This window comes from Pseudonaja textilis, chromosome Z (genome assembly GCF_049901715.1).
Source record: "Pseudonaja textilis isolate UNSWEBS1 chromosome Z, rPseTex1.2, whole genome shotgun sequence".
In the NCBI taxonomy this organism is placed as follows: domain Eukaryota; kingdom Metazoa; phylum Chordata; class Lepidosauria; order Squamata; family Elapidae; genus Pseudonaja; species Pseudonaja textilis.
In genome coordinates, this window is record NC_142008.1 from 65715993 (window position 1) to 65788081 (window position 72089).

The 72089-nt window shown below is 38.6% G+C and overlaps 1 protein-coding gene and 1 long non-coding RNA gene across 3 annotated transcripts; one reads left to right on the top strand and one right to left on the bottom strand.

Annotated features, from left to right (window-relative positions):
* Positions 1 to 10636: 10636 nt before the first annotated feature.
* HERPUD2 (HERPUD family member 2) lies at positions 10637 to 51679 on the bottom strand. 2 transcript variants are annotated; one of them, XM_087917585.1, is made up of 9 exons: positions 51365 to 51679; positions 36141 to 36218; positions 34175 to 34288; positions 33319 to 33470; positions 20099 to 20218; positions 17855 to 18178; positions 15920 to 16034; positions 12552 to 12666; positions 10637 to 11677 (listed from the first exon to the last, which is right to left on the bottom strand). In XM_087917585.1, the coding sequence occupies exons 1-9, from the start codon at positions 51509 to 51511 to the stop codon at positions 11598 to 11600; spliced, it is 1245 nt and encodes a 414-aa protein (XP_087773711.1). In that variant the 5' UTR covers positions 51512 to 51679; the 3' UTR covers positions 10637 to 11597. The 2 variants fall into 2 exon arrangements, with proteins under 2 accessions (XP_087773711.1, XP_026558005.1); XM_026702220.2 differs by lacking the exons at positions 10637 to 11677; positions 12552 to 12666 and adding an exon at positions 14381 to 15560.
* Positions 36141 to 52157, top strand: LOC148124052 (uncharacterized). The gene is made up of 2 exons (XR_015740317.1): positions 36141 to 36227; positions 51995 to 52157. It is a non-coding gene; the product is annotated as an uncharacterized LOC148124052 (long non-coding RNA).
* Positions 52158 to 72089: the final 19932 nt, after the last annotated feature.

Below are 72089 nucleotides of genomic sequence, written 5' to 3' on the forward strand. Positions count from 1 at the left end.
CCTTTCCATGTTATTTTAAGTGGGTTGTGGTCCACCCAGGTATTTGGCATTATTTCTATTTTTTCAATGTCTTTGAGTAATTCTACATTTACCCAGGCCATATCTATTCTCAACCAAAATTTATGTGGGTTGGAGTAGAAAGTGAATTTTTCTCCTGGATTCAGTTTTCTCCATACATCCAGTAAGTTCAATTTTTCTGACATGTCAAAAAAGTTTTTGGTAGTTTGTTTCTTTCTTTTTGCACTTTAGTTCATGGTGTAGTTTTTTCTGGTGTTTGCAACTGCATTTTAATCTCCAATTATACATATGTTCTGATTTCCTATTTCAATCAGTTTACTATGTATGGATTTATAGAACTCACTTTGATTTTTATTTGGCACATATATCTATACCAATAGAATGCTTTTGTTTTCTATAGATATTTCCACCATCAATATCCACCCTCTCATGTCATTATATATTAACTTTGAAAATATTTCTTCCTTAATGTATATTGCTACCTCTCTTTTTTTCCCCCTCTGCTAATGTTGCATATAATCTTCCTAAGTTTTTATTTTGTAAGTATTATTCATCTTGTTTCTTAATGTGCACTTCTTGGAGGCACACTATATCAGTCTTCTGTTTCTCTATTTTAGATAATATTCTTTTTCTTTTTGTTGGTATGTTCAATCCATTCATGTTATTCGACAAAAGTTCCAGTTCCCCTTCCATTTTTATGTCTGTTCCAGTTTTGGTCTTCTATTTACTCGTTTCTTCTTTGACTTCTGGTTCTAACTCCTTCTTCTTCTTGATCAACTATCCCCTCACTGTTTCCTTTCCCTTGGTCCTCTTTATTTTCATCGAAGTTCCTCTTGGCTTGGTGGATCCAGTTCTTCTCTGCTGCCACTTTCTTCTTCGGGTCCAACTAGCTATTTGTAGAAGTCTTGAGCCTTCCCCAGGTTGTCAATTTTTATTTTCTTATCATGATAAGATGGCTTTATTCATGGGCCAGGTGTTAGATTATATGGACCAATATGGCCATTTATTTGCTTCCAAATGGGTGATGTTAATGGCTATCGCTGCGGTGTTAGAAGGGGAAACTGCTGAACAGGTTGCAGACCTACATGAGGAACAAAGTAGTGACTTGGGGGATCTTGGGCTTTTCCTCATGGCCTTGAAAGAGTGATTTGAAGATATGACACATGTCCAAAGAGTCAACAGCGAGATCTTAGTGGTGCGCCAACATGGAAGGCTGGTACCCGACTATATTAGGGGGTTCCAGCAATTGGCAGGCAAAGTGAGTAGATGGCTTGGATGATTCCTCATGCACCAGTTTAAAGCTGGCTTGGATAGGTCTATCATACAGGCCTGTGTGTGCTGAGGCTTGGGCGATTAGTAGCCTGGTTCCAGGTGGAAACAGAACTAGAGCTGGAATTATGGGATGCCAGAATGAGAGTAGAGAGTTGCGCCAAGGAAAAGTCCAGAGCAGTGAAGTAGTTCCAGTCCCAGGGCTCACACAACAACAGTGCCATCCAGCTGGGCCCAGTAACTGTGTTTCTGTTGTGAAAAACTGGGCCATCACATTGCGTGCTGCCCAGAGACACATCCTGTTACTGTGCTGGCAGCAGGGTTGCAGCAGAGATCACAGAAGACACCTTCCAAAGGCCAGAAGAAATCTAGGGCAGCCCAGGAACCATGTTCTCCCATGTTGGCTGGGGAGGTGGAAACAGCAGCCAGGGCCACAGGGGTTCCTGATACCAGTGGAAGTGATGATGAGGGAGAGTACACCTATCCAACCTTTTGTTATACCAGTGATGTTAACAAGTCACAAAATAGTTTGAGTGCCAGGCACTGGTGGAGACTTGGTATACTCGTTGTTTGATGAATGTTGACATGACTAATAGGCTGGGAGTAAAGACCCAGAAACTTCCACAACCTATGAGGCTTAAGCAGATGAATGGCTCCTTGCTGGGAGGATGGATGGCAACCCATGTTATGGAGAGACTGACCTTGGAAATAGGCCCACACTGGGAGATACTTCAGTTTATAGTAGTCCCTAGAATACAGGATGACATAGTATTAGGATTAGCATGGGTGGACAAGTGGGGCCTGACTATATAGTGGGGTGGGGTTTGCTGACAGCTATGTATTGCGATGGGGCCGCATCCATCCCCTCATGAGTGGGATGTTTAATCAAGCAACATGGGAAGGAATAAAACGGAGAATCATCCTGTTGCTGGAGGAGGGGAGAGCTCGTCTTACCTGAGGAATATCAGGATTTGGATGTGGTATTCAGTGAGAAGGAGTGTGATATGCTGTCTCCCCATTGGTCAACTGACTGTGCCATAGAGATAATGCCAGGGGCTAACCTGCCAAAGCCCAAAATGTATTCAATGACTCCTCAAGAGTTGGCGGAAATGCATGACCACTTAGATTAAAAACCTTAAAAGAAGGTTCATACAGCTGGCTAGATCTTGGATAGCAGCACCCATGTTATTTCGAGAGAAGAAATATGGAGGCCTGAGTTTATGTGTTGACTTCTGTGGGATCAATGCCATATGTGTGGAACATATGTACCCCCTTCCTTTAATGAAGAACATGTTAGTGCGGCTGCGGAGGGTCAAATTTTTACAAAAGTAGACTTATGAGAAGCTTATTATTGGGTGCGGGTGCAAGCAGGTGATGAGTGGAAAGCAGCATTTAATTGTCCTTTGGGAAGCTATCAGTTTTATGTCATGCCATTTGGATGACATACTGGTGTATACAAAAACCCAGGAAGAACATATCAAGCTGGTGCAAGCCGTGCTCCGTAAATTGTTAGCAGTGAAACTGTATGTGAAATTGTCAAAATGTGAATTTCACAAAACACAGTTGGATTATCTTGGGTTCTGCATTTCTTCAAAAGGAGTTGAGATGCACCCTGAAAAAGTTCAGGTGGTCATAGATTGGCAGGCTCCACATACAAGAAAACAATTGCAAAGTTTTCTAGGGTTTGCCAATTTTTACCGGCAATTCATCCCCTCTGCGCCTGCGCCTGCATGGACACAACACGTCTATTCCAATTCATGAACACTCCTCCCTTCATCACTGGAATAGACATAAAACCAAATAACTTAATATTCTTTCCATGGTGCACTCCATGGGCTTGGACATTTTTGTTTTAACCCAAATTGTTATGAAAATCTATGATCATAGAGCAGAATTACAATCCTTCATGTTATATCTCTCCCAACAGCTGTTCAATTTTTTGTCTTTGACTGAGAACATAACCACCCTTCTCAGTTTTTTGTATCTCTTCACCAAGATAGTTTTGTATTTCACCCAAAACTTTTAATTTAATTTTTTTTTCTAGTTGATTAGCAGATTCTTTTTTCTGTGACAAATCATTTGCAAGACCCTCCAATGCCATATCTAAATAAATATTCCAATTCCTGGCTGACTGCTTCATCCCATCAATGGCCTTGTTCAATTTATACACAATGGTAGGCTGTTTACTTTCATACCTTGGTGCTTAAATCATGTAAATTTCTTCCTCTAATTCTGCATTAAGGAATGCTGTGGTTATATCAAAATGCCAAATTTTTTGGTCACGTGCTGCTGCCAATTCTAGTGCCAACCCAGGGGTGGGACTCAAATTTCTTAACAACTGGTTCTGTGGGTGTGGCCTAATTTGTGGGTGTGGCTTGGTGGTCATGTGATTGGGTGGGTGTGGCTTGCTGACTGGGCTGTTTGGTGGTCATGTGACTGGGCATGACTAGGTAGTCATGTGGCTGGCTGGGCATGGCTAGTGGGCCATGTGACTGGAGTGGGCGTGGCTAGTGGGTCATGTGACTGGCAAACCAAATACAAGTTGTCCTCGCTTAATGGCCAGTTGCTTAGCAAGTGTTCTAATTTACAACTGACCTCCCCAGAGCTACTTGACCTGTTTTTGGTGTTTTGACAGACAGACAGACACACACACACACTTATGACTAATTACAACATCTCACACAGTCATGTGACTGAGGTTTTCTATATTTTTTGCCAGCTTCTAACAATTCCTTCTGGTTTCCAGTTAAAAATGCCCATTGGGGAAAATGGACTTGTTTAACAACCACAGTGTTTGTTTCATGACTACAAGGTTCACTTAATGACCAGGGTGTTTGATTAACCTAGGGTCTGCAACCTTAAACACTCAAAAAGTCATTTTTCTATTTTCTTTTAAACAGGTATATGTCTCTGTCTCTTTCTTTCTTTCTCTCATCTCTTTTTCTTTCTCCTCTTCTTTCTCTCTCACACCTCTGTGTCTCGTCTCTTTCCCTCCCTCCGTCTTTGTGTGTTGTCTCTCTCTCTGTTTGTCTTGACTGTCTTTCCCTCCCTGTCTCTCTTTCCCTCCCTCTCTCCCTGTCTTTGTGTGTTGTCTGTGTGTGTGTTTTTGTCTTGACTCTTTCCCTCCCTCTCTTTTCATCCCTCTATTTCTCATCTCTTTCCCTCCCTCCCTCCCTCCCTGTGTGTTTTGTCTCTCCTTTTCCTTCCCCCTTTCTGTCTCTTGTCTCTCTCTTTTCTCTCTCTCTCTCTCTCTCTCTCTCTCTCTGTCCGTAGGGGAGGGGAGGAATATAAATCACTTTTTTCAGTACTGTTGTAACTTTAAATGGAGGCTAAACAAATGGTTGTAAGTCAAAGACTATCTGTATCTGTAACTTTAACCTTCCAATTAGCATCTCACTAGATTTCAGCTGCATCTCTGCACCAGGCACAATAGGATAATTTCCTTATTCCCAAAATGCAGGAAAACAACTTAGGCTCACAAGACGTTGTACTTCTGAGTGTTTTTCAAGTTTAGCAACTTTAAGACATGAGGACTTCAATCCCAGGATTCCACAGGCAGCATGAGATCTGATCATTTGATTACTCCCAAGTCAGTAACATGAAAGAATTACCAACTTTAAAGATATTGAGCATTGTATCTCTGTATGAATTGATTTAATAAGATTCCATACTTACCATGCTCATGTCTCTGCTTGGACAGAACCATCAAGGCACTTCTGCTGGATTACCCCTTGTACCAAGGCTCTGATTTAATATTGCCTCCTCCTTACTAAATGCATGGATTGACCTCAAATGGATGCTACCTATTTTCTACTGGTGGATTAATCTATAAAATATAATATAAACTGCCCCTTCATCACAAGGACACAGCTATAAAGAATAAAGTCCCCCCCCCCCCCAAAAAAAATTCTTCCAGGATGGCTGTTCCTAATCCATTAAAATGTTCTAGGGTTAGTGCTGTCTTAAATTTAGAGATAGGTATTTGGTTTAATTATATTTGTAGTGTAAAGCAGCAGACTGACTACTGAAAATCATACCTAGGAAGGCCAGGAAATCTAACTGCCTTTCTACCTAAATAACATAATTTTAAGGCTGAGTATTACCTGTTTATAGTCCATCATAAGCACTACATCCCATGAAAAGCCATAACACAGCAATTTCCAATGAATTAGTCAATTAAATAATGTTAAACTACTTTCTCTTCAACAATCTAGGCTGAAGCAGAATTAAACCATATCTGCTCCTTTGTTTTCTGAATGGATTTTATAGGAAGGAGGCTCAATTTCCCCCCACCAGCCACTCCCCACTCGATCTACCTCATTTAGGAAGTATGAAGGAGGTAGTCAGCAACAGCAAAACTAACTCAAGATCTTCCAAATGGGATAGATGGGGGGGGAGGGGAGGAGAGAAAAGGATTCTTGCTCCAGGTTAAAGCCCAGGAGCTCCAGCAACATATCTTTAGCCTCATCAGAGGCAAATGGCCAGGAGGGGAAGGAGTTGGGCCAGCTAGGGGCACGATTTGCTGATTCTCCGAACTGGGCAGAATCTTAACATCCAGTTTTATAGAACCAGTGGGAACCAGTAGAATCCCACCCCTCTGCCAACCTTATGCTTTCACTCTTCATCATTGGTGCAAATATCTCGTCATAGTGCACATTTTTCCTCTGTGAAATCCTTGTGTCACTAATCTTGCCTTATATTATGCCTCATTGTTGGGTAGTACTATCTTTTTGTATACCCATTTACATCCTACGGCTTTGCAATCTTGTGGCAAAGTCATAGATGTGAACACTCTGAATTTCATTCTTTGTCCATGACTTCTTTCCCCTTGTTCAATTTTAGTCTTATACCACACATTACCACCTTTACTTCACAAGCAGAATACCAGTCAGGTGGAATCCCTTTGTTCCATTGCTCTGACCCGTGTGGCATTGACTGCTCTTGTGTTTCAAGCATCCCTGGCTTCATATCTGAGTCATCTTCTCCTGACTCTTTTTCCAGTCCCCCCCACAAGTGCTGACACCATCACTAAGTGAGTTACTGTCACTAAGTGGATCACCCAGTGGATCATTCGAAAAATTGGCATCAATTCTGTTCAAATTTTGCTCTACAAAGCTAGCAGACCTTGAAATCGTTATTCCTTTGTTCCCATTGCTAAAGCGACAGCTCTTTGAACCAGGCTCGTAGCCCGTCAACCTTTGGTTGACCTTTTCCCCTGATTGCTTTTGGAATATGCACCCATGCATTGCTTCCAACCACCCTTAAATGTGCCAGTGATGGCTTTCTCCCATATAACACTGTATATGGAATGCCATTAATAGAGGAACTCCAAGGCCTATTGATTAAATAATTAGCAGTTAAAAAGGCTTCATCCCTATATGACCCGCCCAGACCAGAATCCTCCAGCAGTGAGTCCTTCATGGTTTGTAAGACTCCATTCCGCTTCTCAGCTATACCTTTTTCAGCTGCTGCGTTCAGATTTGTGTATCTGTATTTTATTAATAACTGTCCCACTGTTGAAAGCTTTCTTGACATGAATTCTGAACCTCTCTGTTTGCAGCTGACATACCTGTTGTTTATATCTCCTTTCTATGAAGCTTACCCATTGCTTAAATTTCTGTAGCACCTCTATTTTACCCTTCAGTAAACAGCAGAAACCAAACCTGCTGTAGTCATCTACAATGACCAATGCATATTTTGCTCCTCCCAAACTGGCTTGCATTGGCCCCACCAAATCTGCATGTACCAGCTCTAGAGCTATTCTTGCCTGCCTTGTGCTACTTTTGCTTTCTAGAAATACCTTGGACTTTGATGATTTACATACTGCACAATCCAAGTATGCCTTATCTCCTTTTAAGTTTAGACCTTCTGCAAACCGTTGCATCCTTTGCAAAACTCTGAAGCTGGCCTGGCCAAGCTTTCTATGCAAAAGATGAATGCATGAATCATGTTGTGCCACATTTCCAAATGTTTGGGCACATTGAACCTTTTGTCCCTGCAACACATAAAGATTATCCTGTTTTATGCCCTATGCACATACACTTCAATTCCTTTTTATGAGACATCTCCCATTTACAAAGATGGTCTCAAACCCTTTTTGGTCTAGACTAGAAACACTCAGTAAATTATGCTCCATTTCAGGCACACATAATATGTTACTAAACTTTTCATCCAGACATGGAATCAGCAGACTTTCTTTTTCGTGACTTTAGCCTTCTGGCCATTTGCCAAAGCTATTGCATCTCCTCCAGATGGATCCATTCTGAAAAACAATTTTGAATTATTAATAATTGTTTGACTTGCCCCACTATCTATAAACCATTTGTCTCTGCTATTACAATAGCTAACTTTTGCAACAGCACCTTGTCCATCTTGTTTTTCTTCCTTGCAGTTTTTCTTCAAATGATTCTTATCACCACAGCTGAAACACCACTATTCTTTTTCTTTCTTCTTAGAAGTTCTTTGCTGGGCTGTAATCCAACCTCTTCTATTATTCTGGTCTCTACAAACATCCAGCCTGTTGCTTTTCTTTCTCTGGTCCTTGAGCCATCACCTCAGGAATTTATCCTCATGGCATTTTCTAAAATGGCATTTGCTTTCTTCAGAAATCAGACAGACTTTAAGGGTTTCCATTCATAAGTCCTGTTCTGATTCGCACTCAAAAATAGCTGAAACCATGTCCCACATTTCATCAAGACTATTTAACACCAACAGCATCTTTTGAGATTCAGGAATTTGCATTCCACACTGTTCCAATTCAATAAAGTCTGCATGTGCAGCAAATGTTGCTCCACACCTGCTTGTGGCTGCAGCTGGGCTCTGTACAATTGTCTCGATAATTGCACAATATTGCATGCTGACACACTCACATGCACAAAGGAGTCAAACCTCCTTTGCAGTTTTTAAATCAGCTACTTTGTTCATCTTCCAAACTTAAAATGATTCAGGCCAGTGCCGTATCATGCTGCCTTTGATCTGCTGCTGCTAATGGTGCCTGGGGTGGATTAATAACAATATCCCAGAGCTCCTTAGCCTTCAGGAAGGAAGCATTCAAACTTTGCAGCCCAAACGATATAATTATTCTTTCCCAATCGAGGCAGAGAGCTCTCCTTGAACCCGCAAGCCTTCTCAGCCTTGTTTTCTTTTCTTTTTAACCCAGGCTGTCCTTCAGCTTAATTACAGTTCAGTCTTACTGTTGGTGTGCTCTGAGCCCATAACCTGTTAAGAGTTTGTAGCAATCTAACCACACAGAAGTAAATAATTAATCAGGGTTCATTTATAGAAGAAACTTCTTTACATACAATAATATAAAGTATGATGCATGTATACAATACCCATGCAGCAGAAGCCGGAGCCAGAGCTCAGAATACAGAAATTATAATCACAGAAGTAAAATATTACAGAGCCTATATTGCAAGGACAAAGCAACTCATAGAAATCAGTCAAGCTAAGCCACGCACAGGCTCCAAGCTGTCTGGGTCACCAGTCCCCATTGACTGACCTTTTACCATGTCTATTCCAATTCATGAACTCTTATACACTGACAGTCTCCAGTGATCTTGCACAGAAGTCAAGAAATCCTGAATACTGTCTTGTATCTCTCTTTCTTCAGATAGATGGGATTGCAGTTCCAGAATTCTCAGCCCACATAGTTACAAAGTCACAATCTCTTGCATGTTTCATAAAATGCAAAAGAGCTAATTAGGTTTTATTACCCGATTAAAAGGTTTTATTACTTTATTACTACCTTGCAAATATTTATTACTACTTGCTTCTTTCCAGTAAGCTTTCATAAATTAGGAAAGATAAATAGAGAAATTTTGCATGTCAAATCTACAATGTTTGTTGTCTCTGAATACTGCTTCAAATGAATGAATCAGAAAACCTAAGTGATACAAGTGCTAGTAAAGATTCTGTTTTAAAGCTGACATGTTAGAACTTTTGGGCTATGTAAACTTTCAGTATGACCCAAACACTTCCTATTTCAACAGAATAAATTCATAAACATCTACTATTAAATTAGAAAATTATCCACCACCAATATTACAGTAATTTAATTTTAATTATTCCCAATCTATTCATCATTTATTTAAATTTGCATGACTCTTTTGATCAAATTTACATCTAGAATGAAAGGGATTTTAGGAATAATGTATATTTTCCTATATTGGAAAGCGCTACACCAAGTCAATATACTGAAAAGCATGTCCATCCTTTTCATCAGATTTTCATCATTTCTCAATTGCCCTAAGTCATTTGCACAGCCTACCTTGGACATTTATAGAAATAGATGTTTAATTAAAAGGCAGTCCTCCCCTGCCAAAATTAGCTGCACTTTTTAAAAGGTTCCACAGTCGCCAATCAGTATAAACATGAACATATACCATCATTATTTAAAGAAAAATAATACCACCATATATATGATATCATTTATTGCAAATATCCCAGAGACAATATAATTCTGATTTGGGAATATAACTTTAAATAACCAAATGCTTGTAAACCAAATATCAGGAGAATGATTGATTCCTTCAAGTAAAAACATTGGGCTGCTTCTAAATAAAGACTAACACTCCTGGAAATTGCTGAGAGATCTTGTGTTCTCAAAAAATAAATAAAAATAAATAAATAAAGAACCTACAAATTTGCTTTGTTGTTTTTTTGTTTTTTTGCAAAATCGAAATAAAATTGAAATTTTTAACTACTTCAGTAACAATGTATGAACACTAAAAAAAAATCAAAAGAAAAATGCTTTGCCTATATTACAATTAAAGTGACCAAATATGGTTTGGAGTCAGATTAGCAGCCACAGATTTCTTTGCACTGATGCTTCTAAAGATCAGATGAACTTTTGATACCCTTCCTTACAGAACACCAAACACATATACAACGGAGCCTTGGGTCATGACAGTAATCCGTTCCAGGATTTCAGCCGCAACCTGATTTGGTCGTGACTGAAAGCATAACCATCTGTATATGCATGGACAGCCCCCCCAAATGGTGCTGATGGGAAAATTGGTGCGGAAAGGGAATCTTTCCATGCCAATTTTGTTCATCATTCGGTTTTTGAATCATGGCCCAATTAAAAAATCCAGTGAATTTTTTGTTCACCATCCGATTTGGTCGCAAACAGAAGCGTTCGTGACCCGAAGTTCCACTGTAGTATTCAGAGCAAAGTACTCTTTTGCATTTATTTTTCAAAGCTGCAACACTATACTGTAATAGTAACATGTTTAACTTTCATACTGTTCACATTCTCACTTCACTGAATGAAAAGAGATATATAAATCCTTTATCTCTAGAAAGAACACCAATATTTGGGGATAGAAAGGTACACTGCTAAAAAAAATGTGGAGGGAGACAGTTTTATTTAAGATTGTCCTCAAATAGGCAGGAATGATAAAATATCATTGAACAACATAAGCATGAAATCAAAACTTATATTTGGTACAATCCAATTTCATTAAAAAAGTTAATAATATCCCTCATTGATTATCACATACAATTAGTCATATAGAAGCAAAGATCTTCAAACATCTGGGTATCTGTGACCTCAACAACCTTTGCTGGCATCAGTCTCTTTGGAATTCATTGCAAGTTATATTACAAGTATTTTATCATTTAGTCTTTGTGTTAAGCTAAAACAAAGCAACAAAATAGTTATCTGTCATTCTGCTGGAGATCGCAGTGGTTTTTAAAATCTCTATCCAGGCTACTTGAAGCCTTCATATCACTTCTGTGTTTTATCTCTATACAACCACATTTTTCTACAATGGTTATTTGCAGATTTTGCTTTCAATCATGCCATGTTATAGCCTCCTGTATATTTTTCCACTAATTTTTCATACAATTTTTAAAAAAATATTACATTGATTTCAGATACTAGTTATGATCAATATACAGCAATCAATTGATATAAATGTTATAGTATTAATTATAGAAAGCATCTATGATTTCAGGAATTTGAAGAAACTAAACAGCTACACAAAAATATTTCATTGATGATTCAACCCATATTGGATAGGACTAACTCATAGATCTTTGCACGATGAATGAAAGAAGAATTGTTTTCAGATACACATTCACATTACTAACAAAACATAAGAAAATGAAACAAAGCCCCATTTCCCAATATTTAATAATTTTCTCATTTAACAAGCAAAAACATATTTAATCTATTTCTACTGACTTGTTTAAAGCACAGAAAATGAGACAAAAAACTAGCAATTTAAAATCTAAGATGGAAATGTAGATACTGAGCAACACATCTTTACTAATGCCTCAATAATTCCATGGCAATTTCCTCTATTTTAATACGAAATATCCACAAAAAGAATCTTCCAAATAAAGTTATTGTGTAGTTTTGTAGTCCATGTGATTATTGCACCATCTAGTGGGAAATGAAGACAATATAAATATATTAAGAAATTAAAGATTGGTCACAAAAAGTGAAAGCCACATTGCTTGTGACAGGACTGGTACTTTCCATTTCCACTACTATTCAAATATGCACCCTCAAAGATATTGTTAGTCCAGAATTCAAATAAATTCAATATTTGCTTCCCATTATTCTATCATAATTAATATGGGGCAGGAGGAGGGAGAAGGGGAGGGAGGAGGAGGAATAATGAACATTTTTGAGAAAATAGGAAGTGTATTAGATTGAAATAAAAAAGGCAGTGTAAATAAATAAAGTTTCAAGTGATTTCTTTTATAGAGCCCCACACATTAGTTGGTAGCATTCATTGTGATACTTTCCCAACATTTTCCTCATGTTTTGTTTCATTCTGAAAAATAAAGACGCATTTATATTTGCAAAATCATGATGATGTTTTCTGTTCAGTCGTGTTTTGATTCTTGGCAATTCTTCAGGTCAGGTCTCTTCACATCTTCTGATTTTCCACTAATTCTTTGAGTTTTTCTATGCTCTGGGTCGTGTCAGCTTTGATAGTGTGCAAAATCATGTTGATAATCAATGGAACTTATTTTTCTATAGTCTTAAAAATGTTAATAATGTTCTCAATCAGAATCTAGAGTAACCTCACTGTGATTTCTGAAATTCTCTCCCAATTCCTTTACTCTTTCCAATTGTGGGAAAAATCAGTGTTAACATAAATGGAACAGTTTTAGACAAAAAAGAATGTAGCCTTGCAACATCTATCTCTATTAGAACATTCCCACTGCAATCCCTCAATCAAAATGCAAATGATTCTTCCAACTCAAATCAGTTTTTTTCTGTAGAATCAAATGTTGTATGTCTTTACCCCATTTCCTCCAGTCCAATATTTCTTCGACTTTGAATTCCTCTTCACCTTGAACAATCATTTGAGGGGGCAATGGCTGTTGCAATTGTAGAAGTCTTGGTGGAGCCTCTCTGACCTGCAATAATGGAAAACTGGATGGATCTTCAATGGATGGGGGCAACTGCAAATGAAAGGTCAAGGAATTTGCATATTTGCATATTTTCTGAGGTCCAACTTAATATACTCACATTTTGCAATCTTCCCACCATATTTTATATGGTAGCTAGTAGGTAATGATCCCTCATTGTGACCTTGTTATTGTCTTTGTAACGGTGGACTGTACACAAGGGGACCTCACTTTTTAGGTTCAGAAAATCCACCTCTTGTTTCTTAGGAACAAAAAAGGTAGTGTTGTAGCTGGTGACTTTGGAAGTCTAATAAATCCTTTTTCCAAATTGGAACTCAGATATTGCTTTAAGATCACCAGTTCCTTTCCTGATATTGTATATTGCCTCTTAGTTGGAAGTTTAATCCCTGGTTCCAAATCAATAACACAGTCACAGTCTCTATGGGAAGGAAGAACCAAACCTTCTGCAAAGTTTCTGTGCAATGTCAAAACAAAGATCATTATGGCCATTAACTACTTTTTTCACAGATACCCAAAATGTATGCCAGGAAAGAATTGAATTGCCTCTTGCCATCAAAATTAGTAGGTGCTCAAATTCATCTTCAGCAGGCAGTTAAATTTTTTTTAAAAAATTCAAGAATCTAATAGATCTGCAGTGCCAGGGCCAACTTAATGGCAGTCTTGATATTTGTAGCTGTAGCCTAATGGATTAAAATGCCTTCCAGAATTAGCATTTTAAGGAATATTAGCATTTTTAAAAAAAACCCTAAATGAATTTCACTTAAAATGTAATCCACCAGGTTTCAATTGTCCTACTTCAAACATGTTTGCATACGTTTGTAGTTGCTAAGAACTGATTAATTGATGGCATATCATAATCATTCAATTGGGAAACTTTATAATGAATTACTTTTTTGTATAGACTAACCATTGAAAGTTCATGGGATTTGCCATAATACATTATTTATTTGTATTTCTAAGTTATTATACGCATTGATTTTAAAATAAATTTCTGTTGTACCTAGGATTATTCATTTTGAGGTGTCCTTGGTGCTCTCTGGGCTTGGTCGTTTTCTTGCAAATGTTTCATTACCTAAACTAGGTAATATCATTAATTCTAGTTTGATTTAAAAACAGCCAAGCTCAGAGTGCATCGACATCTCCTCATTTTAATCCTGAGCTACAAATTTTCTCCTTTATTGATACTTTTCATTTTAATATATGTAGGCTCTGGATCTGTTATGTCGGCCCCACTCCCAAATATCACAATACATGAAGACAGTAATTTAGATTATGCTGTTGTAAATAATATAGTTAATATTCTTTATGATTTGTAATAATATAGTTAATAACATTCTCTATGATTTGTATCAGAAATATTGAGCCTTTCCCATGCAAATTAATACTGAAGACTTGAAGAGTTTCCTCAATACCACAACTTAATTTAAAAACTATTAACATTAATCTGTGTGTCCTGGAACTATTTTTAAAATAGTTTTCTTATCAATTAAATGTTTGTAATGTACTCATTATTATCTATTATTTTCAAAATGCTGCATTATTATTAGTATCATAAGGTGAGTGAGAAAACCTAGACAACATGCCACTGGCATTTTATATATAATACCACTCCCCCAGAGTCAATTCCATGCTGTATTAGAAGTAACTGTAAGCCCAATTTACATTTTTGATACACAATTTTTTAAAAAAGAATCGACAAAGATTCCAACACAAGTTTTTTTTACTCTAAAGGAGCTTATTTCTACTATTATTGGTAAGATTGGTAATTCGATAACTCTTTGAAGAAAAAGCATTTCACATCCGTTACAGGTTTCTACCCCCAGTCAATACAATTAAAACAAAAACATGAAAAACCAATTTTTACATTTTTCTTCTTTACAGAAAAATATTTCTAAAGAATTTACTAGTCCATTTTTGCTTAAAATATTCATTAGCATGAAAAAAACCGAAAACACATTTTTGTACAGCACAAACAGAATATTTATAATGTGTGTGTATATGTATGTATACAATTTATATATGTGTGAGTGTGTGTGTGTTTGTATATATAGAGGGGGGGAGGGAGGGAGAATGAAAGAGAATGTATGTGTCTGTGCGTGTGTGTGTGTTTTCTTAAGTTTTCGCGGGTACTTACATGTATGGTATTCAGCTTTTTCGGGTATTTTCCCACATCATTATAGTTGTGCTTTTAAAGTTGTAGCAACGTTTCGGCAGAATCTCATCTGCCATCATCAGGCTTCTGTATTGTGTTCATCTGTGAGTCAGACTTTCGCAGCCGTTTCAGTTTTACATTTGAGGCTGTGAAAGCCTGACTCGCAGACAAACACAATACAGAAGCCTGATGATGGCAGATGAAATTCTGGAAATGTGCTACAACAAAGCACAACTATGGCGTGAGGAAAATGCCGAACAAACTGAATACCATACATCTAATACCAGCCAACTAAGAAAACAAATATATGTATGTATGTATGTATGTATATGTATATATATATATATGTATATATGTTTTCTTAAGTTTTAGCGGGTACTTACATGTATGGCATTCAGCTTTGTTCGGGTATAATGACGTGGGAAAATACCCGAACAAAGCTGAATATCATACATATGTATATATGTATATATATGTATGTATATATGTATATGTATAGCAATTGCATTATATTTAAAATACCACTCTCCCAGAATCAACTTCCATGCTCTATTAGTAGTTCCTCCTTTGCTTAATTGCCAACTTGTGGAGGTCCTTCAGGAATGAGGGATGTAAAGAAAGTGGTAATGAAAGACCATGCGGAAGCCATAAATCCAGGATGCTGTTCTGCATTGACATCATCAATGTCTTCGCCACTATCTTCTTCAATACCTTCATCCATGAGACGTTCCTTTATATATATATATATATATATAAAAATAAGTGAGTTAATTATTTTAATGTAATTTGTATTAATAGAACTAACATAAACTACAGTTTCTTGGAAACATGTGTCCTTCTTCCTATCTAGATACCAAAATACAATGTATTCATCTTTGCCAATTTGATAAATTATAAACAAATTAACACTATGCTTATAAATCATAATCAGAAATTGCAATGTAATATAAATTTATTCAGCTCTGATTTTAATTAACTTATTCCCTATTAAGCATGCATGAAATAATCCTATTTTTATTTCTTAAATTTAGAGTTGAACAGTAATTCTTAAATTTAAAATTAGTGGTGTTGCTCAATTCATCTCCTTACCATTTCTTCAAGACCAGCATTATTTACATTTTGACCATCATGGTTTATATCTGCATTGTTTGCTATAGGCTGTTGGATTCCTTCTTGTCTGAAAGGGAACCACCCAGCTTGGTGCCTTTATAAAAGACATTGACAAAATTACTAAGATGAAATAAAACATATAGGTCAGTAAATAATACAAAGCAACAAATGATAACAGTTAAAAGTAATATCATCTAACTTATTCTTCCCCATCATTGTGCTTTCTGGATGTCATAGGAGTACAACTTGTATAATTACTCAGCCAGATACACACAAATTTTTGAATATGATTAAATGTATTGGATGTAATTTCATGATGTAAAGTTGAAATCATTCAATTATATATATTTTTAGTACATGTAACATATAAAACAAACATATAACAGCACTAACATGTTCTGTTTTAATTTAGAAGAGCACATAAAAATTCACTGTAAATATTATGAGTGTTACTTATTGATCAGCTTTCAGAAATGAAAAATATATTTACTGAACAATTGATTAAATTTTACTGTAAACTAAAAAGTTCAATAGATTTCAGTGAATCTAAATATAATAAAATTTGTATAAAACCACTATAAAGAGGGGAGGGGAGGGGGAGGAGGAAGGAAAGAGAGAGGAGGGGAGGGCAGGACAAGGGAGAGGAGAGGAGAGGAAAGTTGAAAGATGTCCAACACTTACTGCCAGTTTCCCACAAGAAAATTCAATGGGAAAGCCAACAGGAAGATGTTGCTCTGAAACTGATTTTTGACCACTGGTAGTCACTCTGATTCTCTGTTTAGGTAAGGAAATATCTCTGAAATGATAATCTAATGGGTTAAGAGTTTGTCCAGTAACATATAAATATGTAAAAATATACTGAATCATCAGAATTCAGTGATAGAATAAAATCCAATTGTGTTCAATCCTTTAATAGCTCACTTCTAAAGGACAGAGTCTTGCCAAATTAAAGCTGTAACTGGCAAATTATTAGGAGTATCTTCAGAGATTCTAGGCTGTGGCTATCCACCACCACCACCACCCATCCAGCTTGGGACTGCACAGCCTCTTAATCCAGGCCTCTCTTTGAAAAAAACCTGTGTTGCCAAAACTCTCTCCCATTGCTCCTACAAATGTATATTCCATCAGATAAATTTTATATATTTTAAAATAAGCATTTAAGATATTAAATAGAAATAAACCTTAAAACAAAATTATATAAGTAACTGAATGCTTGACAATTATGTAACTTTGGGATTAAGATCAAGGCTATCCTTCTGAATTTGGATTTTCCAATACATAGGTCCATTGAGTTATGAACTCAATGGATAAATTTAGGCAAACTATTCATCCCTCATTCTCATGGTTTGTCTTTCCAGTAGTAAGTAAGTATTACTGGAAGAATTAGTTTATATAATGATGGTTATAATAGTTTTTATTCTGTTCATGATCCATTTCTGATAGATATTCCAATATTATGTAGAATAATCACAAGTTGAAATGACCCAAATACAATAGCAAAAGTATACCATATTTTCTGGATAATTGTATGAGGAAAAAATGTATTTCTTGCTAACAGGACAGCTATCTTCTTAAATATAAAATTATTCAGGAAGAGAAGGTGCATTGAGATGCACTGATTTTCCTAAAGTAATTTTAAGAGTGTTTTAAATGCAGGTGATGGTGCTATACTGGTAAGTTCTCCAAATAGTTAGACTATGTAAAAAAATAACTGTAGCATTTACACCATCTTCATAAAATAGTAAGTTGCTTAATTGTGTAATAAAAAACTTTAAAAAAAACCTGCAGACTAATCCATGCATTTGTTTTCAAAGTAAGTGTTAGGGAGTGCAAACTGATGAAGTTTACAACAAAATATATACAAACTTTTCCAGTTTCTCAAATTTAAATTCACAAAATAGCATATTTACTTACAGGTAAACTAATAACATAGCTCCCATCACCATAACAAAGCGACTGAAGGATGAATAGAAATATACAATACTAAGAAGAATAGCTGCTCTGGAGAATGTGTATATCCAGTCCAGCCAATCTCTATTGAAGTCCTCTTCATTTATGACTGGGCCTCCTTGAGCATTCATCTGCACATTTTGATTTATAGGTCTGTTCTCCTGTGGAGCTATGTTTGGAGCTGCTGGGGCTTCATTTGCAAGAACATGATCAGAACTTGAGGACTCCGGAACTGGAGAACTGGTAGACTCAGGATTCAGGGTTGCCTGTGCTGAAACTGCAGCTTGACTATAACAGAAATAATGAAGAGCTTCTCAAAAATAAGGCATATTAGTTAGCTACCTATAATATGCAGCAAAAGAATCTCATCATGGCATTTAAATCAGCTGCTGTGAGAAGGGTACCCCTCTCCACCGAATGAACTAAGGAAGGGAAAAAAATATTATCTCGTGCTGGTAACTGAAATAGGTACTTTAAAAATAAGAATCAGCCTGAAATACTGAAATTATGAACAGATAAAAGTCCTCAATTGTACAATTCTCAACTTATGGTGGCATTTGAGACCAAAATTTCCACCATTAAGTAATGAAAATATATTTGGATCAGGGTGCAGCAAAGATCAGGGAGGGTGTGAGGGAGGTGTAGGCAGGATCAGGGAGGGTATATAAGGATGTGAGTGAGGTATGATGAGATTCAGGAGGGCGCAGAGGGGTATAAGGGAATGTATGAGGATATGAGGGAGTTGCAGTAATAATTTTGGATGGTGGTGAATATCAGGAGAGACATCAAGAATTGGGGAGAGTATATGACTCATGAAGAAAAGATAGTAATGGTCAGAGAAGGAACATGAAGGTGTAAAGCAAGGCTGAGAGAGAGAGAGAGAGAGGGAGAGGGAGGGAGGGAGGGAGGGAATGAGAGAGAGGGAGATTGCAAGTGTGACGGAGACATGGTAAGACTTGATGAGGGTGCATGAGGAGATGGTGTGCCATGAGCATAGAGGGAGAGAGTGTACACATTGACTTGCAATCTTCCCTGCCAGCTTTCCATTGACTTTCTGGGAAAGCTGGTAGAAAAGGTAGCAAATAGCAATCACATGATTGCAGGGGGCAGTAACCAGTCATAAGGGCAAGCCTATTGCCAAATCTCCAGATAGCAATTATGTGTCCATGAGGGTGCTGGGATGGATGAAACACTGAGGATTGGTCATAGCCACCATTTATTTAACATCCTTGTAATTTTGAATGGCTGCTGAACAAATTACCATCTTTAGTGGTTTTTTAAACCTTCCTCATTGTTTTTTTTCCCCACCTTTTATACATATATATATGAAAATGCCCTTCAAGTGGGTTTGTAAAAGATTTGCAAAGTACCTAAACTTCTGGGTCTCTGTGCCTTCAATAAATAACCTTGCTTTTATAGATATTGTCCCCTGTAAATTAAAATCTGTGGTCTGATTTCTATTCTATACTTGTTCATCATCTTTTAGAAATACATTTGAGGGAAAATGTTCTTTATGTGGCAAGAGGTATAGTGAAGAGCCAATGATTGCAGAAAAAAATTCCTTAGAAGTATGGAATTATTAATAATTAGTACTATATGCTTCACCAATAAAAATTATGCTTATTTTTTCTCCAATCTCATTGAATTATCATGAATAAGATTAATCATATATGATAAATTTCAAACATGTACAATAAAATGATTTCCCCTCTGGCACAAATTTGCAGCTAAGATAAACTTTTACATTAAAAAAAAAACCTGGAAATATAGGATTGTGTCTTAACAATTTGCAAAATAGTCTAAGGCAGGTATGTCAAACTTGCGTCATCATAGCATTATCACGTGACATACAATGACTTTTTTCCCCTTCAATAAACCTGGTGTGGGCGTGGCCAGCACATGATGCATCTGTGGATTACTAGTTTGACAGACCTGGTCTAAGGGATGGAAATTTTCACTTTGTAATAATATTTCTGAATAATAAAGCATATCTCTAAATCAGCCACCAAAACAAAAATAAAACTACTCTTAAATAGTAAAGTTTTAAGTTTTATAACTCAGTAATTCTAGTAAATGTTTTAACAAATCTGTATTTTTATTTCAGAATTGTTTTGATAAAACTAATCTACAAAAAATCAATCTAGTCTTTGTTTTAATTACCAATCTTCCATCTGATACTAATTAAAATCATGTTCTACTTATACTTACTATTGCATATAATATTGACGTGCATACATCTGTTGCCACCATAACATCTGTAGAGGGCTGAAAGTAGGATATACTGGAAATCCAGTTGATATTCCTTGCCCAGGAACCTGATTATCTACACTGTTAGAAACACACTGAAGTTTAATTATATATCTCTGCTTTATATAACAGAGGTACATATAGAAAATATATATGAGCTGCAGAAATTCAAGTAGCACAAAGAATAAACATTTCTATATCTCTTTGCTTTCCTCTACTAATTGGGATTTTTGAAGCCCAGATTTGGGTAGGCGTAAAGTTAAAGTATTTTTTTTCTAACAAATTGTATTTGGCTCTATCAAAGAATTTAAGATCATTTGTAACTGATAAAACATACAATAAAAACAGACCAATAATTGATTTATCACATTTCTTCCAAAAATAAATATAAACCCCAGCCTTATTTTAGGATACTTCTTACACAGAAAAGAATGAAAAAGAACGAAGAGATATTAAAAATAATATAATTTCATCATCCGCATGGTTTATAATATAAAAAATTAATACCAAGTGTTTAGAGAAGACTGCAATGAGTTCAAAAGAACTGAACACTATCACAAAATTTAACATGTCCTCCTAAACCAATCTCCAACACAAAAGGCGATTACCCATTTCTTTCTACAGAAAAGTCTATATAAATTCTGAAAGATAAACTGCTGGCACATTCACTAACCGTCTTCGCACCAAACTGTCTTCAACAGTTGCTTTAAGAAGTGATAGTTATACCTATTTTTCACTTCTTCCTCAACTTTTTCTAAGAGTGTCATCTTTTTAATTTGAAAGCTAGGAGGCAAACAAAATCTCCTTTCTGATATTTGAAAGCTACGCTGGAATATTTAAGTTAATAAGTAAAATAGCTATAATGTAAGTAGCAGGAAACAGGTTTTTATTATAATACTTTGCTCCAAAAAGTGTATATAACGTAATTATAGCATGCTTTCAAGAAAATAAAACATCTTAACAGAATAACTTAGCACAAATTGTGTTCCATTAAAAATGTAACAGGCTTGCATATGATTTACTAAGCAAAGAACATGATTTAGTTTGCAAAGGAAAATTCTAAAATAGTAACAGTCGTTATCACGACTGTTACTACCGTTATATTTATTTATTCATTACTTTAATTTATGTAGGCTAATGTTCTGCCCAGAAATGGCAAGCATATAAATCTAACAACTCACATGTATTTTTAAAAAGTTACAATGAAAATGCTGTACATTCTTTTTAAAAGCAAAACAGGATTCACTGCAATACAAGTTGATGCAACCATATTGCATCATACCAGAATTGTATCTTAGAAGAAAGTTGGCTGCAAAGTGTCACAGGAGACCTTGGTAATCTCTGTGTACTCAGACGTAAAACTATTAGTAATAAAAAGAGAGAACCAATAATAGTTACTTAAAAATAGTTGGGAGAAAAAATATTATTCCTAAAAATCTATTTGATCTCCTTAGATATTGCAGAAGAATATGTGGCATAAGGAGATAAACTGATTTTTTTTTTCAAAGAAAAAAAATGTAGCTATTTATTTTTAGTGTCAAAACACTAGATTTTATAGCAACCTCAGTTTTTAATATACTTCAGGGGCTTTCAGTGTAGCAGATCAAAAAATTTTGCATTCTTCATAATTTTTAAAGAGGTTATGTTTTAACTTAGGTCTGTCAAACTCCCAGCCCACTGGCTGGAAATGTCACACGCTGGCCACTCCCATGCCCGATACATTACGTGACGCCGCCGTGATGACATGAGTTTGACACACTTCATTTAATCCATTATCTTCTGGCATGCAGTTTAAACTTTTCTACTCCATAAGGAATATCTATAGCTACATCTGTATCTTCCGGACCACAGAAATTTTTCTGTTTAAAGACATGCAGAAAAATTAAAGATCTCTGGTTTTCTCTGTTTAACTGAATGCTAAATATATGGAACTTTCCATAAGAAAATATGTTTAGTTATTATTGAAAGACTGTTTTTCTTTTGTAAAATGAAAGGCAAAGAAATAATTTTTCCCCAAAATAATTATATATTGTGCCAATTGTTTACAATATCTGATTGCTAAAAGTATATTTCACTTTTGTTTAATGTGGCTTGTTTTACATATTAAGATGTTTTAATTTGACCTGCAACCTCAGCACATATCAGTATATTGGATATACTTCTTAATTGGTGGAATACAGGCAAGGTGTTTTCTAAATTACAGAATGCTAGCTTGCATGGAGTACCATGAAAATGCTTGGAGTAAAATTAGTCTTTGGTTGTACTTGTGGCATATTGGACAAAATGTGTCCAAATTGCCTGGTATTATTCTTATTATTAGTGAAGAAGATCGCATGTAGTATAAATCAGTTCTCTAACATTTCCAGTTGATGGCCCAACATGGGGGTAAGAGGGGGTGAAGAGGGGGTGATTTTGTGTGAGGGACAGATGCACATGCACACACACACACCGCTCATGTGAGTGGGGCTGCGAGTGCCAGTGTTTGCTGCTCACGTGAATAAGGCTGTGAGCACTGGAGCCTGCCGCTCACACAAGTTGGGCTGCATGTATGCTTGCGTGCTGTCCCCCACTCCCGTGGCCCAGTTGCAAATGGCCACAGCCCGGTGTGGGTTGTAGCCCACATGTTGGGATCCTCTAGTGTTGATATAAAGATGGCTGATACTCTAGTCTGTGTCTTTTGTAGTTTACTAAAAAGAATTAACACAAAACTTTCACTGACCAAAGCACTGGGTAGCAGAGGTCAAAATCTATGAAACTATCTAGTTACAATGTATAGAAGATTGTAATTTGGAATGTCAGAGAAATAAATGATAAAAGTATAAATTATCATCTGAAAAGAATGAAAGAAAAATAGCCCATGAATTTGCAAAACTAAAAACAAAAAAAGTAATAAACTGTCTGATCTTGTGAAGTGCAGTAGATAAATGCATGCAGAGAGGTGATGGTGTAGGGTTAGTTATGAAATAATCAAAATGCATTCTAGAAAGTATGAATTGGCATTATCTAAGTTTATAAGAATAATGCATAATAATAATTTAACAAGTCAAAAAAGAGGCCCAGAAAATACAGAGCAATTAAGATATAAAACTGCATTGGAAATGTGTACAGCGGGTAAGTTTCCAGTAGGGTAAAAGGAATAAAAAAATGATGAAAATATTGATAAATAACTAAAGGGGAGAATGTTGGAAGAAATATTTGAAATATTTGAATGGAGATGACACAGATTATATTGAAGAGCAGAACTGAAAGTAATGCTGTAACTACCGGCATCTCTTTAAAAAAATGTGAAAAGGAAGCCATAAATATGTAAGAATACTGAAAAGTAGTAAAACTTCAATATAGTTGGTATAGGTGACCAAATGTTAAAACATTCACATGTTCATTAGTTTAAGAAATAGCAATGCAATTCACTTAATGTGTTAAATAAGAAATGTGGTATCTGTTCCTGATTATTGGAACAATACCATTATTTGTTCTGCAATACAAAGAGAAATATGTGAGTGCAAAACTTATAAGGTGATTAGTTCAGTAAATGATACTGAGAAGAAATCTGGCAGAATTCTGACAGAGTACAAATGTGATAATGAACAAAATTTGGGAAGTCAGTATAGCTTTATACAAGTCATAGGATGTGCAATGTGATTTTTTTAGATCTCTAAAAATGTAGAATAATTAAAAGAAAGCATACTGTATATTTATAGAGGTTTACAGAAATCATGATAATACAGGTAATTGACTTACATCCATCCATTTAGTGACCATTCAAAGTTACAACAACACTGAAAAGTAACTTATGACCATTTTTCACACTTACAACCACTGCAACATCCCCATGGTTACATGATCAAAATTCGGATGCTTGGCAACTGGCATCTATTTACGATGGTTGTAATATCCTGGGTTCATGTAATCATCTTTTGCAACTTTCTGACAGCCAAGGTCAATGGGGAAGCAAGATTTATTTAACAACCATGTTACTAATTAACAAATGAAGTTGGCAAAAAAAAGTTGTAAAACCAGGCAAAATTTTATTTAATAACTGTCTGCTTAGCAATAGAAAGTTTTGTTATGGTTGCAATCATGGGTCAAGGATTTTATGAATAAACATATTTGAGGTAGTTATACTAACATTAGAACTACAAGTGAAACTCAGAAAATTAGAATATCGTGCAAAAGTTCATTTATTTCAGTAATGCAACTTAAAAGGTGAACTTAATATATGACATAGACTCATTACATGCAAAGCAAGATAGTTCAAGCCATGATGTGTCATAATTGAGATGATTATGGCTTACAGCTCATGAAAATCCCAAATCCACAATCTCAGAAAATTAGAATATTGTGAAAAGGTTCAATATTCTAGGCTCAAAGTGTCCCACTCTAATCAGCTAATGAAGCCATAACACCTGCAAAGGGTTCCTGAGCCTTTAAATCAGGGGTCCCAAACCACTGGGCCCCGGACCGGTACCGGTCCGTGGAACATTTTCTACCGGGCCGCCGGTTTGCTGGGCACCGCCATCTTGTTTTGATGAGAAAGTGCTTCCAGTGAGCTTTTCCGGTTGGAAAGCGGTGTTTGGGTCCTGAAGGAATCCTCGCGCCTTAGTTTCATCGAAGGCGGGGGCGGCTTTGAACAAAACTAAGGCACGAGGATTCTTTCAGCACCCAAGGCAAGGCGAGCCGAGCGACCGTCCCGAAGCCGATCGACAAAGGTACAAAGGAGGAGTTGAAGGTGGCAGGGAGAAGCGGGGGACGGCTGGCTGGCCGGTCGCTCGGCTCACCTTGCCATGCGTGCTGATGCCGGTACCGGGCCGCGGATCATTTTGTGATGCCGGTACCGGGCCGTGGCACAAAAAAGGTTGGGGGCCACTGCTTTAAATGGTCTCAGTCTGGTTCAATAGGAAGCACAATCATGGGATAACTGCTGACCTGACAGTTGTGCAGAAAACCATCATCCTCCATAAGGGGGGAAAGCCTCAAAAGGTAATTGCAAAGTTGGATGTTCCCAAAGTGCTGTATTAGCACATTAGTAGAACGCTATATGGAAGGGAAAAGTGTGGAAGAAAAAGGTGCACAAGCAACAGGGATGACCGCAGCCTGGAGAGGATTGTCAGGAAAAGGCCATTCAAAAGTCTTGGGGACTTTCACAAGGAGTGGACTGAGGCTGGAGTCAGTGCATCAAGAGCCACCACACACAGACGGATCCTGGACATGGGCTTCAAATGTCATATTCCTCTTGTTAAGCCGCTCCTGAACAACAAACGTCAGAAGCTTCTTACCTGGGCTAAGAAAAACAGAACTGGTCTGTTGCTCAGTGGTCCAAGATCCTCTTTTCTGATGAGAGCAACTTTTGCATCTCATTTGGAGACCAAGGACCCAGAGTCTAAAGGAAGAATGGAGAGGCACACACTGCAAGTCCAGTGTGAAGTTTCCACAGTCTGTGTTGATTTGGGGAGCCATGTCATCTGCTGGTATTGGTCCACTGTGCTTCATTAAGTCCAGGGTCAACGCAGCTGTCTACTAGGAGATTTTGGAGCACTTCATGCTTCCTTCTGCAGACGAGCTTTATGGGGATGCTGACTTCATTTTCCAGCAGGACTTGGCACCTGCCCACACTGCCAAAAGCACCAAAACCTGGTTCAATGACCGTGGGATTACTGTGCTTGATTGGCCAGCAAACTCGCCTGACCTGAACCCCATAGAGAATCTATGGGGCATTGCCAAGAGAAAGATGACAGACATGAGACCGAACAATGCAGAAGAGCTGAAGGCCGCTGTTAAAGCATGCTGGTCTTCCATAACACCTGAGCAGTGCCACAGGCTGATAGGTTCCATGCCATGCCACATTGAGGCAGTAATTGCTGTAAAAGGGGCCCAAACCAAGTACTGAGTACATATGCATGCTTATACTTTTCAGAGGTCCGATATTGTTCTATGTACAATCCTTGTTTTATTGATTACTTGTAATATTCTAATTTTCTGAGATTGTGGATTTGGGGTTTTCATGAGCTGTAAGCCATAATCATCTCAATTATGACACATCACAGCTTAAACTATCTTGCTTTGCATGTAATGAGTCTATCTCATATATTAGGTTCATCTTTTAAGTTGCATTACTGAAATAAATGAACTTTTGCACGATATTCTAATTTTTTGAGTTTCACCTATATATTGGTTAGAAATATGAATGTACTTTTTGTATGTTTTTATGTATTGGTGGAAAATCTGAAGACTTTGTGTGCCTACTGTCCCTGTCCTACTGTTCCCATTTATTCGTACTCATTTATTATGTATATAATTATACCTGTTTATACTTATGTTTATATGTTATATTCATACTTATACTTGTTTTCTCATACATGCTTGACAAACTAAACTAAATAAAAATAAATAAAATAAATACATAAATGATGCAACTAGAAAATTACAGTCAAAGATTAAGATGATTGCATGCAACAAGAAAAATGAAGTGAAAATAGAAAGTTACACATCCAGGGAGAAAGATCATGATTTATATATGGTCTATGATGAATGGCAAAATGTACACTGCTCAAAAAAATAAAGGGAACACAAAAATAAAACATTCTAGATCTGAATGAATTGAATATTCTTATTAAATACTTTGTTCATTATATAGTGGAATGTGCTGACAACAAAATCACACAAATATTATCAATGGAAATCAAATTTAGCAACCCATGGAGGTCTGGATTTAGAGTTACACTCAAAATTAAAGTGGAAAAAAACACTACAGGCTGATCCAACTTTGATATAATGTCCTTAAAACAAGTCAAAATGAGGCTCAGTAGTGTGTGTGGCCTCCACGTGCCTATATGACCTCCCTACAATGCCTGGGCATGCTTCTGATGAGGTGGCAGATGGTCTCCTGAGGGATCTCCTCCCACACCTGGACTAAAGCATCCCCCAACTCCTGGACAGTCTGTGGTGCAATGTGGCGTTGGTGGATGGAGCAAGACATGATGTCCCAGATGTGCTCAATGGATTCAGGTCTGGGGAACGGGCAGGCCAGTCCATAGCATCAATGCCTTTATCTTGTAGGAACTGCTGACACACTCGAGCCACGTAAGGTCTAGCATTGTCTTGCATTGGGAGCAACTCAGGGCCAACTGCACCAGCATTTGGTCTCACAAGGGGTCTGAGGATCTCATCTTGGTACCTAATGGCAGTCATGCTACCTCTGGCGAGCACATGGAGGGCTGTGCGGCCCCCTAAAGAAATGCCACCCCACACCATTACTGACCCACTGCCAAACCGGTCATACTGGAGATTATTGCAGGCAGCTGAACGTTCTCCATGGCATCTCCAGACTCTGTCACGTCTGTCACATGTGCTCAGTGTGAACCTGCTTTCATCTGTGAAGAGCAAAGGGTGCCAGTGGCGAATTTGCCAATTTTGGTGTTCTCTGGCAAATGCCAAACGTCCTGCACGGTGTTGGGCTGTGAGCACAACCCCCACCTGTGGATGTCGGGCCCTCATACTACCCTCATGGAGTCTGTTTCTGACTGTTTGAGCAGCCACATGCACATTTGTGGCCTGCTGGAGGTCATTTTGCAGGACTCTGGCAGTGCTCCTCCTGTCCCTCCTGGCACAAAGGTGGAGGTAGCAGTCCTGATGCTGGGTTTTTGCCCTCCTATGGCCTCCTCCATGTCTCCTGATGTACCGGCCTGTCTCCTGGTAGCGCCTCCATGCTCTGGACACTACGCTGACAGACACAGTAAACCTCCTTGCCACAGCTCACATTGATGTGCCATCCTGGATGAACTGCACTACCTGACCCTCTTGTGTGGGTTGTAGACTAAGTCTCATGCTACCACTAGAGTGAAAGCACCGCCAGCATTCAAAAGTGACCAAACCATCAGCCAGAAAGCATAGGAACTGAGAAGTGGTCTGTGGTCACCACCTGTAGAACCACTCCTTTATTGGGGATATCTTGCTAACTGCCTATGCTTTCCCCCTGTTGTCTATTCCATTTGCACAACAGCATGTGAAATTGATTGTCAATCAGTGTTGCTACCTAAGTGGACAGTTTGATTTCACAAAAGTGTGATTGACTTAAGAGTTACATTGTGTTGTTAAAGTGTTCCCTTTATTTTTTTGAGCAGTGTATATAGAACCATGTTCTACTCACATCGTTACATAGAAATGAAAGTTGGGTATGTCAGGAGAAACAGTATTTGCATGGAGTGGAAATAGAAGTGGGCATGATTGACAAGAGATATAATATATAGAACTAATTGATTTTGAAGGAGTGCAGACTGAAAATTATCTGTGCTTGAGATAAATTGATCTTATAGATAGAAAGGAGGAGGATCAAGTAGCAAAACAAATAATATGAAAGAAAAATGTACATAGTAAAAGGAAAACAAGTTGTGGTTAAAGTAAGGGAGGGGAGAAGTCTGAAAAATGTCTGCAAGACAACTATCAAGCTCAAAGAGCACTATGGACTCCAAATCTAACCTTGAGCTACAAATACTCTGCTCTATTGGTACAAAAGACTCTGTTTGATGTAGACATTAAGGAAGAATAGTTTGCAAGGATAGAAAGACAGAGACACAGTGAATACTGTTATTGTACATTAACACATTTTAGTCAAGGATTTTTTTCTCATCATTTTTTATTTTTTACTATTTTTAACACATTGTCAGTATTCTGTGAATTATATTGCTTATACTATAAAATGCTGAGTAAAACTCTAAGATTCAAATCAGGTCAGAGTATGTCTCTTTCTGTTATGAAGGGAGGAGTGTCAGAGTATACACTTACTGGCAGATACATAGTTAACAGAGTCAGTGAGTAGGCATGGTAACAGACCAGCCAATGGGAGCTGACCTGGAAAGTGAAACTGGAAATTCTCTCTGTTTTGCTGTTGAAGCTGCTTGCAACATGTTTATTTCTGTCTGAATTTGCTCCATGTTGGAGAAATCTACAACTGGTTTGTTAAATTTACTTATTATGTTTATAAAGATGTTAAATGAAGCATCAGCCATTTGTGTTTATTTTCCTCGTGCTAAATTACTGCAAAGCTCTGAATAGGCTATGTGCCCAGAAGGACAGAAAAAGACTGAATTGTAATTAAAGCTGAGAGACTGTCTGTGTTAAAAGTAAGAAACAAGGCTTTGCAGGATGACTAAAAAAATTAAAGAGAGCTCTCTATCCTGTTTTGGTCAGAAGAACTATATTATTTGGGCTGCAAAGATGGAATGTTTTCTGAAGGCTAAAGAGCTTTGGAATATTGTTGAAAAACCACCCCAGACACCATTGAATGCTGCAGATCAGAAACTGCACGATAGAGCACTTGCTTATATCATCTTAAGTTTAGAAGATGATCAGTTTATCAATGTAGCTGATTTAAAGACTGCAAAGGAAGTCTGGGATAAATTGAGGACTGTTCATGTGAGTATATCTGCATGCAACATCGTACAATTATCAAGAAAGTCATATAGAGCTCATTTGCAGCCAGGAGATTCAGTGGAACAGCATTTTGTTCATATGCAAACTTTGTTTGTGGTATTAGAACAACGTGGGATGAGGATTCCGGAAACTCAGAAAGTACTACTGGTTTTGAACAGCCTAGATGAAATGTGGGACATTGTTTCTGCAGTGTTTGAATGAAAACCAGAACAGGAATTGAGTCTGGAAGCTCTGAAAGCGTGTCTGATAGCGGAAGAGCAGAAATGCCATTATAGAAAAAACACAGGAGAAAAAATTCCTGAGGAGGGGGGCACAAGAGGAGCAATGGAAATTTCCACAGCCAGGCTGTCTCCAGAGACCAGAAGAGTAGTAGACGATCTCATTTAAAGACTCATTTAAAGACATACTGTTTGCTGCAAGGACAAGTTGACGGGCAAATTGCAATAGCAAAAGTCAGTTCTTGCAGGAGAGATCAATGAATGGCTAATAGACAGTGGGACTAGTCAAACTATTAATAATGCTAAATTGTTTTACAGGATGGATGCAGATGCAGGAGACACAGTAGCCTTGGCAAATGGCAAGAAGGCCAAAGTCATTGGAAGAGGCAGTATGCAAATTCCATATTTGGAAACAAGGTTTAATAATGTTTTATGTATGCCAGAAATGGAACATAATTTGCTGAGTGTCTCTAGTTTAGACAAGCAAGGATTTGAGACCACATTTGTAAATGGGCAGTGTCTTATAAAGAAAAATGGAATTTTTTGTGAAAAGGGCATAAAGCATGATAACCTTTATAATGTTACAGGGACAAAAGTTCAATGTGCACAAACATTTGGCAATGTTGCAAAATATGATTCATGTGTTCATCTTTTGCAGAGAAAGCTTGGTCATGCCAGCTTTAAAGTTGTTCAAAAGATGGACCAGTATGCAGAAGGATTACATGTAAAGGGATGTAAGGCATATTTGGATTGTGCAGTATGCAAAACATCAAAGTCCAAGGCATTGCCAGTAAGCAAGAGTAGCACAAGGCAGACAACAAGAACTCTAGAACTGGTACATGCAGATTTGGTGGGCCCAATGCAAGCCAATTTGGGAAGAGCTAACTATGTGCTAGTCATTGTAGATGATTATAGCAGGTTTGAGTTCTGCTGTTCACTAAAGAGTAAAACAGAAGTGCTACAGAAATTCAAGCAATGGGTAAGCTTTGTAGAAAGAAGGTATAAACAACAGCTATGTCAGTTGCAAACTGACAGAGGTTCAGAATTCATGTCAACAAGTTTTCAACAGTGGTTGGCACAGTTAGGAATAAAATACAGATGCACAAATCCTTACACAGCAGCTGAGAATGGTGTTGCTGAGAGACAGAATGGAGTCTTATAAACCATGAAGGACTCACTGCTAGAGGATTCCGATCTAAGCAGGTCATACTGGGGTGAAGCCATATATTGACTGCTAATTATTTAATTAATAGGTTGTGGAGTTCCTCCATTAATGATACTCCATATGCATATCCTATATGGGAGAAAACCATCTCTAGCACATTTAAGAGAGTGTGGAAGCAATGCGTGGGTGCATATTTCAAAAGCAATTAGAAGGGGCAACCAAAGGCTAGAAAGCTCAGGTTTGTGGGCTATGAGCCAGGCTCAAAAAGTTACCGCTTTAGAGATGGGAGCAAAAGAATCATATTTTCAAGGTCTGCAAGCTTTGCAGAGCAAAACTGGAACAGAATTGATGCAAATTTGTAGAATGAGCCACTTAGTGACAGTGATCCACTTAGTGATGGTAACTCACTTAGTGATGGTAACTCAATTAGTGATGGTGTCAGCATTCAGGGAGGAGAAGCTGAATAAGATATGAAGCAAGAGTGGGTTGAGACACAGAAGCAGTCAGTCCCACGCAGGTCACAACAATAGAACAAGGTAATTCCACCTGACAGATACCTACTAGTAAAGTTAAAGTATGTAATATATGGTTTGAGCCAAGGAACTACAAAGAAGTATTGGCATTATTTAAAATTGAACAAGTAAAGTGGAAAGAAGCCATGGACAAGGAAATGAAATTCATAGGAGAACATGAAGTGTTCACATCTATGACTTTGCCACAGTGTAAAAGCTGTAGCAAAGCTGTAGGATGCAAGTGGGTATACAAGAAAAAAGTACTACCCAATAAGAAGGTATAATATAAAACAAGATAGAAAAGGGGTTTTCACAGATGAAAAATGTGCACTATGATGAGGTGACCAACTGTAAAGAGTGAAAACATCAGGCTGGCACTAGCATTGGCAGCGGCATGTGGCCATAAAATTTGGCATTTTGGCATAACCACTGCATTTCTCAATGCAGAATTAGAGAAAGAAATTTACATGGTTCAAGTACCAGGGCATGAAAATAAAAAGCCCAACCCAGTATATAAATTGAACAAGGCCATTTATGGGCTGAAGCAGTCAGCCAGGAATTGGAATATCTGTTTAGACATTGAAAGGTCCTGGGTTCAAGAGTTAAAAAAGCTGATAGCTGAATATACACTGGAAAGTTAAAAGGTGAGGATTGACAACTTTTAGCAATTGTGGATGGTCTTTGCTTCATTGCAAAGGATGAATCACAAGTAAATGAATTTGCAAATAATTTGAAGAAGAAATTTGAATTAAAGAATTTAGGAGAAATAAAAATTATCTCGGTGTAGAGACACATAAAACGCCATGAGTATAGATTTTCATAACAATTTGGGTGAGGATGAAAGTGAAGCCTGTGATCAGGAGATATATCAATCAGCAATAGGGAGCCTATTCTATCTGCCACAGTGGTTCAGACCAGACATAGCTTCTGCAGTAAGCATTTTGAGTCGCTTTACTGCTGCACCAACACAATTGCATTGCATTGGTGTAAAAAGGATTCTCAGGTATTTGAAGGGAACTGGGAATTGAGGTCTTCAAATATAGGTCTCTGAAGAATTAAAATTGAAATGCTATGTTGATAGTGATTATGCAAATGATATAAAAATCAGAAAGACCAATTCTGGGATTGTGATATTTGTTTGGAGAGGTTTTAATTGATTGGAAGTCCAGAAAGCAAACAACTGTAGCCATTTCTTCTGCAGAAGCAGAATTTATTGCTTTGAACTCTGTTCAGAGATAACTTGGTACAATTGTTACAGGATTTACATATAAAGGTAATGGAGCCTGTCTTAGTCTATGAAGATAACGCATTAAAATGGCTACAGGTGACAGAGTAAAGAGTAGAAGCAAGCATGTCGATATTAAATATTGTAATGTAAGAGAAACCATCAAGTGAAAATTGATTAGTTTGCTTCATTGTTTTTCAGAAGACAATTTGCCTGACATAATGACCAAGCCATTGGGTGGAGTGCACCATGGAAAGAATATAAAGTTAATTAGATTTATGTCTCTTCTCTTCCAGTTATGAAGGGAGGAATGTCAGAGTATTCATTTACTGGCAAATAAATAGATAACAGAGTCAGTGAGTAGGCATGGTAACAGACAAACCAATGGGAGCTGACCTGGAAAGTGAAACTGGAAGTTCTCTCTGTTTTGCTGCTTCTGTTGAAGTTGCTTGCAACCTGTTTATTTCTGCCAGAGTTTGCTCCATGTTGGAGAAATCTACAACTGGTTTGTAAAATGTACTTATTATGTTTATAAAGATGTTAAATGAACCATTAGCCATCTGTGTTTATTTATTTTTCCGGCACGAAATTGCTGCAAAACTCTGAAAAAATCATTTATATGATTTACTTACCCCTGTAATATATATGAGAATGGATGGCTTTGCATTTGATTATTTTGTGTCTGTGCAAGGTTGCGATGTCGCACACCTTCAGAATTACTGACAGCTGTATATACAGTTTCTTGAGAGAGGGAAGGAGATGCTGATCCCAAATGTTCTGAACTCTTAAAATGCAGATAACAGTTTGAATTAGATGTGCAAAGCATTCAGTACTGGTTGTTCAAAATATTATGAAAACTAGTTTAATATTTTATACTGGACATTAGCTTCTTCCTATTAGTAATCCAATTTTTATACCTTATACCATTTTTATACCTTGCCCCAGAACATCTTTATGCATATCACATATTTTTTTAAAAAATAACAATATTTTTCTGGCTAAAATAGTACTTATTATGGGTTTTTTTTTTCTTTTCTACCACTATATTTCCATCAATAAAAGATAAGCAGTTTATGAATCAGAAAACATCATGAATCCAGAACTCACAATATAATTGCCATATGAATGTCACCCTATACAGAGCCATCTAGATTTGGCCAAGACATTTGTAAATACTTCGTAAGGGATTTGCTATCCTCTATTAAACATCTCCAAAAATTGTGTATATTCTTGGAAGGATGGGGAATAGTACTTGTACATTTTTGATTTTTAGAAAGCATAGTTCTAAAAGAAACAGTCTAAAAACCTTTTATTATACCTCATTTAATTCATCAGTAAACTAATACTCTAAACTGGCCAAAATAGTTGATACAATGCCTTCCTGACAACAGTACTATCACTATTATAAGTGGGAATGAATATATTAAAATAGCATTTATTTATTGATAGAACTTAAATGATTACCTCTCTCACACAAAGATAACTTACCAAGCTGTTGCTAGATGCTGAAGACTCACGACTTTCTCTAATAGTATCAGGTTTGGGGGAATTTGGGGGTGTCCGTGAAGAACATACTAAATGAACCATATGATACTCATCTTGCTAAAATAAAAGAGAGTATTTTATAGTGCTATTTTCACATTAAATCTATGTTGACAGGCAATACCAATCACAGTGTGAGTGTTCATATAATTAGTACAGTAGGTATGTTTGCACAACACACTGAACAGATTATTGAATTAACCCATTTTCTCCATTTGTATAGATTATAAAAAATGTGTTAGATTCTCAGAACAAATTAAACTATTATTCAAAAAATAAGCACAAGCTTATAAATTATGCAAATACAATTTCTAGGTTTTAACCTGACCTAGTAAATTCAGCCAATGAGTACCAAATGTAAACAGGTTTATAATGACCATTCCAGCTACAGTATCTGTCTTAACCAACCAGTCTTTGTTTTCAAAGAGTAGCAGCACACACAATAAAGCAATAAATAGGCCAGTACACACAGTATTCTTTTGGCTGGCTAGCTCTCTTCCTTATCAGAAATAGAAAACATAGAACAAGTGAGCAAAAGCAAGAGAAGGAAGGAAAAAAGGAAATGATAAAATAAGGAAAGATTCTCTGTGTATATTTATTTATGTAAATCATAATTCCCAATTTATTTTCCTGAGTGTTCAAGAAAAATAGATTTAGCTATCTGTTTATGACTATAACTCCACTTTCACTCTTATACCAAAGAACAACTCAGCTTACTTGCCTATACAATGAAGCTTAGAGGTTCTTTAGTCTCTGGGTCAGAAAAACATGTGAAAAATAATTGATGTTAATATCAGGATCACCCCAGTTCCTAAATTTATACTCAATCTTCCTATTGCTTTATCCAGTTTCAAATAAATATTCAGAATAATTTATAAGAAATTATAAATTACCATTTATCTACAACAGACTTCTATCATAGGGAGTACAGGAATGTAGATTCAGTAAAAGATACACTGATTTACAAATACTTCTTTCCAACCATAATGAATTTATGCTTTGTCCTTTCTATGTTACTTTATTTGAGAACAGTGTTGCTTTATAACTCCCTAGTTCTAGCAAAAAAGACTTAAGCAAAATCCAAACACTTTATTTACCTACCTAACCTACCCACCTACCTCCCTATCTGCCTATCTACTGGTAGGTACCTAAACTATATTTTAAATAAATGTCTGGAATTTGTTTATGACTTTCTTCTGATCAATTTTTAAAATAAAAATGTTTAGAAATTTTGCTCTTCACTACATTATCAGGAAATGACCTTGTGCTGTTTTACCAAACTGCATATGTGATTCTCAGTAAGATGAGAAATATTATTTCCCATATGGATTGTTCCAGTATCTCTGTAATAGAGAAGATAAGTAGAACACTAATCCCCTTGGCTCCACCTATAGCAACCTCCACCTAACTCTGGAGAGCAGGCAGTCAACAGGTTTTCTCTTTTTCCATCAGTCACAGTGAACCAACATGAATCACTGCTATTCCTCCAAAATTTATACTGCTGTTGACAACAGTGAGCAATTTTAATCTCCTCTTTATCAATAAATAATTACAGAGAGAGATTATTAGAAAAGGCTGTAATTGTTCAGAATTAGAGCAGCATTAAATCTAATCAATGCAATAAAATAGTTAGGAAATACGACAATAACACTTGTATTTATGATATATAAAATAGCTAACCCCATCTATGTGTACACTTAGAAATATACAGTAATTATCACAGTAATAATTTTCTAAAACAGATAATCTATTCATGTTCTAAACAAAGTCAGTATATTCTGTAGTTCATCATACAACATTAGAATTGCTCCAATTTACAATAGTGACAATTACTACATAGTTTAACAGTTTTTAGAATTCACGATTTAACTAAAAGATTTGTTTAAAATACAGTAATTTGAGTAAAGCTTACTTTTCTGAGAATATCTTTCAGTTGCAGGTGATCAGGAAGCAACCTGCCAGAATAAACCAATCTCTGATCCTTGGTAGACTAAGAGATGTGACAAAGGAAGAATTAATCCTTTCAGAAGCATTATAGAACCAGAAACAATATTTCTAGATTAATAGTTTAATTTAAACATTGTCTTACATTTAACATTTGAAATAAGAGTAAATGGTGTCTAAAGTAGGGATATCTTGCAGCCCGTGGGCCAGACGCATCACGTGCTGGCCTCACCTATCCCTGATTTAGCAAAGGGGGGAAAAAGTTGTGATGTGTCATGTGACAATGCTGCATCATCATGAGTTTGACATTCCTGGTCTGAAGCTTCAATCTATATGCCCATTGATAATACAGATACACAAAAAGCCATGGAATAGTTCATCCAATCAGTTTTAATAAATAAAATGAATATACATTTAAGTAATTTATTTGTCAAATGTGATACCTCTTGACTAACTATTGTTATTTATAAATATTGGTCTTGCTAAATTTGAAAGAAATAAGAAAATATCACAACTAATTGGTTTGTCTCATAACACTACTATGTTTTAACCAGTTTTTAACCAGTGCTTTTTAAAACTAATATCTTTATTTTGACATACATAGCTCCTTTAGTGAAGAATATTAATGTGATTCAGAGCTTCCAAATGTGAGTTTCATTAACATTCAGTGTTTATGTGATAAGAAGGGATTCAAATTTATTGCAAAAATAAATATTTGGTTAGTCTTATTTACTTTGGTTAGCCTTACTCTCTAACATACCCAAGGGAAGGTATTTTTATACAGACTACGAAAACTTCCCTGATTGTCAGTTTATAACATTTAATTAGCCCAGAAATGCACCATAATGTAATAATTTTTGAAGCAAATCTATTTAAAGAATGTACAAAATCCAGGACTCAGAAACCACGTACTCAGGGGTGGGATTCTGCCACTTCGGACTGATTCGGGTGAACTGGTATTTCTACCGGCCGGTTGCCCCACCCACCCCGCCCTTCTCAGGAGTCTCCACGTGAAGGAGGTAAGTGCAGGGTCCATGCAGAGGCTCTGGAAGGGGGGGAAATGGGCCTTTTGGAAGTCCAGAAACAGGCCTGTTTCAGACTTCTGGAGGGCCTCCAGAGCCCAGGGGAGGCTGTTTTCTCCCTCCCAGTGGCCCAGGGAAGGCCTCCCCACTCTTGGGAAGGTGAAAAATGGCCCTCCCAGTGGCCCTGAAAAAACTGAAAGTTGTTGAACGGGCCTGTTTCCAGCTTCCAATGGGCCTCCAGAGCCCAGGGGAGACTGTTTTCGCCCTCCCAGAGGTCCAGGGAAACCTCCAGACCTTTGGGAGAGAGAAAATGGATTCCCCTGGACTCTGGAGGCTCACCAGAAGGCGGAAATGGGTGTTGGCTGAACACCTGCTCTCCTTGTAGGCAAGACAGGTCAGGAGTGGGTGTTGCTCTTGTCCTAGCTGCTTGGGCTGAGTCTGTCTAAAAGGCTTATTAGCCTAGCTCCGCTCACTCTGGGTAGTTCCTCCCAGCTTTCTGCAAAGTCATCACGACAGGTCTGAGAAAAACAAAATCAAAAGAGACCATTATCGATTCCCCACTCCCATAGGCCCATCGAAGGACCAGTTCCACCAGGGTGGAGCTGACCTGTCTTGCCTACAAGAAGAACAGGTGTTCAGGTAAGCCAACACCCATTCTCCCTTGTAAGGCTGCGACAGGTCAGGAGTGGGACATACCAAAGCTGGGTTGTCCTCAGGAAAGATTAAGACTGGTCCTGGTCCCCATGCTCTGTTGCAGGACCTGTCTGCCAAACGCTGTATCTGCTGAAGCAAAGGTGTCCAGCTGGTAGTAGTGGATGAAAGGCGATGGGGACATCCATGTAACTGCTTTGCAGACCTCTTCCACAGATGCCTGCGTTGCCCAGGCTGCAGTCATCACAGCACTGCAAGTGGAGCATGCCATAATCCCTCTGGGTTCCAGGAGGGACTGACTTGAGTAAGCCCTGGCTATACATGCCTTGATCCAACTGCTGACTGTGGATGGGGTCACTTTTCCTCCCAACGAGAAAGGTTGGAAGGAACAAAAAAGGGATTCTGTCCTACAGAATTCAGATGTCCTTTTTATATATACCTTCAGATTCCTGCGCACATCCAAGGTGCATCAAGCCTTTTCCAAGTCATCAACTGGATGGGAACAAAAATCTGGGAGAACCAGTCTTGAGACCTGTGGAACAAGGGATAAATGCCAGGTCCAACTACCCAATGAGGGTGAAAGATACAGAGATCAGGGTGAACTGAGAGGGCGACCAACTGTGATACTCTTCTGGCTGAAGTGACTGCCACCAAGAAGGCAACTTTCAGGGTAAGAAAGTGCAGACTAGCTTGTCGAAGAGGCTCAAACGGAGCCTTCGTGAGCGACTGCAAAACCCTGGACAGATCCCATATAGGGTATCTGTGTACCACTGGAGGGCAAAGGTTGGCCGCCCCTCTGAGATATTTATGGACTGTAGGATGATGTGTTAAGGATTCCAATTTGCCACAAGTCGCCACCTGACAGCGAAGGGTGTTGGGAGAAACATCTCTATCCAGACCTGCCTGTAAAAATTCCAAAATGTTTGCCACGGAGTCCTATAAAGGTTGAATGTTTGATTTGGAGCACCAACTAGAAAAGCTTGCCATGTAGCATCATAGATACGGATGGTCGAGGGTCTCCTGGAGGCTTGAATGGTTCAGATTACTTTGTTGGAGAGATGGGTGTGTTTTGGCATGCCCCACTCAATCGCCAAACTGTCAAATGTAGCCACTGGGGCTCTGGATGACTCAGGGACCCCTGAAGAGAGACATCCTCTTCAGAAATCTGCCAAGGCTGGGCCACTGACAGACCCATTAAATCAGCAAACTAAGGGTGCCAAGGCCAATAAGGAGTCACTAATACAACTTCGGCTTTTTCTATCAAAATTTTGTGCACCACAGCTGCCAGCAAAGGCAATGAAGGGAAAGCTTATAACAAACCCCGTAGCCAACTACAGCATGAGGCGTTGGTCCCTCTGCCCCAGGGATGGCAAATCTAGTAAAGAATCTGGGTAATTGAGCATTGAGAGGAGTAGCAAACAAATCTACTACTGGCAGCCCAAATCTCTGAGTAATTTGAATAAAGAGCGAAGGATGCAGGCTCCATTCCATGTGGTCAATGGTAGCTCGGCTGAGCCAGTCTGCCTGCACATTATCTGAGCCAGAAATATGTTCAGCTTGGATGGACAGAAGGTGACGCTCTGCCCATCTGCCCAAAGCCTCCGCTTCTGCCATAAGGGATTTGGACCTGGTGCACCCCTGTCTGTTAATATGGGCTTTTGTGGCTACATTGTCAGTCATGACAAGAACATGCGAGCCAGAGACCTGATGCGAAAATTTCCTAAGGGCTAAATGAACCACTCTTAGCTCCAACCAATTAATATTATGAACCTCAGCAGACTATAAGCCTTGGGCCATGTGGGACTCCAAGTGAGCTCCCCAACCTGAGAAGGTGGCATCAGTTGTGAGGATGAACCTGTCTTCCACCTTGAAGGACTGGCCCTTGGAAATGGCTCTGGAGAGCCACCAAGGAAAGCAATACTTGCTTAGTCACCTTCACCTTTATTAAAGAGTGACTCTTACCTGCCCTCTGGTGAGGCAATAGAAACCACTGAAGGGCTCTGGCATGAAGCCTGGCCCAGGAAACAATATCAATGCAAGAAATCTTCTTACCCAAAAGTTGGGAGAGAGAGGCTAAAGAAGTAGAACTCTTACTTCGTATATTCTTAGCCAACCCTTGCAGGCTGTCCTGCCTTTCCTGTGAAAGGAAAACCTGACACACTCCTGTGTCAATGATGGCCCCCAAATGAAGCAGAAGAGTTGATAGAGTGAATTAATTCTTTTTCATGTTAATAGAGAAACCAAGATACTGCAGCATCAAGATAGTGGCCTGCAGGTCCTGCTGAGCCCTTTGAAAAGAAGACAGTATCAAAATATCATCTAAATAACATTGCAGCCACACCGGGAAGGAACGAAGATGCGCTACTGGGGAAGCCAAAACTTTGGTGAAAGGGGGCGGAAGATAACCCAAAGGGGAGAGCCCTATACTGATAGTGCTGCCCCGATAACAAAACCTTAAGAACTTCCTATGGGAAAGACAGATAGGAATATGTAAGTAAGCGTCCATCAAATCAATGGATGTGAGGAAGTCCCCCTGCCTAACGCTTTCCAGAATGGTCTGGAGGGAATGCATTTTAAAATGCCTGTAAACAATGAACTTATTGAGTCTTTTCAAATCAAGAATTGTTCTCCACCCCCCCCCCCCAAGACCTTGGGGATAACAAAGATTCTGGAGTAAAACCCCGTCCCCTGTTGGTCCAGTGGGACCTTTTAGATGGCTCTGAGTTCCAGCAGGTGCTGGATAGCTGACTCCATGAGCCCCCTTCTCCCTGAATCCTTAGAAACTGGGCAGGAGATGAAAAACCTCGGAGGAGTGGAGTAGAACTCAAGTGAAAGACCTGATCTTACAGTGCTTAACACCCAGGCACCAGGAGTTATCTCTCTCCATTTGTCGGCAAACCAAGCTAATCAATCTCCAATGGGGAAAGAGTGGGCAATGCTAGCATAGGCAACGGTACAGGCGACTTCCTCCTCCTTGAAAGGGCCATTTGGCTGAGAACTGCTGTCTGTCTGCCCTTGCCTGAATGATCTGGAGGAGGCTCAAGACATTGGTAAGAGGCCTTAGCTGAACGCTGGAAGCTGGAACTAGATTCACCCCTGAACGAAGAGCGCTTGAAGTATGGAGCAGGACGATGTTCTGTTCTCTTGAAAAGGGATGGAAGCACTTTCCTTTTATCCTTGGTTTCAACCAGGAATAGTTCCAAGGCTTCCCCAAAGAGTTTGTCTCCTTGAACGGGAGTTGAAGCTAGCTTCCACTTCCTTCTACCATCAACGTGCCAATTGCACAACCAGCACATGCGTCTGGCAGCCACTGAAGTAGCAATAGCTTTGGTGGCAAACCTAGCTCCATGAAGGGTGGCATCAGCAGTGAACTCAGTTGCAGCCACAATCTTATTGAGATCCTGATAGGCCCAGATATCTGTCATCGGAATCCTGTCCTGCAACTGTTTCAACCACTTAAGCAACATACTGGTGGAGAATAAAGCTGCAGTAGATGCTTTGACTGCCAAGGCAGCCGCCTGGTGAGACCTCTGGAGTGACTGCTAGATCCACTTTTCCTCCACCTTGAGGACATCTTCCTGATTGGAAGGGACTGACAAGGTGGAGGCCAAAGCTGCCACCAGCGCATCCACCAAGGGCACCTGAAGGGTCTTGGTGAATTCGGGACCGACACTGAAGAACCTGCCATCTGAAGACAGGGGATTGGGCCCCGAGGCAGTTGACTCCAGCTGTTTCCGAATGACCTTCAGAAAAAGCCTGGGAGATGGCTCCTTCCTTACCTTTGGTTCGTCGAAGAGGATATCTGACTCCACGGGAGGCTGGGTAGCTGCTTCTTCATCATCTGCATCCCACAGGTTGACCGTATTTCTCACTTTGAACAGCAAGGGAGTGAATAAGGCATGCTTAAAACAACCCATGAACACTGGAATCTCATTGGAAGGCCCTTCATCTTCCGACATATCAGATTCCCTCTTATCAGGTTCACCAATCAGGGATTGCTCAGCAGCGACTGTAGGAGTGTAGGCCAAAGCTGAAGCAGAAACCGGTTCCTGAACCAAGGAACCCTTTTCTGAAAGAAGAGCCTCTTGAACCCAGGACCGTCTCTCTGAAACCTAAGAAGCTGCCGAAGAATGCCAGGCAAACCTCTGCATACCTGCAGAGATGCCTTTCCTGACGGCCTTATCAATCAAGAGCTGCAGGTTGACTGGGACATCTGGTTCAGAAGGCTCATCTGGTCTAAGGCCAGCTGCAGTAAAGTAAAGGAGGCTTCCACCCCAGGCTTACTGCGCACACACTCCTGCCAAGGTACAGCCTTGAATCCTCCTTTAGGATCACCAAGATAACTCTTCCTCAGAGGGATGAGGGGAGGCCTCCCTTCTGGCTGCATCAGGGGGCCAAGTCTGGACAATGGCCCTGGTGGAAAGTCCAGGTTCTTGATCCTGAAGGTCCACCTATTGAGATATGAAGCAAGAGAAGTTTCTCTTTCTGGAGATCTGCTTGTAGAGGCCTTTTGTACCTTGGCAATATGCTTCTCTAAGGCCTGATGGTGCCTGGAAGCATCTCGGTTTTAGAGGCCATTTTTGCCGGCTGTTTCCCCTTGTTACTTGAAGCAGCAAGAGCTGCCCTGTGAGATCTAGCTGATCTGGAAGCTCTGCTGTCTCTAGGGGCTTCCGCCATCTTGAAATCAGAAAGGTCTTCTCTGAACTTGGATTCCAAGGAGGAGAACACACGAAGGGATTTTTATATGAACTTCAGGGAATATCTTCCTTCCAATCCCCTACTTCCAACAACCGCTCTTCTTCCGCCCTAAGCAATCTTCAGTAGAATGTTTTAACACTCTCTACTGGGACTCATACCCTCTGGAGTCTAATAGGGCTATTAAATATAGGACAGGCCTAGCCTGAAACCTGAAGGCCCTGGTCTATTCAGGACAGGGACCAATCCACCACCAGGATGAAGAACAATTAAAAGGCAGTCTATCCTTCAGTGTCTTCTGGCTCAGCAACAATGAGAGACTGGTGGCCTAGTGCTGGCACAGGCGCAGGACTGGTTGGAGGAGCAGGCCAAGCCTCTTCAAAATGGCTGCCACTGGCCTAGGAATTTTTCAAAATGGCCATCCAGCCACGAGGTCTTCCAAAATGGCCACTTCAGGCCACGAGGCACCCTACTTCTCCAGGGAGCCCTAAATAGGGATCTTTAGCCTTTCGTTGCTCCCTGGAGGGCAGGGGCAGCTCCTGAGCTAGCTGCTTGAACAGCAGTGATCTTCTTTGCCACGGAGGCTCTGAAATGGCCTTGTGGCTCAGGATAGAGTGGGACAAAGCTACTCACTTCCAAAAATGGCCTCCCAGTGTCTGCAGCCTCCTCTTCACCATGGAGGATCGAAAATGGCCCCGTGGGCCTCTACAGGCTGTTCCGGACTGCCAAAAAACAGCTGAGAATTTTGAGGCTTTTTTTCCTGTAAAACAAGTTAGGCTGCCTTTGGGGAAAAAAACCCAAAGGCAGGAGAGACAGTGACTTGTGTCGGTCCTGGCTGAGGACTGAGTCAAAAGCTAGGAGGAGCTACCCAGTGGGCGGAGCTAGGCTAATAAGCCTTTTAGACAGACTCAGTCCAAGCAGCTAGGACAAGAGCAACACCCACTCCTGACCTGTTACAGCCTTACAAGGGAGAACAGGAAGTTCCTGTAGGCCACGCCCACCATGGCCACACCCACACAGCAACCGAGCAGAGAACTGGTTGCTGGGATTTTTAAATCCCACCCCTGCATGTACTAGGTACTGAGTATAAATTCTAAACAAAAATCAGAAGGCATATCACTATGTGATAAAGTATTAGGCTGGAAACTGGGAAAATAAAAGTTCTAGTCTTGTTTTAAACAGATATTCAGATTAACCTTGCCAAGAAAACTGAAGAAACTTATTAGTTGCCAGGAGTCAGTACTGGCTTGAAGGCACACATACACAATCTCCCACAAAAAAAACTACTAAGGCTACTCTTCTTCTAAACTTCTAAACCAGTGGTCCCCAACCTTTTTTGTACCAGGGACCAGTTTCATGCAGAAACACTTTTTCAAGGACCGGGGGGGAAGCAGGACACTTTTTCAAGGAGGGGAGGGGAGGAGTCCGAGTTTGGTGGTTTGCTTGCAGACGTTTCATTACCTGACTAGATAACATCTGATGTTGTCACCTAGTCAGGTAATAAAATGTCTGCCAGCAAACCACCAAGTTCAGGGAGCGCCAATGCCTCCTCATTGCAACCCTGAGCGACAGATATTCTCTTCTTTTGGGACATTTAAAATGGAGGGTTTCAGCTGCAGATTCAGAAACTGCGCCGGGCTGAGGAGCGCCTTCAAAACTGAAGGGCGGCGGTGGACCGCGGCTGTCTCTGCAGCTCAGGACAAGTCCCTGGAGGATGGCTGAGAAGCCCTACCTACCTCAGCCTCATCCCTCAGGTGTCTCCCTCCCTCCCTCAGCCTTATCCCTCAGGTGTCTGAGTAAAAGAGGTGAATAGTTATTATTCTCAGCCAAAGCTACTCCGAAACAACCAGAAACGAAGGCAGGCAGGCAGGCAGAACGGAGCACTGGATTGAACTGCGGGTGGCGGGGTGGGGGTGAACGGGCGCTTTGGAGGAGCTGCGCCGACAGGAAAAGCCACCTTGCCGGCTTCTTTGAAGCAGTTTCTTCCTGGGCTGGTGGAGGAGCAAGAGAGTGACTGAGAGAGGAACGAGGCGGGAGGAAACCGAAGCCACTGAGCCGGAGAGCAGGACAGGCTTTGGTTGCTTCCTCCCTCCCCTTCTTTCATCTGTGTCCTTGATCCCTGATCCCAGCAGCATTCCTCGAAGGTGAAGAAAGCCGCCATTTTTATTTTATTTTCTTTGTGGCCCGGTACCAAATGATCCACGGACCGGGACCGGTCCACGGCCCGGTGGTTGGGGACCCCTGTTCTAAACTACTCTTCTTTGGTTTACTTTCTATTAAAGCAAACCATTCTCAACCTTCTTGTTAGTTATAATAATTCACAGTGTATTTTAGAAAACAGTAATCATATTTGTCACCACTAAATATTGATTAATTTATGGGTGTCAAACTTGCAGCCCATGGGCCAGATGTGTCACATGCTGGCCACACTCATCCCTGGTTTAGCGAATGGGGAAAAGGGGGCATTAGTCCTGACACACCTCTTCTCAGGGAGTCAACGGGAGAATCCAGGTTGGGTAGTCTCTAGCCTCATTGCTCTACAGACTGAGCTGAATTCTGAGGAAATGCCTCCCTGGTAATGGTCCCCAGTTCTGAAATAAAGGTGAAGCGAATACTGCTGTCCATCATCCTCCGAACAGCAGTCCTCCAAACAGCAGCCCCTTCCCTGACTCTGACCAGTCTTCAGGGTTGGACTGGATTCTCCTGTCAACTGCCCGAAAAGAGGCGTATCAGGTAGGATTCTTCTAAAACTCAAATGATTCAGAGCCCTTTTAGGGATGTCTGAATGTGCTGAGACTGAGTTGAAGAATTGGGGACCGTTACTAGGGAGGCATGTCCTCAGAATTCAACTCACTCTGTAGAGCAACGAGATTAGTGACTACCCAACTTGGATTCATCTGTCAACTCAATGGAGAAGTTGCAATATGTCACATGACGACAATGTGTTGTCGTGAGTTTGACATCCCTGCTTTAATTCAAACAGAACAACCTAGGAGAGAGAAATCAAGCTTCATTTTCATAAATAATTTCAAATCATTACACTGTCAGCAGGCATGATTTCTTTGAACTTCTCAATGAACTACAACAAAGTACAGATGAGATCTTGGAAATGAGTTTTTATCTATTTAAAATGTTAGAAAACAAATTATGTAGCAAAATCATATTAGTTTGCTCAAACACAATCTGTAAAGGCATACAGCAGAAATGCAACTGTAGCAAGTTAGCACCCACCCCTCTCCTAGAAGAATGAAATATTCTAGGAAATATTAAAAAGGGAGAATATTATATTTCCCTGAATGAGAAAAGGAGAAACATGTTTTTAAAGATAAAGCAGCCCCCTGCCCCACCCCTTCAGCTCTAGGGTGATGGGATTAAGACATGAGCCTCAGGACATGATAGGATTAGCCCTCTACCCATCTAACAGCAGGGCTTGGTATATTGTTAAATCACCTGGGGATATTACATCACCCAGCAAAATTCAACCAAGCCTGGGATACAAGACAACCTACAAAGTTACCTCTGCATGGCCCCATGAGAGTCTGACAACCAATCAGAATACATTTCACAGGAACAGGAAGCAAGTTCAAAGCCCAAGAAAGAGTATAAATCTCTCTCTCTCACCCATGTGCTCATTTTTGCCCAAGACCTCAAACCACGTGGTCCTGTCCACCATTAAACCATCCTTCCAAGCAGTCTCCCTGTATCCAGTGTCTTTTTTCCCACTTGGAACTGAACCCAGATGGACCTTTCTTCCAACAATTTGGCACCCCAGATGGGACTCCAAGCTAACCTGACCAATGCACCTGGTCCAGGTAACCCTCTCTTGCCGGCAGTAGACTCACTGAGTCTGTGGGTGAATTTTCCTGGACCTTGACCATTTGGAACAAAGGTTTTAAAGGAGTTTGAGTGTTGAACTTAAAGGCTGCTTGGAAAGAAGGTGAGTATCTCTAAATTTTAATTTTATAGCCCAGAAAAGCATGGGAAATGTATGTATGCCTGTGTGTGAGAGAGAGTGAGGGGATCCTTCTCCCAATCACAGCTGGATATTGCTTCCTCTGTATGTTCTACCAATAGAGGCTTGAAAGTATAGGAGGTCAGGCCAGAGCACAGGATCTTCTGTTTGGGAAAGGAGAGAGTGTGTGAAAATGGATGGGAAAAGTGAATGAGAGAGTTGAACAGGAGCAACTAGCTGGGAAGTCACTGAGCAGAGCTCTAAAAAGGTGGGGGTCCTTACCTCTAGGAAGCAAGCAGAGGTCCCTCTTGGACTTTAATGAGTCTGAAAACTGAAACAGGAAAAGGAAAATGGCCAGGAAAAGAGGTGCCTATACTCACCGTGGGGAGCAGTGCAGTCCTCTCAGACCCCTTTTTGGTCTGCAAACTGAGAGCAAAATTCCCTCAGAGGGGGTATCCTTACTCTGTAGATGGAAGCAGAATCCTAGAGCCTTTTCGGTCTAAAAACTGAGATGGGGTGAGGGTTTCACTAGGAAGCCCAAGATTCGCCAGGACCCAGCAGATAACTGAATCCCTATTTCAGAGGGGAAACATAGGATGCTCTAGCTCAACGGTCCGGGTAGGCTGCCTGGGAGAAGACTTGCTTGACGCCTGGGACTAAAAGAGGCAGTTGCCTCTCCAGGTGGGCATGAAAAAGGAAAGAGGAAAAAAGGTTGTGTAAAGAAGTGGACCTTGCTCAGGGATGAGCTAGAAAACCAATTTGGCTAAATAAAGGTACTTAAAAGAAAAGGAAAATATATAAATAGGAATGTTGGATTTTTTGCCTGTTTCTCTCTTTTCCTCTTTGTCTTCCATGCAACCACGCGATATGTTTGTTAAGATTTGTGCCTTCCCTAATTTAACTGAGATTTATGGTGGGAATGACCAGCATGTGAGAGTTCTGCTTTCCTCTTTTTTTCCTTCCTGTTTGTGTGTGCGCGCGTATGTGTGGGTGTGGGTGCGTCTAAGTCTTTGTGTGCCCTCAAAGTAATTGCAACTGTTAAAATGTCTCTGATCCCTAGAGATATTAATTTTAAATTGTTAGAAAAGAGTTAGGAGCACTGAAAAGAAAGAAAAAGCCTTCATTCTGTTTTGTCTGGCTAACAGAGTAAAAAGAACTGTTATTATTTTCTTTCCTCTCTGTGCTTTTAAGAAAATCCCAAGGTTGTGACTGAATGTTTTTAATTTACAGGAAGTTTCATCCTTGCATTTACTGTGTGTTTAAATGATTTCATCTGTCCATCCTTTTTCTGAAGCATATGAATCCAGTTTTTTCTTTCTCATCTATTGTGTCTCCATTTTGTTGAAACTGGTTTATCTGTTTAATAATTGCAATATTGATGTGTTTTCCCCCTCAAGCCCTGCCTGCAAGCTATTTACCCACCCCCCACTCCACCTGCCCCCATCTCTAATCTTACAATGCCTTTCCTCGGAGGATCAACCACAAAGTGGGGAGGGGGGCTTGTTCTCATGTCTTTCAACCCTGCACAGATGACTCTGCTACCTGTGGAAGCAGATAATGCTGACCCAGATGCTGCCTCCCATTCACCCAGATCTCCCATTCATTGAGCCAGGAATTGCATTTGGATCCAGCCCTCCTCTAGAAAATCATAACAGCAACCAGAGTGGAGCAGACCTTCCCAAGCCTGACTGACCACCCTTACCAACAAGCCAAGCCTAATGCCATCCAGCAGACATGAAAGAAAGGACCCTGAGATGGACAATTAAAAGACTAAAAAAACTCCTTTCAATCCCCAGAAGACAGCTAGAAAAACAATGGGGAAGGGTGGAAATTCATTGTGAAGTTTTCTTTCTTGCCTCATTTATGTTGTATTCAGTTAAATGAACTCTGTGGAATTGTATTTGGGAGTAGTTGACACAGCAAGTTCTGAACACCTTAGACTTATGTCTGGTGGGAGGGAAATTTGTCCAGAATATTGCCTGTAATTTAAAAGTAGCTGCATACATGAACGCACAGAGACACACCATTCAGAATTAGACAGAAGTTATCCCCTTCACCTACCTCCACACAAAGCTCCTTGGTTGGTTGGTTTTTGCTCTGTGGCACTAAGACCCAAGCAGTCATATCTCCCTGCTAATTCCATGGGGGAGGGGGAATCCCACTCAGGCAATTCCCTCACTTGAAGAGATAGCAGAAAAGATATCTCCCAAACCCAAGCCCAAGCCCTGATTGTGACTCTCAAATGATGCTGCCCAGTCAACCAGTAAAGCAAGATATGTTGTGCTGGTGGTCTCATGAGTAGGAGTTCCAGGGCTCATTGTATGTAATTTTAAAAATACTAAATGGCCTGGATTGCACAATGGCTAAGCTCACTTTGGCCTCACAAAAGTAAGAACTAGGGCAGGTTCAAGAAACAACCCTTGAAATGGGCAGCCTGTAGTTATTTAAAGGAAAACCATGGCTGTGAAGAATTTTGGGATTGTGCTTGCTTGAAACCTGATTGGAAGCTTACAGAAAGTGGTATCTAACCACAAAAAGTAATTGGCATGGAAAATCGGATACTGTAAATTTCTTTCCACAATTTTTCCCCTGGCTGCTAGACCTTCATGATTGAAAGCTGACCTTTTGGGAGTTACTGAAGGAATCCATTTCTGCTGCCTCTATCAATGCCTTCCCCTTCGCATCAGAAAAATTAAAAGCACCCATCAAGTCTCCTTGATCTGATCAATTTTAAATCTTTTGCCAATAACATGTGTTCCACCCATATTTTGGCAAAAAGGGAAAGTTAGCACCCACCCTCTCCTAGAAGAATGAAATATTCCAGGACATATTAAAAAGGCAAAATATTGTATTTTCCTGGATGAGAAAAGGAGGAATATGTTTTAAAAGAGAAAGCAGCTTCCTGCAACCCCCTGCCCCCATTTCAGCTCCAGGGTGATGGGATTAAGACCCCCTGAACATGATAGGATTAGCCCATTACCCATCTCACCATATGGCACCTGGGAAGATTACATCATCCAGCAAGATTCAACAAAATCTGGGACTCAAGACAAGCTACAAAGTTACCCCTGTATGGCCCCATGGGAGTCTGACAACCAATCAGAATATATTCTTGCCACAGGAACAGGAAGCAAGTTCAAAGACCAATAGGGGGTATAAATCTCTCTCCCTCTCTCACCCATGTGCTCCATTTTGCCCAGGATTTCAAACCACATGTGGTCCTGTCCACCATTAAACCATCCTTCCAAACTATCTCCATTTCTCCAGTGTCTTTCTTCCTACTTGGAACTGAACCCAGATGGACATTTCTTCCAACACAACCATCTATTGTCTAGTTGCAAAACAGTTGCAGAAAAATCAAGAATATATTGTATTTAACTGAGTTATATAATATCTTGAATAAAATTAATCAAGAGATAAAGCGAGAGTGATGGGATAATTTTGTTCACCCCAGAATTATGAAAAGAAAGAGACTCTCCTTTAAAAGAAAATGGTTATTTACTCCAGTCATTTCAAAAAAAAAAAAAGCAGGTGTTGGAGGTAGGATTGTGCAGTAGTTGGATTCAATCTCCAAAAGTTATTTCAGATCAAAAACATGTGCAAACATAGCGCCTTACTACAGCACATAAACAGTATGATATTTTTTCCTGGGATCATGTGACTAGTGATTGTGCTATCCCAGGAAGAGGAAGAGCTGTTTATTAAGATATCCTTTTGGAGATCCAATCTCCAAAGCAAAGCTAATGTTTTTTGTCTGAAGCAAAAACTTGTTTTTAGATCACAAGAATGGTCTAATGTTTTTAGTCCGAAGCAAAAACTTGTTTTTAGATCACAAGAATGGTCTAAAAATGGATGCGTTCATGACTGAATAAAGGTCATGATGCAAATAATAAAAGCAATAACAATAGTGTAGTTAACTAGAACTATGATGACCACTTTCTTGGAGATATGTATATTATTTGAGCTCAGGGTAACAACATATGACCTCACTGTATATGATTTTCAAACTGAAAAATAACAAAGTTTGCAATAAAGTAGTGCCGTAGAATGACAAGCTACAAGAGAAGATTTTGGTGGCTCAGCAAGTACCATTTAAAGGATTAATTGCAGCATACTTTTAGACATAACTATTTATAAGTCTGGGATTATTTTACAGATTGTATAATTATTGGAAAACATGGATTTGCTTCTGCAGACATAGTAGTCAAGTTCCTAATTAGTTATTTCTTTAAAGCACAAAGTTGTATTATATGTGTGACTTAGTATGTATATTTTGGATAGAAATGGCTTTCTTGAAATCCCAATAATGGAAAATAATGGAAACTATGCACTATTAGGAGACAATATGCATTTAAAACTGAAGTATCTGTAATCTAGTAATTAAGAGAGAGGAGTGCCTATTTGGGCTCAAGGAAGAGAAAATGAGCAACAAGGGAGCCCACTGTTAGATACTGAATTAAAAAACACAATCTTTGGAAAAGTGAGATTTTGGTTTGGATAATGAGGGGGAAATGCCTAGTTATTAGCACTATGCCAGGGTTTCACATCATTGGTTGGGAAAGAGCAGGTAATTTAAAATGGCATTGAAGTCCCAGTAGGAATGCTATCTTTTATTTCTGACTGTTGTATAACTTAAAACCCTGAAATGTAACAACGAACGCATGTTCAAATACAGAGAGGATGTGAAAAGCTCCATTTTAGAACACCATACTCTTTTCAAACCATAACTATGGCAAGCCCAAAAGCAAAAAAATAAAGCGTCCTGCTTTCACGCAGCAGCTTTTCTCGGTCGGCATGTCCTGAACCCCACCGGCTATTCTGCTCCGTCCGGGGACTCAGGAGGAGGAGCTAAAAGAAAGGCGAGGGGCTCACCGGCTTACTGGGGTACACCTTGGAGAGGTGACATTTCAGTCTCCCGACAGTCCAGTCCATGAAGCAGCTGATGGTCTGGTCCGTGTACTTCTGGTTGGGCGCTTTGATGATGAGGGTAATAGGCGCCCCCGATACTGGGGTCTCCATCGGGGCCGGCGGTTGTCTAGGCGCCCGACGGTGAATCAGGCTTAGGAACGGCAAGATTCAGAGCAGGAGCGCCTTCCAGAAACGTGAGTGGCCGCGCGGATCCCAGCGCCCATTTCTGTCCGCTGGGAGCTGCTATTTCCTTCTCAAGCTCAGCACGGCCCAGGCCCCAAGGGACGGGAGGGTAGCGTCACACAGCGTGCACGCGCAACAAGGCCAGAGCCCAGGCACGGCTTTGACGTAGCCCGCCGCTGCCCCGCAAACAGCTGCTCATCCAACACCCTTCGCAGCCCAGAGCGAGCCTAAAATGGAGTCTGGAAAAACAACCAACCGCCCCGCCTGGCCAGAGCTCAACGCGCCAGCGTCAGAGGCGGTGGTTGTTGCTGCTTTATTGCGTGGACACCAGGGGGCACTGTGGGGCAGCGATGGCAGCCGCGTCCGGAACAGACGAAGACAAAAGGAAAGAGTGGGTACTTACTGTGACAGCAAGAGGCTGTAGTTCCTGCTTGTGCGGCTGGAGTCCCCCGAGTGACAAAGAAAGCCCACGGGAAATGAAGCTTTCCAATATTGTTGTGTTCGGCTACGTCTCGTAAATTTAAAGCTGCGGAAGCCAGAAGATCGACGGCTGAAGCAACAACGAAAAGAAAAACAGCGGAAAAAGAGAAAAAAAACAATAGGAAAGAAAACGTCATTTTATATTTAGGCATAGTTTGTCCAAGGACTGTTAGCGAGTTTTCAGCAATCCCCTTTGATGTGTTGGATTGCCAAAAGTCAGGGAGGTGTAATACAGCTCAATACATTGCGAAGATGCCAATTGGGGAAGGACATCCGGTAGTTGGAAGGGGAGGACCATAGACCAATGGGAGATCAAACAAATATGTAACAAACCTAGCTGACATCTTTGTCATCCAAAAGAAAGAGGAGGGAACTAGAGGTAAAGTTATATTGGACTTAATTCTTACTAATAGAGAAGTGATAGAGGGAATTGAAGTTGCTAGAACCTTGGTTGAAAGCAGAGGTGGGATTCAAATTTTTTAACAACCAATTCTGTGGGCATGGCTAGGCGGGCATGGCCATGTGACTGAGTGGACCTGGCCTTTTTTTTCTCAGCAACCCCCCTCTTTTTTGGCCTCCTGGGCCTCAGGGAAGCCTCCTGGGGTGGGGGCATTTTTGCTCCCAGAAGGCTTTCTTGGGGCTCAGGAAGGCAAAAAGCACAGCGCAGAGGGAGTGCATGTGTGCAGCACACACACTCGCCCCCTCCGCCCGTCCCTTTTTGCCTCCTAGGCCTCAGGGAAGCTTGGGCGAAGCAATAAAACACAGAGGGGGGATCCCTGCACAGCTGATCATTAGAACAAGCTGATCATCGGGAGGGGGAAAAATATGTTAAGGAGTGCAGAGGAGAACACAGCGATGTCAGGCATTTTCGCAATGTCGCATATGCTCAATAAGGACTGACTGGGTAGAGAGGGGAGGGGCCAGCCAAGGGTGTGATTTGCCGGTTCTCCATACTGCACAGAATCATAACCGGTTCTATAGAATTCCACCCCTGGATGAAAGTGATCACATCATACTGGAATTCAATATAATACAAACACAAGCAATAGAAAATAATCCAACCAATGTCTTAAACTTTAAAAGAGCTGATTTTAACAAACTGAGAAATCCTAGGAAACATTACATGGACAAAAATCCTAAAGAAGAAAACAACTCAAGAAGCATGGGAAACTCTGCAAAATGTGATCATAAAAGCCACTGAAAAAGAAAAATTCAAGAAGAAACCAGCATGGCTGCACAAAGATTTCTCTGACAGACTGAAAGACAAAAAGAACAAGTACAATAAAAATGGAAAGAGGGATACATAACTAAGCCTGATTATCAGCAGATAGCCAGAACATGTAAAGATGAAGTCAGGAAAGCAAAGGCTCAGCATGAACAAAGATTTGCAACAAAAATCAAAGATAATAAAAAAGTTTCTTTCAACATATCAATAACAAGAAAAAAGTAAAAGAAACAGTAGTTCCACTAAAGAGAGAAGATGGCAAGGAAGTAACAGGCAATAGGGAGAAAGCAGAGCTGCTTAACTCATTCTTTGCATTAGTCTTTATGCAAAAAGAAAGTATAGCCCAACGTACAAAAAAAAACCCTACTGTAAAAGACAAACTAGAAATTAAAATAAGCAAGAAAATGCTAAGAGAACACCTATCTGACCTTGACGAATATAAATCACAGGTATCTGACAGATTACCTCCCAGAGTTCTGAAGGAGCTGGCAGGTGTTATCTCAGAACCATTGTACCAAACATTTCAAAAATTCTGGAGCACCATTAGAAAGGGGCTAAAGTGGTTCTCATCTTCAAGAAAGTCTAAAAAGAACAGACCCATGAGGATTGGAAAAGGGCTGAGGTGGTGTTAGGAATATAAGTCACCTAACAGTTATTTGGGTTGGAAATATATAAACTAGGATAGACGTTTTAATACTATATCTTTAAGAGAATCCTAAAACTGTAATTGGGTGTAGTTTCTCAAATGGCCATAAGATGGAGCTAGAAACCTGGATTGTTTCGTCTCAGATAGTGTGAGTGAGTCTCTGTTTCTTTCTGTTCTGGAGAGTGTTGTTGTCCCTATTGACTGTTATTCTTGGATTTGATGTAAGTCTGTTACTGAACTGTTTTTGATATTGGACTTTGTTATTGGATTATCCCTGGACTGAAAACTAACTGCTTTAACTGTGAATGACTTGGACTGTTTTTTTGAACTTTGCTTAACCGTTTTACTGGAAGTAAAAACCTACATTCTACTATACAGTGTAGCTGTGTGCTGTGTGCGTGTTATTCTTCACCACTCTCACTTCGTCTCCCTGTGTGCACTCATTCTCCTAACGGGGAATTACCTCAACAGGTGGTTCCCATCTTCAAGAAAGGGGGGAAAAAACTTCAATATCTGGAAAGATCCTGAAAAAGATAATCAAGAAAGAGATCTGCAAGCAGCTAGAAGCAAATTAAGTTATAACTAGTAGACAGCAAGGATTTGTTAAAAATAGATCAAGCCAAACCAATCTTTTTTTTAAATATATTTTTATTAATTTTCTTTTTTTTTTTAACATCATAAAACATCATGGTATCTACAACGTTCCTGGCATCTATACAAGATTTTGGTTTAAATATGATACATTATATTGCGTTTATCTACTATTAAATAATATCTTTAGCTATAATTACTATTCTTATATCTTTATATAGTTTACAAAATTTTACTTTACTTTCTTAAGGGTTGTTTCAATTAACATTTTTGTCTCACTTCTTGGTTCTGTTTGTTAGCCATTTATACCAATTGTTCCAAATTGTAAAGAATCCAGAGTCGTCTTTTTCTTTCAATTTCATTGTTAGCATATTTATCTCAGCACTTTCTGTTACTTTGTGTATTATTAGTTCTTCATTGGGGGTATTTGGTGTTTTCCATACCTGCGCATAGGCTATTCTGGTGGCTGTTATAATATGTAACACTAGGTATTTTACTTCTTTTGGTAGTCTTTCTTTAATGATTCCTAATAGGAATGATTCCGGTCTGAGCTCAATCTGATAGCCAGTGATCTCTTTTAACCAATTTTTAATTTGAATCCAGTATGTCCTGGCCTCGGGGCACATCCACCACATGTGATAAAATGTACCATCAACTTTTTTGCACTTCCAACATTTAGGACTCATGTTGGAGCAGATTTTTGCCAATCTTGTTGGGGCTAAATACATTTTATAAAACATTTTATATATGTTTTCTTTGTATGCTGCAGATACCGTTAATTTATAATTTATATTCCATATTTTCTCCCATTCCTCTAATTCTATAGTGCATCCAAAAATTCTGTGCCCAAGCAATCATTGTACTTTTGACTATTTCGTCTTCCATTTTAAAATCTAATAAATATTTATATATTTTAGTTACAAGTTTTTGTTCCGGTCCCATTAATATTTTATCTAGTTGCTTCTGCCCTTTGTCAAATCCAAAATCTTTTGAGTCTTTTTTATATTTATTTTGAATTTGCAAATATGGCCACCAATTGATTATAATTCCATTTTCCTTCAGTTCTTGGTTTGATTTTGCCTTGACTAATAGTTCTTCATAGCTTACCACTTTCTGTAGGTCTAATCTATTTGGATGTATTATGGCTTCCATGGTTGACAGCCATCGTGGGATTTCTGTATAGTGTTTACCTTTGATTTTTTCCCCAAATTGTAATCAATGAGTCTCTTATTAGGTGTTGATTAAAATAGGTATGTATAATACTTTTATTTTCCCACAAAAATGCATGCCAACCTATCAAGAGGTCATGTCCTTCTAATGTTAAGATTTTCTTGTCTCTTAATTTAATCCAATCCTTAATCCAACTCAGCACCGCTGCCTGGTAATAAAGCTCCCATTCTGGTAGTCCGAGACCGCCTCTGCTCCTATTATCTTGTAATCATTTCATATTAATACGTGGCCGCTTGCCCAATCAGACAAACTTGGATGTCATGTTATTTAGTTCTATAAAAAAAGATTTCCCTAATTTAATTGGAATCATTTGGAATAGATATATTAGTTTTGGTAAGGTATTCATTTTCAAGGTTGCTATTCTTCCTAATATAGACAGTTTCAATTTGACCCATAATTCCAATTCTTTTCTGATTTGCTTAATCAGTTTAACATAATTGTCCTCTTTTAATGATGAACATCTGGGTGATATCCAAATTCCCAGGTATTTCACCTTTTTTACTATTTGCAGTCCCATTATGTTTTCTAATTCTACTTTCTGTTTTGTTGTACAGTTTTGGACTATCATCTTAGTTTTATTTTTATTTATTTTAAATCCTGTTGCTTCCTCAAATTTTTCTATTTGTTGCAACAATATTGGTCCCATTGGATCTTCCACCATAAATACCAAATCATCAGCAAATGCCTGAACTTTATATTCCTCATTTCTAATCTTAATTCCATAAATCTCTGGGTTTTGTCTGGTTGCAGCTAGCAACACTTCTAAAGACAAGATAAATAACAGAGGCAATAATGGACACCCTTGTCTCACTCCTTTTGCAGTTTCAAAATCTTCGGTACGATCTCCATTTAATAATACACTTGCTTTTTGATTTGAGTATATTTCTTGTAGTGTTTTTTCTATATTAGTGCCAAAGTTCAAGCTATTAAATTTGATATAGCATGAATTTCCAATTGAGATTGTCGAATGCTTTTTGTGCATCTAAAAAAATTAAAGCTGCCTGTTTTTCTGGGTGAGCTTCGTAGTATTCAATCAAATTTAGTACTGTCCTAATATTGTTTTTAATTTGTCTATTTGGCAGGAAACCACTCTGGTCTGTATGTATAAGTTCACTCAAAATTGGTTTCATTCTTTCTGCTAATATTGTCATAAATATCTTATAATCCATATTTAGCAATGAGATTGGCCTATAGTTCGCAATTAGTTGTTGATCAGTGCCATCTTTTGAAATTAAGGAGATGTATGCCTTGGACCAGGACCTCAGAAGTCTAGCTTGCGTTAATGCCTCATTATATAGTTCCAGTGATATTGGTTCAAATATTTCAGATAAATTTTTATATAGTTTGCCTGGTAGGTCTTCCGGGCCTGGTGTTTTATTATTTTTTTATTTTTGTATCGCCTTTTGTAACTCCATTAATGTTATTTCTTTATTAAGTACTTCTCTGTTTTCTTCTGAGATTGGGCTCAGACCGTTTCCCTCCAAGTAGTATCTAATGTTTTCTTCCCTAACATCTTCTTGCTTATAAAGCTCGCCAAAATACCTTTGTGCAATTCTCTTTTTCTCCTCCATCTGATAATACACTGTCCCTTCCTCATCCTTGAGTTGCTGAATTAGTCTTTTCTCTTTCTCTATTTTTAATTTATGGGACAACCACCTTCCTGGTTTATTTGCTGATTCAAAGAAATTATGTTTAAGAGTTTTTAAGTTACGTGCATTTTCCTCAATATCTATCAAATTTAGTTCATGTCTAATCATCCCTATTTCTTTCTTAACTTCCATATTTTGGGGGTCTTTTTGGAGCTCATATTCAAATTTTTTAATCCTTGTAATTCGTTCTGTTTCTTCCATTTTTCTTTATTTTTCTTAGCTTTATAGGCTATTGATATGCCTCTCATGAAGGCCTTTGTAGTGTCCCATAAATTTTGTAAACTAGTATGTTGTTTTAGATTAACCTTTAAAAATGTTTTTAACTCATTTTTAATTTTTGAGATATATTTTTTCCTTTGTAATTTGTGAATTTAATATCCATCTCCTTTTCCTTTTACTATGTCCTTTCCATATAATTTTAATCGGGCTATTAGACATTATCTCTACTTCACTAATGTCTTTCTTGATTGCCCCATTAACCCATACCATATCGATTCTGGACCATGATTTTTGTGGACTAGAATAAAACGTATATTTCTTCTCATTTGGATTCCTCTTCCTCCATATATCTTCCAAATTGGTCTCATGTGTTAAATCAAAAAAATTTTTTGGTAGAATTCTCTTTTTTTTCTTCCTAGTCCCTTCCATACTAATATAGTCTTTTTTTTAACATCAATAATGGCATTAAAATCCCCTATCAAGCAAATATTTTCTTCACCTACAATAATTGTTTTATCATACAGTCCCTTATAAAATTTCTTCTGGTTATCATTAGGGGCATATATCCCCACTAATAGTAATTGTTTTTGATGTAAATTAATTTGTATCATTAAAATTCTGCCTTGTTCATCTGCATATATATTTTTTGCATTTATCCCTTTTTTTACGTAAATTGCTACCCCCTCCCCCTTTTCTTTTGATCTGCCAATGCTGTAAATAATACACTCAACTTGGGATATTCTAGATATTTTTTATGCTTTTTTGGATATGTACCTCCTGTAGGCATATAATATCAATGTTTAGTTAATTTGGTTAATATTTGTTTCCTCTTAATCGGGGAGTTTAATTCATTGATGTTTACTGAGAGTAATTTAATCTCTTCTTCCATTGTTAATTCTGAGTCTACCTAAATCTTCTATTTGTTCTTGCTTCTCTTTGGGGTCTTATTCTTAATCCTTCTCTCCTTGGGTATTCTCTCTTTTCTTTACCTCTCTTTCTTTTTGGTCCGTTTCCTGTATTCCCTGTTGCTGATCTTCTTGTTGGTCCTCCTGACTCTTGCTTTCTGACTCTTCTTTGCTGCTCCCCTCTTCCTCTATTTCCGACAACTGATCGTAAAGTTCTTGCACCTTTTCAATCAATTTTTACTCTTCTTTCTTACCACGTCACCAGCATTCCTTCAGGGACCAGCCATCGGAACCAGATGTTTCATTTATTCAGGAGTATTGCCAGAGATCTGTAGTCCTTCTTCAACTCTCTTACCTACCTCGGAATTTGTTTCAAGGTCATGATCTCTTTTTCTTTATACACCATCAGCTCATCCTTTGTGATTCTATATACAATATCTCTTACATTTTTTCTGGCGAACCTGATGTGGACCTCTCTAGGCAGCTTGTTTCGTCTGGCGTAGTTTGTATGGATTCGGTAGACCTCATCTAATTCTTTCATTATTTCCTGTTGGCCTCTGCTATTAAGTGGGACATTATAGCTCCCAGATCTTCGTCTTTGGATTCCAATACATTTTGGAACACATGGAATGCTGCACAATCTTCTAAATCTCTGTTCATCTCTATTACTTTTCTATCCATCCCTTCCAATCTCTTATCTGTTTGTTCAGCTTCAGTTTCTATATTCTTTATTCTTTGTTCATTCTTCTCCAGTGTCTCTTGGATCGTTCCCATCTTCTCTTCTAAATTTTGAATCTTACCCTTCATTTCTCCCATTTCTGTCTTCATATCTGTATGGTTATTAACCATTGTCTCCTGCATTTTAAACATTGTTTCCTGAATAGCTGTTAATATTGCTTGCATCATCTGCATGTTGGCCGTGTTGTTCAACTTTTCCGTGTTCAACATTCCTTCTATTGTGTTTTGGCCCGCTGGAGATGCAATAGACAATGATGAACCAGACATCGTTTTTTTTCCCTTTCAGGTTTGCTGTTGTAGTACTGGTCATATTCCTAACTTTATTGTAGATATCTTCCCACTTTACCATTCACTATTTAATTTTTCTTTTGTTATTAGTTCTATTCAGTAATTTCCCTTAGAATATAAATATCTTTTCCCACTTATGATCTTCTAAATTATTCAGATTTGATTCAATCTTTTATAGAATGTGAAATTTACTGAATCACCAAAATTAAAGAAGATAAAGAAGGGAGAGAGCAAAAGGGATGACAGGAAGGATAATATCAAAATGAGAGAAAGAGTATAATATAATATCCTAAAATATACTTGCTGTAAATTATTTTTATACAACTATTTTATATTACTATATTATGGTATATTATGGTATATCAACTGTTTTCTTTATCTTTAACTGTAAAGTTCGGTTTCCTTTAAACAATTCTATATTCCACTTCTTGTATATATGACCTTACTTATTTCATTAGTTGTTAGTAATCAATCAATCAATAATCATCAAAATAGTATTTCACCAGTTTTCACAGTTTCATATCATTTAAACTTTTAAATTCTTAATAAACTCAATCAAACCTTAATCAAAATGTTATTTCATTAATTATATTCTATGAAAAGAAGTCCAGTAGTATTCAATCACTTTCCTTTCCTTGTCCGTTCATGTTTTGTATAGCCACAGTCTGTTACATCAGCTTCTCTCTGTATAATCTCAAAATGTCACTTCCGTTCTTGGGTTTAGTCCGGTCTCTTACTTTTTTTCCACTGTTGTTCTTCTTTTACAAGTCACAGATCCGTCAGGTTAAACTCCAAATTCCTAGATAATCAGTCTAAATCAACTCTAAATTTTTCAGAACAAGTCCAAAACATCAGTCAAATTTTAATCAACTAAATCGGCTTTGATCTCTGTCTTAAGAGTTCCTTGCTTTTACCGCTGGATTGCCATTTCCCTTTGGACTTCCGTCCTCTTATTTAAGACTCACAGTTCTGCTGTCTCTCTCTGCCATTTCTCTCCTCGTCTTTCACTTTCCACCTCTTTCACTCAAAGTTCAATCTGTCAATTGATGCCAAAAATACTGTTCATGCTCTGGTGTCTTCCTCATTGGGCTAAAGCGCTGTGACTTTGGTCTGCCATCGAAATGGCCGATCACTCACACATCGGAGCAAATGGAGTCTCCCTCAAAGCTGTCAACAGCGCCGCTGTCAAACTTCTCCTTGGGCTTCCTCACACCTTTGTCTTCCCCTCCAGGGTCTACATGCCCCTCACTGGGGCCTCCAAATGCACAGATTGGGGATGAGAGAGCAGAGCTTGCTCTTCTCTCCCCACCCCGCCATAGCACTGCAACCGGAAGTCCCAAGCCAAACCAATCTTATTTGATTCTTTGATAAAGTGACTAAATTAGTAGACCAGCGAAATGCTGTGGACATAATATTCTTAGATTTCATTAAGGTATTTGACAAAGTAGACTACAACCTACTTCTTGGTAAGCCAGAAAAATGTGGAATATATAACTTCACCATGAGATGGATTTGTAGCTGGCTGACAACCATATTCAGCAAGTAGTCCTTAGCCGTACTACATCCACATAGAGAGAAGTAAGTAGCAGAGTACTACAAGGCTCCATCTTAGGCCCAATACTCTTCAATATCTTCATAAATGATTTAGATAAGGAAATAGAAGGGCAACGCATCAAATTTGCAGATAACACAAAACTGGCAGGAATCGCCCAAACCCCAGAAGATAAGCTCAGGGTCCAAAAAACTTGACAAACTAGAACAATGGGCCTTATCTAACAAAATGAATTTTAATATGTAGAAAAGCAAAGTTTCACATTTAGACAGGAAAAATTAAAGGTATAAATACAGATTAGGCGAGACCTGGCTCAAAAATAGTAACAGAGAGGAACCTTGGAGTCCTAGTGGATGATCACTTGAATATGAGCCAGCAGTATGCAGCAGCAGCCAAAAAGCTAATACAATCATGGGTTGTATAAATAGAGGCATAGAATCAAGATCATGTGAAGTACTAGTACCACTTTATAAAACCCTAGTAAGACCACATCTAGAAAACTGCAACCAATTTTAGTCACAATACTACAATAAAGATGTTGAGACCTTGGAAAAAGTTCAGAGAATAGCAACTAATATGATCAAAGACCAAACCATATGAAGAACGGCTGCAGGTTGTGGGTTTGGTTAGTCTAAAGAAGGCTTTTAAGAAAACACTGGCCAGCCACATGTCTGAAATACTTAGAGGGTCTCCTCTTTTCAGGGGGTTGGACTAGAAGACCTCCAAGGTCCCTTCTAATTTCTATTCCATTCCATTCCAGCAGGCATGAATAATCCAAAGCCTTGCTTTGCCAGACAAATAGGTTAAAATTGCTCTTTGGTGTTAATGAGGCTTGGAAGTGGAGCTTCAGTTTAACTTTCAGCTAAAAATGAGCATGCTAAAAATGTTCGTGTGCAGTACGCTTTAATTTGTTATTAAGTTGGTGGCTGAATATACATTTTTCAGCATTTCTCTGAGAGGCAAATGACATGGTTTTGTTATTTGTTAACGTAGTTACCTTGTATTTTAATTTGATTTATTGTCTCTCTTTTAAAATGATGCTCAGATTTATTAGCTTTTAACATTCCTAAACTGATAAACAAGCTAGAGACTACCTCCAGATAAGAAAAGTTTGTAAGTACAACTTGGGGTCTCATTTATCTCTTTTGTGAACTCTAAACAACATTTGTCCTTACAATTACACCCCTTCTGATGTCAGATCTCATTTTAATGAACATGTGTGATAATATGGGATACAAATATGTAACATTTGACTACATTTAACTGATTTCCTATGCAAAGGGCAGGTTGCTTTTATTTTGTCCAATCAACTTTCCTCTTGCATTTTCTTTGTTGTGTTAACTATAAAAAGAAGTGAGACATGGGACTTGAGGTTCTCTCTCCCTTTTTCATAGACACCCACTTTATCAGGGTACTCTAATAAACTGCTTTTAAATGATTTTCTGACTCAGTTGCTTATTTGAAAGGTAAGCTGAGGCAGAACCTAGAGCCAGATTTGGCTTTCAAATGGCACCCCAGATGGGATGTCTTCATCTCTGTCAGTTCTTTCTTGAGCTAAAGATCGTTATCAATGGAAAAATATGCTTCAAAAGAATTTATTTTGACATTGATTTTTATCTGAGGTTTAGAGGACTACTGTCAGAGATGCAGAATACATTTTAAGGAAGATCATGAATTATAAAGAGGCACTAAAAGATCTAGTAGGTGTTCATCCAGATGAAGTTTATTCAAAAGAGGTTTGTTGAATGTTGAGAAGTTTGGTGAGTTGTTAACTTTTCTTTCAGTTTCTAGTGTGTGACACTAGTTGACTCTGAAGAGAGGTAAATCTTTCTGAGTTGTAAAACTAATTGAAATTCTAATGAGAGAAGTAAGTTCATTAGTTGATCCTAGAGAGACAGAAATCTGAATGTAAAACAATTTGGGGTTCACATGGCATGAAAAGCCACAAGGAAAGAAAAGTATAGTTGGCCTTCCCACCAGGGGTTCAGCAGGTAAGTTTTGCCTCTCTGAATGAGAAGTTAGAATATTGAATACTCCAATATTCATTGAACATTGAATAATTTGGATGTGACTTCTGTTCTGTTGATGTGTCTCTATAATAATTTTCTTGAAGCTAGCAGGATTGGAATTGAATTAAATTAAATTGAATAGAAAAGAGACAGGACTTGTTAAAATTGTGTGCATGCATATGTATGGGCATCTGAAGGTACCTTTGAATATGTTTTTTTTTAAAATGGGCTTCTCGGCTTGGTTTAAAGCAGTGAGGAACAGTGGTTAGGGCCCTCAATAACATTTTTATCAGAACCACGTCTTGAATTTTCCTCACTCCCTGGAGAACAAATCAAGTTACACCAGGAAAGAAAAGTGGAAATTTAAAGGGACAAAAACTTCCACAGGTCTGGAAATGATGTTTAAGGAGGTGGGATGTATGTGGATTACTGTGAATCATTTCTAAGAGTTGGGGGGAGAAGGCTAGTTAGCATTTTCTTAGTCATTAAAAGAACAATGGAATGTGCTAAACGGAATGGGGATGATCCCATAGGATCGAAAAGTTGTTGGTATATGTAAATGGAAAGAGAGAGAGAGACAGACAGACAGACAGACAGAGTGTGTTTTATGCCTGGCCAGGATGAAAGGTGAGAACTTTGATCTTTTATTTTGTGTGAGAAGACTTTAGTTACATTACAGTTGATCTATAGAAAACTTATAGAACATTATGTGTTCCTCTAAAGTTCCAAAAATTTGGAGAGAAAAAAAGAACTTAAAAATATTACCAGTCTCCTGGAAGTAATGCATTCACTGCCCCAAACTTTTCTAATCGGAATGTGTGAGACAAAGAGGGATGAATGAAAGGGTATGTAACAAATCTATTGATGATGATGATGATGATGATGATGATGATGATGATGATGATACAATCCCAGAATTGGACTTTCTGGTTTTCATATCATTGGCATAATCACTGTCAACATTTCAACTTTAATTCTTCAGAGATCTGTGTTGAAGACCCAAATTCACAGTTCCCTTCAAATACCTGAGAATCCTTTTTACATTTTTTTACACCCATCCTTTTTACTGTACCCACTTGTGCAGTAAAGTGACTTAAGATGCTTACTGCACAAGCTATGCCTAGTCTGGACAACTGTGACAGACATAACAGTCTCCCTATTGCTGACTGATATATCTCTTGATCACAGGCTTCACTTTTGTCCTCACCCAAATTGTTATGAAAATCTATGCTCATAGGTGTTGGAGCAGAATTAAAATCCTTCGTGTTAGATCTTTTCCAAAGCTGTTTGATTTTTCTTCTTTGACTGAGAACATAACCACCTTTCTCAGTTTTTTGTATCTCTACACCAAGATAATTTTGTATTTCACCCAAATTTTTCTATTCAAATGTCTTCCCAAACCAAGTACTGAGTACATATGCATGCTTATACTTTTCAGAGGTCCGATATTGTTCTATGTACAATCCTTGTTTTATTGATTGCATGTAATATTCTAATTTTCTGAGATTGTGGATTTGGGGTTTTCATGAGCTGTAACCCATAATCATCTCAATTATGATACATCATGGCTTGAACTATCTTGCTATTCATGTAATGAGTCTATCTCATATATTAGTTTCCCCTTTTAAGTTGCATTACTGAAATAAATGAACTTTTGCATGATTGTTTGTGTTTCACCTGTATATGCAACCATCAGCCTTACAACTCTTGAACCCAAAATCTTTCAATGCCGTATCTAAACAGATACTCCAATTCCTGGCTGACTGCTTCAGCCCATAACTCGAAAGACCTCATCTATTCTATCCATCATCTTCTCTTTGGTTATTTCCAGAGCTTCAGCCAGGATTTCTACCATTATCTCAGCTAAGTTTTGCCCTTTTTCTTCCTCTATGTTTTGGAATCTGAGATAAAATTCTGATCTGCCCATCTCCCATCTCAGCATCCCACTTTTATCTTGTTCAACCACAGTTAATCTGCCATCAATATCTCCAATCTTCTTATCTCTTTGTTTATCTTCTTCAATTTTTTGGAATATCTCATCATATTTCATCATCATTTGTTGAATATTCTCTGCCTTTTCATCAGTTTTTGTCTATTCTCTTTTCAATAGTCTCTGATCTTGCTTGTATATTTTGAATTCCTTGCATTATCATCTGCAGTGTCACCTTTTCTTGTTTTTTTTTCTTGTTGTAACATCGTCTGTATTGAGCGTTGTCCTCCAGATAGTGAAGAGGAAGAGGTAGGAATTGAGAAACCAGCCGCTGTTAATTTCCTGCTCATTTCAGACAAATTAAAATCTTCAGGTTCTTCTAGACCTTAATCCACTCGTGTAGTAACCAATTGTAATTCCAAGTACAAATAGTGGAAAAAAAGAAGCAAGATAGAAAAAAAAAGTTTCAGGTTCTTGTATACCTTAATCCAACTGATTGATTAAATAGCCGTAAAAACTCAAAAAAGGAAGAAAAAAACCATAAAAACTAAAGAAGAAAAAAAGAAATTCTTCAGATTCTTCAACACCTTAATCCAATTAAAAAGTCTCAGGTATGAAAAGGTATACAATAAAAAGAAGCCACACAAAAAAACCCCAATGTGAAAAATAAATAATAAAAAAATACAAGAGAGGGAAAAGGAAAAAAAGGAAAAAGACTACTCCCTTAAAAAAAAGAGAGAAATTATTGGTCCTAATACTTGTCCTTTAAAATGGAATACAAAAGTAAAAATTAACCTCCAAAATAAAATAAAAAAAAGACAAAGACAAGTTCCAAAAGGCCAAAGATCCAAATAGCTATTACAAAAAATTAGCTAACAGGGAGGGGGTTTGTTAAAGTAAGAAATAGCCCAGCTTAAAAAAAGTAAAAAGAGCACACTGCACCTTATTTAGTTATCCAAGGCTTTTGTTAAGTTTTATAACTCTCTTCTCTAGAGTCTTATCATCTCTTTTTTCTGTAAACTTCAACACCAGACTTCAGATACTGATAGAAACCCAGAAGAGCACCTGCAATAATACTCTCCCATGCTCTTCCCTCTATTTTATCAAACAGGCTCAAAGTCCTTAAAAAGAAGTCTCAATTCTTTCTCAGCTTTGTCTGGTCAAGAGAAAAAAAAAGAGATACCATATTTCCAAGCCTCTAGTTGGCAGTATTACAAAGTTTCCTCTGCTTTCACTTTCCCCCTCCTTTTCCAAACAAGATATAATAAAAATTAATTAAAAAGGAAAAAAGATATTTTTAAAAAAAGACTAAAAGGGAGTCTCTTGCCTAAAATATTAGAAAGTCAAAAAGGAGAAAAGAGAAAAAATAAGTAGAAAAAAACAGTCCAGTTTTAAAATAAAAAGTCCAGCAAAGAAAAAAAAATTAATTTGACTTCCTGTTTAGAATTGCTGCTTAATCACTTCTGTCTAAGATTTTACAGATTCTTTCTTTTCCTTAGGGTGTCCTTTCAAATCTTAAAGTAAAGAAAAAATTCTCACCAAACCAGCACACTTTCTATTCTCTTCCATTTCGGACCTGTCCCAACTTCAGCAGCTTTAATGGCTGCCTCTTTGCCGCTGGCAAAAAGAGCTTCTCTGGGATCTACCGGGGAGTTTGCAGTATTCCTGGGATCGGCAGGATGCGCTCTTTACATTCACCATCTCTTCGGGATGGTTTAGATCCGTTTGGACCATCCAGGAGCAAAGATATAGGCAGCGATCTCAGACCTCCAAGATCACATGCTGTATCATCACAACACCAGCTCCTCCCTTTCCCTGTATTTTATATTTTGATAAACTAATTAAATATTTGAACCTGGAGAGGTGTTACAATGGTATGCTTTATAATCCTTCCAGTTCTGTGGAACACACATCAACTATGGGCATGTGGATTTCTTATTATATAGTCTGATTGAAGAAGTATCTTTGATATTTCTATACTGGCTTTTCAATTTAAATATTGAGTAGGAATTAGCAAGCTATACAAGATATAGCTTCTATCACCCCCAACCAATATGACTGATGGTAGGATACAAGAATTAGAATTCAGCAACACAGGAAGCTCCATGGTTTGAGTTACATAGTTGTCTCAATTTAAAATAGATTCTGTCTTCTATTTTGAACCATTGTGCACTAGAAGCACAAGTATTTAGCTGAGTACCAAGCTTGAACTTCTTGCTTGGATATTCTGGTCCTGAATATGTTTGTCTTTTGTCCTACATATTCCCTAGGATTACTATGAAAATTGGGAATAATAATATAATAATAATCAGAATAGAGCTGGAAGGAACCTTGGAGGTCTTCTAGTCCAACACCCTGCTAAGCAAGAGAACCTATACAATTTCAGACAGATGGCTGGCCACTCTTTTCTTAAAAACCTCTAGTGATGAAACATCCATAACTTCTGAAGACAAACTGTTCCACTGGTTTTAATTGTGCTCACTGTTAGGAACTTTCTCCTTAATTCCGGGTTGCTTCTCTCCTTGATTAGTTTCCATAGATTGTTTCTTGTCTTGCCTTTTGGTGCTTTGGAAAATAAGCTGACTCCCTCTTCTTTGCAGTAGTCCCTCAAATATTGGAATACTGCTTTCATATCAAATCAACTCTACTCCTTTTTTTCTCTAGACTATACATACTCAAATCCTACAAGCATTCTTCTCCTGGCCTTTAATCATCTTAGTTGCTCTTCTCTGCACTTTTCCCAAAGTCTCAACATCCTTTTTATGACCAAAACTGGATGCAGTATTCCAGATGTGGTTTTACTAAGGATTTATAAAGCAGTACTAATGCTTAATGTGATTTTGATTCTATGCCTGTTTATGCAACCAAAGATTGTATTAACTTTTTTAGCTGCCGCTTCACACTGCTTGCTCATGTTTAATTGATCATCCACTAAGATGATCAATTCCAAGGCCCCTCTCACAATTACTGTTTTTGATTTAGTCACCTAATTTCTACTTGTACTTTTGGTTTTTCCTGCCTAGGTGTAAAATCTTGCTTTTCATTTTGTCGAATAGGGCCATTGTTCAAATCTGTTAAGATCTTTGAATATATTACTGTATTAATTATATTGTGATCTACCAATTCATCCAAATATTAATAGTTGATGAACCTGTTCATGCAAATGCTCATCTACTATCAATATTTGGATGAATTAGTAATCACAATATAATTAATATAGTTTGTTCTAAAAACAAGTTACTGACATAAGAGGGAACATTTGTGAAATCATGTGATTAGCATTAGAGATAATCTAATGACCCAAAGGGAAGAAGATTGTACATGTACCCATATACAAAATTAAGTGAAGTGTCACTAGATAGTGCTATTGCTACATTTCTTGAAGAATAAAACTGCCTCTCAGTATGCACTGGTGGGATGTAGGGATGAAAGAATTTCCAAAGACTTAAAAATAGAAACCAATATCTGTGTATAGATCAGTAGGCTGCCTGTTGATAATTTTATCCGCTCTCATTCTCTTCTAACCAAAGAGAATATTTTCAGAAAAACAGGACTGTTCTCAATGTTCATTTGCTCAGTGTTCATATTCACTGCATGATGCCATTTGCTATAACTCTGAACATTGCTTGCATTCACAGAACTGTCTGACAAAGGCTTGACTAGCATCTTGAGATTGGAAGAATATAGTCTTTTCTAAGTAAATGAATCTTGGTTCACAGACAGTTCAGGTATGATGGAATCAAGATGAAAGAGTACATGTTTTAGAGCTTTTTGTCAATACTTTTCTCAAACTTCTTGAAATTGATTCCTAACTTTTTATATTCTGAATAATTTCTAAAATGTTATTAGGTAAAATTGTTACATTAACATTTGTGGGAGACTGAGAACAAATTATTCAACGTCCAAAAATATTTCTTGGGGACCTGGAAGTGATCTAGGGTTGTTCTTGATTTTAGAAATTATGTCTTTGTTTCATATATCATAATCACAAGTGGCTTCAAGAGCTACAAACACAGGTTTCACAGATTGTTTGTAGCTTTGGAGTTTAAGATCATCCTTTTGAGTTCTAAAACCCAAGGAGAATTCTGATTACTTAGCCATGTCACTATCCAAAATGGGTCTGCCAAAAGTCTTTTAAAAAACATTCCCAAAGAATACTATTTTTAATGCAACTGTCAAAATGAAGGCGGAGATATCCTTTAATTGATTCCTGTAGAACATATTTACAATTAGATGTATACCTGTAAAATAATTGCCAGATTTTGGAATTAAAGCAATAGGCTAAAGCAGTGGTCCCCAACCTTTTTTGTGCCATGGCCCGGTACCGGCATCACAAAATCATCCACGGCCCGGTACCGGCATCAGCACGCCTGGCAAGGCGAGCCGAGAGACCGGCCAGCCAGCCGTCCCCCGCTTCTCCCCGCCACCTTCAACTCCTCCTTTGTACCTGTGTCGATGGGCTTCACGACGGCTTCGGGATGGTCACTCGGCTTGCCTTACTTTGGGTGCTGAAAGAATCCTCGCGCCTTAGTTTTGTTCGAAGCCACCACCACCCTCGATGAAACTAAGGCGCGAGGATTCTTTCAGCACCTAAATGCCGCTTTCTACCCGGAAAAGCTCACGGGAAGCATTTTTTCATCAAAACAAGATGGCAGCGCCCAGCAAACCGGGGGCCCGGTAGAAATTCTTCCATGGACCGGTACCGGTCTGGGGACCGGTGGTTGGGGACCCCTGGGCTAAAGAGTAGGGGCCAAGGCCCATGTTATCCTGCAGTCATATTCTATGGTAGCTTAATAACCAGTTGCAAAATAAATAAATAAATCCCTAACACTGATCAGAACACTTGCCAGTGAAAAAGGATGTGAAGAATAGGGGAGTATTTAATGATTTTCCATTTAAAAGTTTCTTTTCAAGAATTCTGTCTGCAGGACAAAATCATGCCTCAAGCATAAAACAAACTTTTTAGAAGTTCTGAAGAAAACAAGTGTGATTCTTTCCTCCAATACTTTGTCAGTATAATTATCCCCAGAATCTTTTACAATGGAATAAGAAGAACATTTAATCTTCTTGGCACTCACAGATTGCACTGCAGCACTGCAATTAATTATCTCAGGATCTATCAGGCTGTCATTATGATTGAATTTAGACAAAGTTGACTGCATGAATTTAAATAACAGACTTAATATTTTCTAGTCTGATAATTTGTTCTCATAATAATTTTCCCTTTCACAGAAGATATGAATGAACTTTTGATGGTACAGCACACTATATTCCTGAAATGTCTTTTCATGGTCTGATAATGACTAAATAATCTTTGTGTATATGTGAAGTCATTGTTTTGTGCCCCATTTGTATCAATACATGCATTTATGTTGATATCTATTTTTCATTTTAATACCCTTCAAGGTACAAAGACTTTTCAAGAACCCTTAATTTAAACTATCCTCAATAAATCTTGAAATGGCAAGGTAAAAGAGATAACTCTTAGTATGCAACCAGCAAATACTTGGATTTAGTTACAATTTAGTTTTGGAAAATGTAATTAACTTCTGTATCCACAATCATAAAAAAACTACAAAAGTGTCTCCTGGAATTTGACAACAAATTTAAAGGCTCTCCACTTTGATGCCCATCAGAAAATGAGGAAATCTCACAAACAGGTGATAAGTATTCAGTTCTACAGATGGTTCCTCTCCTTTGCTACTGCTAAAACAAAAACAAAAAAACAACCAAATAAGTTCAGATCTTCCAATTATTTAAAGCCAATCAATCTTATTTCCACTAGGCCTTAGAAAACAGATTGGTTGTGGAGTATGACCCAAATGGTCAGCAAACTAACTATTCCAGAACTGGGTTGTATAGACTTCTGGAGAGACAAATGTGAACCCTTGGAAATTCAGTTTTTCAAACTATTGCTGTTTTGGGTTGCACTATTTATTATATCCTCTGGACTCTTTCATGTTTCCTAATTATAATTCCACTTGATGGCAAACAGACTGAAATTCCTGTAATTCCTACCCCCTGCTTTCACAGGCTTTCTTTATCTACATAGACATTTCCTGTTCTGCTTTCTCGTTCCTCCCTAGAGCCCTATAAGAATTTTCCATCATCATTTTTTGGCCATTTCTTTTTGCTTGAGTCCAAGTTGTTCCTGCTCTATAACAAGACTGGCTCTGACATTTGTTTATGCAGCAAGTCTCGGTTTACTTATATCAGGTCAATTTCCTTATATTGTCCTTCCTTGAGTCAATATTCCCTGGCTCTTTTCTTTAACAAGTGATATCATGCCACCATGTATGGCATTTTTGTATGTTCTTTTATGAAGCAAATTGAATGAAGTGCACCTAGAGTAGATTTTCATTTTCCTATTTCGGTGTTAAAAGAGAGACATCCTGCTGAATCAGGAGATAAGCTAACTTGGATACCTTTCTACGTCACACAGTGGTCTACAGAATGCATTTGGGAAACTGCAAGCTTGGTTGGGCCCTCCTAGCAAGCAGCATCTAAGTAATGCTGCCTATGATTCAGGATGTAACAAACTTTCTGTATCATGAGGCACTAATAACCTGAGTCCCCATGAACCTCTTCAGTCTCTTTTAAAACTATTCAAGTAGGCCCCTCTTACAGAATTTCTAATAGCAAATTCCACAGTTTAATAACCTGTTGTGAGGGAAAATATTTTATTTGGTCCTGAGTCTCTTTGTATTTGGTTTAAGTGGATAATCTTAACATTCTAAGTAAAGAGATAGAAAATTTTGTTTCCTGATTATATCTGCAATACTTGGTTTTATATGCAACTATCATGTTTATCTGTTGTGGTTCTTTCTTTCAAGGTGTATTGCTGTTGTGGTGCAAGTAGGAATGAAAGTAGCCAATTAGAACCAGAAATTCTGACACATTTAACTTTCAAAGGAACGGCTCTTTCTAGAATTAGTGGCAGCTATAAGAATCACTCCATCAAACTTGAAAGCCATAACAATCTTTATGTCACCCAAGAAAAGCCCATTGGCATTTTTGTACAACATCCCAAACCAAATACTATGC

Coding starts and splice junctions, on each gene's coding strand:
- HERPUD2 (XM_087917585.1), bottom strand. CDS start 51,511: ATGGAGACCCCAGTATCGGGGGCGCCTATTACCCTCATCATCAAAGCG. Junction 16,035..17,854: donor GCTATGTTATTAGTTTACCT/GTAAGTAAATAT, acceptor TCTTTTATAAAG/GCACCAAGCTGGGTGGTTCC. Junction 11,678..12,551: donor ATTGGACTGGAGGAAATGGG/GTAAAGACATAC, acceptor ATTTCCCACTAG/ATGGTGCAATAATCACATGG.